The following is a 72,089-nucleotide window of genomic DNA, read 5'->3' on the forward strand; positions in this document are numbered from 1 at the left end:
CCTCTTTGTTGGTAGGATTTTTTGTTTTTGGTTTTTTATAAAATGACGACGGAGTCACACCAAAACCCTTACCCCTCACACGACCGGAATACTCAGGAACATTTAGTACTCGACTAAGTAGGCTCCTGCAATCCTGGACCTCGGTTGAAGGTAAGGTTTGGGATAAAGTCTCCTGAAATATTATTAGAGGAGATTAAAAATGAATTATATGTCTAACAAAATTTTCGATATAATTAAAGAAATAATGTTATATATACTTACACATTCGTCATAAACATTTTGAACCGCTTCAACGACAGCCCCATCCTTCCCAACCCGAGCAGCCTTCCACAATACGTGGTCCGGAAGAGATGTTGCGTCACTTTTCTCCTCGGCTAGCTACACATTGAATCAGATTATAAGATCATCAATTATAACATATTGTGACAATGTATAAGCTCATAGCATTTGAATATACTCACAATTCTTTGTTGTAACCGTGCATATCCCGTACGCCCTTTTTTGTACGGATACGCGGGTTTTGATGCCCTTTTCCGATTTTTGTCGCTTACTTCCTGGATAAAAAAGTTTAAGGCATATCAGAACCAAGTAACTTAACAATTGTATAATACCATAATTAATAGACATTACATGGAATTTTTCGTTTCTTCGTTTGGCGACAAAGTTATCCCATTCTTCGGCTGAAATAATCTCCGCATACTTCATTGGCCGTTCTGCTTCAACAAATTTTCCTTCCTCATCCTTCAGAAATTTGTTGGACAAAAAGGATCGAAATCCTCGGAGTCTTTTTCCGGCCAATTGAATACAATATTTTTGCCGGCTTTCATCGATGTGAAAGGATCTCTAAAAAACATACACATGGAGTGTGTTATTATAAGTAATATTATAACAATATATGGTCAACAAATAGTCAACAAAAAAAACATATAACAATATATGGTAAGTACCTGTATCTCGGACCATATTTTTTCTTTGCCAACCTTCAATTCCGGACTTCTCCAATTATCACATGTAATCGGAATATGTTGTCGAACAAGGAAACCAATGTAACTTGCCAACATTGAACCGTTAGGCTCAATTAGTTGGTCTTCAGCACTCAAATGTACTTCGAATTTTTCACCCTTGTCTCTTGCACGAATGATTGACTTCATAATAGTCAATCCTCGTTTGATTTCATTTTCAACATTGTTACGTGATCCACTCGCGTCATGGGTATCGTCTTGGTTACTAGCCATTTTATCTGTAATATAGAAATGATTCAATAAGACCCAAGTAAGACAATGACCATATTCGTGAAGCTACACAAAAAACACATTCATATACCTTCCATTTCTCTCATGTTACAATAATCTAAACTCTCTCTTTTTTTCATCATTATTGAATACAAACTCACACACACCTACTGCATACAAAAGACCAATGCAAACTTATGGTGTTTGGAACATGAACAAACTTGCATCCATAATCATCAAACTTCCAAGCACAAGCTCAAACACACTCCAAATGACATCAGTTTTCAATCAGAAATAAAAAACCTTACATAACCATACAACATACAACATTCAGTGATCAAAACCATACACAAAAAAATAACAAAAAATGATTTTCAACAAGGTGCTCATGAACACCATATAGTGCTCGTTTGCCCTAAACAACATTAATCAACATAATGCACAAAATATAAAACTCAGTTTACAAAATGCCCTAATCAAACACCTGAAAATACAAACTATTGAGAGAAATACCTTCAAAGTGACGGTAACGATGGAGAAGAAAGTGAACAGCGACGGTGGACGCAGATAACTCAGTGAACGTGAACGCAGCATCAGAAAAAGGCGACGGCGACGACGACGGTGAGGGAGGGAGAACGAACGGAGGACGAGAGTAATCGCAGTAGAGAGTAATCGCAGTAGAGAGAAAACCCAGTTACGTAAACGAAATAGCATATAGCGAGAGAAAATAAAGAGACATGCAGTATATGTTATAATTTTAATGTTTACTAAAGGGGACCTTAGAGGGCGCTTGTGTAAAAAAAGCGCCCTCTAAAGGGGGCCTAAGAGGGCGCTTCTAAAAGCGCTCTCTAAGGCTTTCCAAAAGCGCCTTATAAATTGGAAATGTACATGGACTTAGAGAGCGCTTTTTTAAAAGCACCCTCTAAGGGTACCCTTAGAGGGCGCTTTCATAAACGCGCCCTCTATTGGTGTCCCTCCATTTCCTCATTATTTTTTCGCTTCACTTTAGAGGGCGCTTTGTTACAAAAGCGACCTCTAAAGTGTGTTGTCTATTCCAGTTGTTCGCTCCTTATTTTTTCTCTTCACTTTAGAGTGCACTTTTGTAATAAAGCGCCCTCTAAGGTGCGCTGTCTATTCCAGTTTTTGGCGTAATGTATCATGAGAAAATAAAGCACATTGATGTTAAGCTGCATTTAGTCAGAGAGAAAATTGAAAGTGGAGAAGTCAAAGTGATGAAGGTTTCGATAGATCACAAAGTTGCATATATGATCACCAAGTCATTTCCAAGTAGCAAGTTCTTCCATTGTATGCAGTTGATAAAGGTGCATGATGAAAGCTAGTTTGTTCCATTAATGTTGTAGAGTTTGTTCCAAGGAAGAAATTTGTGGTATTTTAAATTGAATTCTAGTCTTGATAGGGATAGCTTCATGTTTCGATAGAGTTGTGCTTGAGGTAGTTGAAGTCTGTTCAAGCATATAGGAGTCAAAGATGTGTGTATTATAGTCGAAGTATGTTTTAGCACGTGGTTGTATAAGTTTGATTGTTGCTTAAGTTAGCTTAGTGCTTAGGTTAACTTAGTGTTTAAGTTAGTTTGTAGTCTATAAATAGACTACTCTCTCATGTTGTTGAGAGAGGATTACGTGTTGATTGTTATTATTCACTTGTAACCTTTTGCCCTAATTGAAAAAGTGAATAGAAAAACGATTTTAACCAATTCTTGTTCTTCTTCTTCCCTCTTCTCTCTCATTCGTAAAACTAAAAAGGTTTCTTGTGTTTATTCAAAAAACTCAATCTTTCTCATGACTTTTATTTGTTCCTAGTGTGGCGTTGGTCACAAGACTTTTACATCCATGGGAGGAAAAACTGATCAAGAAATAAATCGACAACGTACTCCATATATATATATTTTTTGTTTTCATAAATGGTCAAACTTGTCACTTACTTCAATCTTTAACTCATGTATTTGGACAGAGTATTGGTGGAAATAATTACCTTGAAATAGAACTTATCAAAGATTTGTTGCATTTGTTGCAAATAGAACTTATTTTTATATTATAGGGTTTTTATAATAAATAATGTTTATCTTAAATAAAATCTTATTTTCTTTTAACAATTTATATCTATTGGCATTGCAAGGGTCTTATTCTAGTTATATATTACTAATATTTAGTCGATTAAAAAAAGAGAAATACACATTGATTGAAGTGGGAAAGCCCCTACTTTTAATATCTGCTTGGATGACTAGCTATACATTAAAGCAACCAAATAGAAATTGGATCTAACAAATGATTATTATTAAGGGGTATATAGTCCTTAACATAATGAAAGAAACAAAAGGATATAGTTGCAAGTGAAACTGCAAAAGCTAGAGCACTTGTGAATATAGATATATATAAATAAGCTTTCAAGCTCATCAAGTATGCAAACAATGGTGTCTGCAGAAGCAACGGTTACGAAATCCTCTGCATTTTCCAATTAGAAAACCTTTCTCATGACAATCCGAATTGCATTTTTCATCACTCACACAGTTCCCATAAATCCAACGGTTCTTTGACTCACATTTTCTTCCTTCGGTTTCTACCACCATCTCTGCATGCAATCATCAATCACTTATTAACACAAATTAACATAACTTAATTAAAAAACTTCATTAACTACATATGAACTATTCTTATGCATGGTTTTAAATAGCAGTCATGGTCGGTCGCAGTTATATTAATAATTTGGCGATTTAGATTGTTATAAATTTTCCATTACTAACTAAAATATAACCCTGTGAATTATGAATAAAAATTTTTAGATCAATTATTATTATGATTGTATGCACTAATGACTCTTATATATATATATAATATATTATATATATATATATATATATATATATATAGATATATATATATATATATATATATATATATATATATATATATATATATATATATATATATATATATATATATATATATATATATATTGTAATTCCAAATACACAAGACTTACGAGAAGAAAGGAGAATAAGCAAAATGAAGAACAACCCAAATTGTCTCATGTTCATGATTGCCACTTACTATACACAATCTTCAACTAAATTAATTTATAGAGGTTGATGCGATAAACAACGCTTTTTTTTTATAAAAATTAATGGCTTTTTAGTTTGTTTTGTAGTTGATGTTCCTTTGATTAATGGCATTAGTTAGAGGTAATTTAGTAGAACTCATGTTTGGCTCATTAAGTGCCCAAAAATGTATGCACCTCTTCTACACCATCTTACACATAATCGATGAATATAAGAATTAATAAATAGTAAATTTTATCCCTAAAGCATCATCGTTATATCTCCAAATTGGTCCATAAATTATATATGGGAGCATATTAAAAGGTATTCTTAAATTGTTTTCTCATCCAAATATGTATGATCTCTCTATTAATTTCTAAAGTGTCTTAAAAATGTCAAATTTATCTGATTTATATTATATTTTTAGTGGTGCTTATTAACTTATGTTAACATATAACAATATCCTTTTTTCCAGGTTACTGTAAATACTAGATATCTAAAAAATTAGATTTTTACTTTGGAATAGATACATTATTATTATTATAATTATTATTATTATTATTATTATTATTATTATTATTATTATTATTATTATTTATTTATTTATTTATTTATATTTTTGATGTTTAGAGTTAGAGGATCTAAAGATCAAAGTAGCAAAAGATCTATAACAAATTAAACTGTTAACAATTCTCACTACTAAAGAAAAGTATCTATATCATTATAGTTGATAGAGAGATTTAATCATAGTTGATGGTTTGTGGTAACTAAAAGTGTGATATAAAGTGTGTGTTATTTTTAACTATGGATGGAATACTAATCAAGGTAAAAAATATTTGGTTATGGATTCGAAACACAGTGAAAAGATTTTAGAATTTACAAGATGTATTTTTCACCACAATCGGAATAGAAAGCACAGTGATATATGTTTAGAATAGCAACCATTTTGGAATTACAATATTGGAGAATACTTTAATAGAATTTTTTTTTAAAATATCCAGAATTTTTAAAAAAATTTCAAAAATATCCATTTTTTCCAAAAAATTATAAAATTGGGCAATTTTTGCCCTAATTTTGTACATAGGCGCCACCCTAGTTGGCGCCTACCCTTAAAGGGTAGGGCAAGTCGCCACTAGGAGTGGCGCCTACCCTTAAATTTTTTTTTTTTAAATATGTTTTTTTTTGTTTTTTTTTTTTTTTTTTAAATTTTTTTTAATTTATGAATTTATATTTTTTCTAAATTATATTAATTTATATTAACACATATATATAAATAAAATTATTTACAAGATATATATATATATATATATATTAATTTATATATATACTAATTTAATTTATAAGTAATTATTATTATTTAAAATTTTTTGGAAGAATTAGGGTTAATCATGTTAAGGTTAATTTATCAATTATAATTAGGGTTTATTGATCGGTTATAATTAGAGTTTGGTAGTTATGACCTAATTGAAACCCTAATTCCCTATAAGATTAAGTAATCAAGTGCGACACTAATTAGGGTTAGGTAGACTGGTGTACAACCCAGATCTTTTCCTATAAATAAAGTGTTATTTCCTTGCATTTTCTTCACCACTGTTTCCTATCACTTTCTGTATCAAGTTGAGTTCATGGCATCCCCAAGACCGTCGTCATGGCAGCGAACATCATCAAGGCGCCCGGATCCTGAACCAGTAATCTTAAAAAGGGATGGGCATGTTATTTTCTCGCCTTTGAAACCTCCAATGGAGATGAAATTTTGGAACATCCGTTCGTTGGACCAACTAAAAAGGTCCTTGATGTCTTGGTTAGAGGGAGATTACCAACCTGGTGAAGTCATCAGAAGGATTCAGAGGCTTAGAACAAGGTTCTCATTTGAAACTGGAGAAACGATACGTTGGTGGGTTGAAGTTGAAAGCGACATTGATTGCATCCAAATGATGCATGGATCAGACGACATAGTGTTAACTGTTGTAATTTCTTAGATTTTAATGGTTGTTTGTCATGTTGTTGTTGTATTTGTTATTGTTCTAGTACTTGTTCTTGTTTTAGTACTTGTTTTTGTTCCAGTATTTGTTTTTGTTTTAGTAATTGGTGTTGTAATGTTAGATGTTTGTGTTTGTTGTTCAAGTGTCATCTTCTATTTGGAATAAAAAGTAAACTTTAATTTAAAATGATTTTGGTACACAGATTTATGAAAGTGAAAACTAAGTTGTGGAACTAGATCCACGATATGGACATTTGTTCTTATTATGCCCTAGTTGTCTACATATGCTACACTTCCTCTGCATTTTCTCTGCGACGTCCATTTCAGTTCTAATGCGCCTGCTATTTGGGCGACCACTTTTATTCCGCCGCATCGATTCGTTGTGCCAAACAATTTCCCCGTCATACTCTGGCCAATACGCCTCCAATGCTACCACCGGAAAGGGATTGTCGTATACATTGAGCAATGTTGCAACTTTGTAGATTGGAGACACTAGCGATAATGCATCGAAGTGGCTGTGTGAACACGCTGCAATGACATGGGAACAAGGCATACGATAGGCCTGAAATTGACCACAGTCGCACCAACGGTCTGGTATTAGGACCCTATACTCTTGTCTGGGCATCCCTTGGTTGTGGTCAATTGTTTCCTTGACACTAAAAGTGTGGCCATGGCGGTCGAATTCCGTAACCCGATGGCTGCTGGCTTTGGCAGATTCCTGCCTCATAAACTTCATGCAGGCATCACTATATACTTGACTCGTCTGCAACACTTCATTCCAGCGCCTGCCTCTTGTTACGAACAACGTTGCCATCCGAAAATAGGTCGCACTCACCAATGCGGTTACCGGGAGGTTACGTATGCCCTTAAACACGCCGTTCATTGATTCCACAAGATTTGTTGTCATGTGGCCCCACCTCACCCCATCGTCGTATGATCTAGTCCACTTCGCTCTGTCGATATTATCGATCCACCTCCCTGCATCAGAATTTGCCAACACTATTTCCCGGCGATAGTATTGGAATCCAGGTTGGTTTAATGCATACCCCGCGTTTATCAAATGTTGCTTCAAGAAGTTATCCTTGAACTCCCGCATAAAATTTTGAGCAATATGCCTTATGCAGTAGACATGGGTAGACGGGGGGTCATGCCAACCATTTGCTGGATTATTGTATGCACTGTCTATTGAAGCGTGCCTGTCAGAAATCACGCAGATGCCAGCTTGTGGAGTCACGTGCGTTCGAAGATTCTTAAGGAAGAAACTCCAAGCAGCAGCCGTTTCTCCTTCCACCAATGCAAAGGCTATTGGGAAAATATTTGAATTGCCATCTTGTGCGACCGCCATCAGTAACGATCCTTTGTATTTCCCATACAGCCAAGTTCCATCGACTTGAACAAGTGGTTTGCAGAATGTGAACCCGATGATGCAGGGACGGAATGCCCAGAAAAGTCTATGGAAAATTCCATTACCTTCTAGACGAGTTCCGTCAGGGGATTGTGCAGGCAAGGTCTCCATTATAGTAACCGTCCCAGGTGAATACAATCGTAGTGCAGCCAGGTAGCGTGGTAGTTGTTTGTATGATTCCTCCCAGTTACCGTACACCAGTTCAATTGCCTTGGTTTTCGCTAACCAAGCCTTTCTGTATGACGGTGTATATTTAAAAACAGCCACACAATGGGAGATAATTGTTTTGACCTTCAGTGACGGGTCAGCCTCAACTAGAGGTAATATGGAATGGCAGATCATGTCATGGCTAAGTTTGCGATGATCCTGTGCCATGTTGGTGTTGACGCAAATGTGAGCTTGAGATATGGACCCTATCACCCACGCATTATGCTTCTTCTTGTACGATGCCATCAACCTATATCCACACTCCGGATTTTTGCATACAATAACGTATCTTTCCGGATTTGATTTGATAACATCGTAGTCAACACAATTTTTCAAGTGCCAATTCTTTATTGCTAACAGACACTCTTCCTTGGTCCGAAATTGGTCACCCTTCTTTAAGTCCTCATCAGACCTCATATATGGGTTGTAGAACATATCTGATGAGGGCTCATCCTCGCCCAAGTTAAGTGTTGTGAAGTGCGCAGGAGGTGAGTAGCGTTGCGCTATAGGTATTTGAGCTTGGTCTTCGTCTTCAGAATGACGGTTCACCAAGTCATCAACCACGTCTTCAGCATCATCAACCACATCGTCTTCAACGTGGTGCTCAGCATCTTGTTCGTCATCAATCACAGGATCAATAACCTGTGATTGAATATTCTGAGTTGGTTGAGGTTGTTCCAACACAATGTACAACACTATGTATTCGTAACCAGAGTACTCATGGTTACGAAGCATGTATTGTGTCTCCATGTCATTTTGAATCAATGACTTATAAAACTTGACAGAGTTGTTTTCTGAAAAAAAAGGTTGTTGATAAAAATTTTGGGACACGGGTTGTCTTAGTTTGGACTCAATCTTCCTCTTCAGATAAGAGAAGTCAGCTCCTCTATTTAGACAAAAACGAGTGCATTCGGTGTTTCTAAATAGGAAGCCAGACATATCACATTCATAAGTCTCACCATTGACGTGAGCTTTGACTTTGTATTGTGATGAAGATGCCATGTTTTGTGAAGACATTGTGAAGGTTTTGTGAAGGTTTTGTGTAGGTTTTGTGAAGGTTTTGTGAAGGTTTTGTGAAGGTTTTGTGAAGATATTGTCAAGGTTTTGTGAAGATTGTTGTGAAGATATTGTGAATACCTTTGCGAAAATGTGTGTGAATATTTATACTGCAAGAATCTTACTGCCTATCCATCAAGTCTTCACCACCTAGCCTGAACTTAGTCTCAGAGATTCCCATGCATGCCTGTTCCCCATCAAGTCTTCACCACCAAGTCTGGCAGATTCCCACGCATGCCTTACACGTGTCACACCCTTGAATGCAACACTCCCACCTAGTCTGTACTAATGCATGCCAACCTATCCACCTAGCCTGAACTTAGTCTCAGAGATTCCCATGCATGCCTGTTCCCCATCAAGTCTTCACCACCAAGTCTGGCAGATTCCCACGCATGCCAACCTATCCACCTATCCATATTTCCCCCCTAAGAGTTTACTTATGCCCTTTTGGCATAATAAAAAATGTGATAAAAAAAGCGCAAGCACATAGATCACCATAAAATGACAACAAACATGTTATAGGAAAGAAATTCTTAAAATCGTGTTAGTAGTTTCTTACAAATAAAGTAAAATAGTGATTATGTGTTTAAAATAATATTCAATCTTATTTACGCTTAATTATTTATTTTAAATAAGATTCCCACGCATGTCTTACACGTGTCACATTTTTTCATCATCAGATTCCACCAAGTCTTCCCCAAGACAAGACAACTCCCACCTAGTCTGCACCAATGCATGCCAACACTACCACCTAGTCTGCACCTATTCTGCAAGATTCCCATGCATGCCTTCCACGTGTCACACCTTTGCATCATCAGATTCCACCAAGTCTTCCCCAAGACAAGACAACTCCCACCTAGTCTGCACCTATGCATGCAAACACTGCCACCTAGTCTGCACCTATTCTGCAAGATTCCCACGCATGCCTTACACTTGTCACGTTTTTGCATCATCAGATTCCACCAAGTCTTCCCCAAGACAAGACAACTCCCACCTAGTCTGCACCAATGCATGCCAACACTGCCACCTAGTCTGCACCTATTCTGCAAGATTCCCACGCATGCCTTACACTTGTCACATTTTTGCATCATCAGATTCCACCAATGCATGCCAACACTACCACGCATGCCTTACACTTGTCACATTTTTGCATATTCAGTCTACTTGAAAACGAGTATAAATAGAGGGTCATTCTTGCAAGTTTTCATCAACCACTAACACTTTTATTCAGAGAACTCAGGCGAAACTTCTCATCCACCAAGCTTCTTCCTACATTGCAGTCATGTCGCTTCTTACCATGGGCCAAGAACACAGAGGAACTAGGGCAAACATTGCCTCATTCGTAAGTTTTTCTTGAACATTGCCTCTTTCGTATGTTTGTAATTAGTTTTTTAAAAGTCCAATATAATGATTGTTTATATTGTTTGTTTTTAAAGGATCCCAAGAAATTTCGTCAACGTTCACACCCAATGCCTTATCCAGACCCATGGTGCGTACCTTACATACAGCGTGCGGGTTTCGGTCATGTAATGCATGTCGTAAATGCCACCATTGATGCCAAATTCATTTTGGCTCTGTGTGAACGTTGGAGACCTGAGACACACACTTTTCACCTACCAACTGGTGAATGTACCGTCACATTAGAGGACGTGTACATGCTTTTAGGTCTTAGAATAGATGGTAAGCCTGTTACCGGAAATGTTCAACAGCCTAACCAAATATGTGTTCAAATGTTGGGGTAGATCTGGTCGAGGGTGAGGGGTCTGCCAAAGCAAGGGGTCAGGGTATTAAATTATCTAGCCTACAATTGTACCACGACTCCATAACTTTGACTGAGGAATCCTCCGAACAAGAAAAAGTCATAAAAACCCGGGTTTACATTATGCTATTGTTTGGGAACTTGCTATTTCCCGAAGGGACGGGAAATAGCATAAATTTTATGTACTTGAGTTTGCTCGGGGACATTGATAGAATAAGCACATATAGTTGGGGTTCTGCAGTATTAGCATTCCTATATAGCTCTTTGTGTAAAAATGCACAAAATGAGCACTGTACATTTTCTGGATGTGCTTTTTGCTCCAAACATGGGGGTGGTGGAGATTGCCGAGGCTAGCCCCAGAAAATCCTAATGACTACTCCTTCCCCTACGCAACTAGGTAAATTTATGATCTTATTTCATTTTGTATATTTATTCTATAAATATTTGTAACTAATATTATTTATCTTTTTTTGTTTAGGTTCATTACAACCGGACTGGATTACAGTCTTACCCCCAAAAATAAAATTATATTTTATCGTCAACTGTTGGATCGTCTCCGAGCACAGGATGTATTACCACTAAATCACTCAGCTTCTAACTGATTTATTAATATCATGCATTCTCGATAAATAACATATTTACTTTTTTCTTTGCAGTTTATTTGGAGGCCATATTTGGGATTGGAACATCAACCCAACCCCGAAGATGCAGCTGTTTGGACAGCAAAAACGACCATAATGCGGTTCACCACTGTGGAGATGCACCAGAGTGACCGTGTCAAGCTTCAATTCGGAATGCATCAAGAAATCCCAGGCCCCCCAATGTCTATGGAACCTTGGCATCTAAAAAAAGTCAGCCACCAGTGGTATGCCCAAAATTGGAAGGAATTTGCTAAGGAGTTTCGTAAAATGTGGAAAGACCGTGCCCACTATGTTCTACAATTTCCGGTGGCGCCCAACGAAATGAAGCCGACAAGGGAATATGTGGATTGGTATAGAGCAAATACCAATCCAGAAATGATTGTGTCTGACCCGTTCTATTTGGACGATCCCCGGATGCAACAACCATATTTCCAACAACAACAACCACCACAGTATTCCCAACAACAACAACCACCACCTTATTACCAACAACAACCACCACAACCATTTTACCAACAACAACCACCACCACCTTATTACCAACAACAACCACCACCACCATATTACCAACAACAACCACCACAACACATGTCCACCCCCCAACCAAATCAACAATACATACCACAAACTCAATCCCAATACCATGAAGACTACCAACAACAAACTCAACATTCCCACCACCATCAACAGTCCCAACACCTACCACAATATCAATCCCCCTACTTCCACCAATCCCAACACTTCCAACACGACAATTTCCCAAGCTCTTCCAGTCCTCCACCTAGCCCCGACACGGGTATACAAGAGGACTACCAACAGGACTACTACACACCACAACAAACACTGCACTTTAGCCAACCCGATTCAACCCTAAACTACCAAAGACCACAATTCGAGGGCGCACCCAGCAGTAGTCAGTTTGTCCCACCCAGACAAAGCTTTGAGGGCGCAGAGGGGACCCGTCTTTCCTACAGCACTGAAGGGACTTCGACCCAACCACAACGGCAAACGGCAAGGGGACGCGTTAGGGCAAGGGGTGGTAATAGGGAAGCACCACCACCACGTGAACCGTCTAGGCGAGTAATTAGACCTCCCCCGTGCGGATCGTACCAGGGACCGCATCATATGTGATTAATCATATCTTTGTAATATTTGTCTTTCTATTATTTAAATAAAAATATTTTCTGTTTATTATCTTTATATCTTTATCTTTATCTTTAAAAATATTGTCTATCATATCTTTATACGTATATAAATTAATTTTTTTTCCAAAAATTTACAAATAATATTAATTACTTATAAATTATATTAATATATATATATATAAATTAATATATATATATATATATATATATATATATATATAAATTAATATATATATATATATATATATATATATATATATATATATATATATATATATATATCTTGTAAAAAAATTTATTTATATATATGTCTTAACATAAATTAATATAATTAAGAAAAAATATAAATTCATAAATTAAAAAAAAAAAAAAAAAAAAAAAAAAAAATAGGAATGGGCATAGGCGCCACTCCTAGTGGCGACTTGCCCTACCCATTAAGGGTAGGCGCCAACTAGGGTGGCGCCTTAGTGTAAAAAATGGCCAAAATTGGCCATTCGTGTAATTATTTTGAAAATTTGTATATTTTGGAAAAAAAAATTAAATTTTTGAATATTTTAAAAAAAAATTCTACTTTAATAATGTTTTAACTATTTGTTTAAACAAAATTTATTTTAAATTATAATTATTGGTTTATTTATTAATAGATTAAATATCTTTGTGGTTCTCCTAAATATCTCAAATTTTGTTTTTAGTCCCTCAAAATATTTACTTCAAAGAATGGTCCTTCTAAAAAAATTTATTCACACTTTTATTCATTCCTGCAACTAAGCAACGATTTTACAACTTAGCAAAAAAATTAGCGATGGTTTATTATTTATCGACTGAATTAACGACTGTATTAGTATTAGGGACCAAAAGTGTAGATGGAAAATATTAGAAGACCATTCTTTGAACGAAATATTTTGAGGGACTAAAAATGAAATTTGAGATATTTATGAGGACCACAAACATACTTAACTCTTTATTAATATAAGAATATTATTAAATCAAAAGTATTTGTTCAAATAAAGAAGAAATTACATCATTTAGAGATGAACTGAAACTCAAAATTAAAATGATTAATTTCGTAAATTTGAAAAGTAAAGATAATCGTGTATTGAGGGAACTTGGAAATATAAAATTGGGTTGCCTCAATACAATATAATATTTCCTTTTCGAATTTGTACGATTACGTATAAGAATTTGAATAGAAAATTTCATGTTGCATTTAGACAACACAACTTTAAGTTTAACAATTATTCTCTGAATGATGTTATCTCTTCTTTGTTTAACAAATGTTTATGGTTTATAATATAACTAAACTTACAAAAATGATAAGAGATTAAAATAAATTTCAGTTTGTTAAGCACAAAATATTAAGAACACGGTAAAGTGACCGAAAAAAAAATAAAAAATTACACAAATCTAAACATATTACCTTAACATTCTAATATTGAACAAATCCCTTAGAAAAGACTTTAGTCTTCTCCACGCATCAAATATAAAACCTAGAGGATTTGAATGTTCTCAACAAAAACAGCAATACAGCTCAACAAAAACCAGAACAATAACACAATATTTTACTTATATCAACAAAAATAACAATTTAACTCAACAAAAACAACAAAAACAACAATATAACTAACAAAAACCACAACAATAACACACACATTTTATTTATCTCAACAAAAACAAAAACATAATTGTTTATTGATATTTTTATTAAACAAATCACAAGTTTTAGTTCACTTACAGGATGAATCTCGAAAAGATCTTAAGGACATTTTTGTGTAAGATGTTTGAGGAATGTGTTTGTGCTAAAAGGTTCTATATTTGAATTTATAGAAAATGGATAAGAATATAAAGAAGTAAATGGAGAAAATAATAAAACAATTGGATAAAATGTGTTTGAATTAAAAGTGACACGTAGGTTCATACATTTCTCATGAATTCTTGATCTTAATGACTCAGATATGTGAACTCTAAGGACAATAAAATAGAAATGCAAACTCTTATTCAATAAACAAAATATACTTATAGACTATGTGCATCAATAACCATAAACAACGGTTAACTCTCCATCATTCGACATGTATTACGTGGGCTTTTGTCATCTGCTTTGCTTTCACATGTCTTCAGTTCTAGAATTGCTACAAAACCACCATTGTTGTTGAAAAGAACTTTTGGTCCTCCAACTGCCTGTGTCGAGAATCCCACCTGTTGAATCTTGTGATTTTGGTGTCGAAAATATGATTTAGCTACCTGTGTGTATCCTGTATATTTATCTCACATGCCCACTCTTGTCGACCATGCTAAGTGGAAAATCTCATGCTAAAATATGCCCCCCCAAAATGTCATTTTTTATCATATTTGTAATATGAAATAAATGTGACATTTTTAGAAAACTCAAAACAATATTCAAAGCAGTTTGTATACGTCATCGTTATCATGATCACTTCCACATAGCCGTCAGGTCAATAAATGTGAGTGCAACCGCCAACATGACTCTGATTTTCAAGGTTGTCATGGGCCACAAGAATTAACCACATTAAAATAAAAGAAAGTCATTAATCAACAATTTCAAGCCAAAAAATCAACACGCCACTTGTTTTAATTTCAGAGGAAAATTATATATATATATATATATATATATATATATATATATATATATATATATATATATATATATATATATATATATATATATATATATATATATATATATATATATATATATATATATATATATCTTTCTTCCTTTCCACAACTATCTCTTTTTTTAACCCTAAGGAAGTTTTTTTTCCCAAACTCCATTATCACTCTTTCTCCTACTCAAGTTCAAAAAAATGACTTGCTCTTCTAGCACTAGCAAGCATACTAAAACCCTACTACTTCTAATATTCAGGAAATTGTCTTCTTTAACAACCATATATACTTTCCAAATATTGATTCTCAAATATTGATCGTATATATATTATCTGCCATTTAGGCTTCCCGGATACTGATTCTCTTTTCTCTTACATGTATCATTCATGTATTTTTTGGTCCTTTACTCAAATCATCTAGGAAGCCAAACAAACTGCAAAAGTTCTTCCTTTGCTCACCTTCCTGTAAACCTCACGTCTTTGAAGATAAAAGTTTTGAGTTTGGGTTTTTGGAACAACCCAATCGTGTATTTTGTTCCTCTCCTACTACTAACAGTGATTCCTATCTTAGATGGTTGCATAAAATAGAATAGAAGAAAAAATACACCTGGAAAGATCAAGGTATTTTTGACTTGATTCAACTATGGAAAACTTGTTTTAGGTATAACCCGAACACGCTTATAGTTGTCGTCTGGTTTTGTGAATATAGCAATACTTTTCATCTACCATGTGGGATGGTCACTCCCACTCATTTCAATATTGTTGCTATTACTGGCCTTCGACCAACTGGGTTGACTTTTGACCTCACTCTCAAACACAAAACCTAATTTCTCTTCGAACCATCCTATCTTCAACTCCTACATTAAAGACCACCATGGGGAGACTAAGGAAGTCTCCGACTACGAGATCATCGCTTTCCTCACCCTTTGGTTGTCTCATCTCATTTTTCTGTTCTATATTCCTTCAAATAGCCAAGAAATTTATAAGCCTTGCTACTCAGCTTCATGAGAAGAAAGACATTTGTCTTAGTAAACTGATCTTAGGCTGCCTTTTTTAGTCTCTATGGACTGCCTCCCATGACCTCAAATCATGAACAAGCCTTGAAGAGAACTTCTTGATCTCTGGCCCCATCTGGCTCTTACAACTTTGGCTTAATTCCAATTTTGAACCCTTATAATCATTGGTGTTTCATCCAATTTAGAAAGACAAGTCAAAGGTATAAGACTCAATTTGTTGATCTCATATAATAGTAATTATTTGACTAAAGAGGATTCCAAGAAGTATTTTTTTAAGTCAAAAGTATTTATAAATTGTGTTAACTTTGTTTCTACTATGGCACCATATTTTAGTCGAAGCTATAAGCTAGAGTGGTTTAAAATGACATTCCCAACTTCTTCGCCTAGGAGTCAAATTAAAACTCTTGACATCTGAATGGATTTTTTCAAACCCACTATTTTGTCAACCAGAATTTTGACTGAGAGAACTAGCTTTGGGGTCATTGGATACCAACCAAATTTGGTGGCCAGAAAATTTGGCTTCAGCGAATTCCTACCAAGATCACTTTTTACCCATGAAGACAAGATTTGCTTGGCTACCACGACAATGACAAAGTAGGAATATAGAGCGTGATTATACTCTCATGCTCAACAAGTCATTAATTTGAGTCCTTTGGAATTCGAAACTTGTTTTTACTACACCAAGGAATTTGAAGATTGATGGTTTAGCCTACTACAAGTGTTGTTATAGTTGATTTGACTCTGCTACAACGTTTAACCGATGATTTATCCTCTCTACAAAAACAAAAGAAGAAAGATCAAGTATAAACATTAAGGAGATTCAAGCTTTTCAATATTACTTAGAAATTGTGTATAAATAATCCTTGTCAACTTAGTCAAACTATTTCCTAATTTGAAACAAAAAATCATTGAAAAAATTCCCAAATGGTATATATGATTTTTCTTTGATATTTCATGTTCCCAAATTCCCACCATTACCAACTTGTGAATTTAGCTTACCTTTTTAACTTCCACCTCTAAAATGGTATTTTTCTTGGTCTTTGTCATCCTTAGAAAATGAGTTTAAAATACTTGATCAAGGAGTAGTTTTGACTAATTATAATATACACAATTATAAAGGTCTTTTAAGAGTTGATCTTGAACATGTCCAAATTCTATCCACCGTCACAGAGGCACTAGAAGTAAATTAGGGTTTTACGACACATAGGTCGCGAAGGTTGTATGATAACCTCCCTCATTCTCTAGTCGCAACGGTTGCCATGGAGGTTTTGAACAACCGCCTTTTTATTTTTTTTAAAATAATAAAATGCTCGTGACGGTTGCACCCTCTGTTTCCTCTAAATCCTACAAATACACCATGGCTAAGGACTTCCCTTTAAAATGCTTGCAACAATTGGTATCCTAACCGCCCTAAACCCTAGGCTACGATATTAATTTCACCCTCTGTCCCCTATAAACCCTCTAAACTCTTTATAAAGCTCGCGACAATGGGTACTCCAACCGCCCTTCTACTGAAGTTGAGATGGTTTCCCACTCGTTGGCCCCCAATTTTTCATGCACGCTGATTAATTAGGGGAATATAAAATTTTTCACGAAGACAAAAAGAAAACATAATGAAAATTGGTTTGCTTCTCTACTTCTGGACTTCCCTGCTTCTCGATGTGAAAAGGAAAACGCAGAGGCTTGGAAAGACAAAAATCAGTTTACCTCTCTGCTTCTGAATCAAAGCTCACAATAAGTTAGTCTATTATAAGCTTACATAAGTTTCTTCTCTGCTTCTAAATCAAACCTTATCAAAAAGTAGGGTTTTACAATTTTTTTCTTTCTATTGTTAGCATTATTGTTGATGGTTTGTTATGTTTTTGTGTTGATTTTGAAGTGGAGAATGTTGGGATCTATGAAGAAATGAGAGTGAAGTAGGGTTTTAAGGAATGATTATTTAGGCATTGGTTTGGAATTTTCCTTTACTAGGGTTTTTGTTGTTAGGAGAAGTGTTTCTAGTTGTTATTACTATAGATTTCAGTTTTCTGGTGTAGTTAGTGCCTCCTGAAGCATTCTTCAGTATATGCTAAAGTTGAGGAAATCGTGGGGTGCCTTTTGTTTGGGTTTTGTATAATGTCCTGCCATTCAATATGAACACACACACACACACACACAAATACTTTTTGGATTATACGTGTCTTTTGTTTGGGTTTTGGGTAATCACAATTCATACAAATGTCGTTGTCAATGTTCGGCGCTTATTAACCAAAAGCCTGTTGTGGGTAGGAACCTTAAGCTAGCGTATGTTTGGTTTTGCGGTCTAAGATATTTTTTGATGTATTGACCATACAAAATTATGATTATATTGATGATATGATTTTATCATGCTTTTGCGATATTTATCTAAATTTTGACAACAATAAAGAAAGTTATGGCACAAGTGTCTTTGTAACAACATATAAGTTCACAGAAAGATATATGATGTCAATCCACCCTCGATTTTAATCTATTGCTTGCAGTACATTGCTGTCATACCCTAATTTTTAACCCTAATATCCCATATATCATTTGCATCCTTGCATACAAACAATGTCACATCTTGATCCTTCCCTCTATTCATCTTTGGGTTTGCTTCTTGCAGGGATCACCAAGCACCTCTTTGTTGGTGTTTTACCATTGTATTTATATGATTAATTGCTTATCTAACCACTAATCAAAATAGAAAAAATATGTTTTAGTTTCCTTAAGTTTATTGTGCAAAGTAGGGTTTTTCAATCAAGAGCATCTCAAAGTTTTGTTGCTTACTTCTCAAGGAAAGTTAAAGGTTCATGTGTTTATTTCCATGCCTTCTTCAACAAGCAACTTCAAGCTTTAAGTAGTTTAATCAAAAGGCAATAAAGGAAACCTTATTTTGAGTTCATATGATCACCCATGTGCTTTGAAATGCAAGGAAAGTTCAAGTCCACAAGCTTGTTCTAAGTGGTTTGACAAAAATGTCAACATTTTGAAGTTAAAGTTCCAAGGACCGCAACTCCTTCAATTCTCAATATTTTTGAATGCTTCGTTTTGCATATGAATATTCTCAACACCCTATACAACATATTTTCATATGATAAGATCCAATTATGCTCGGAGGATCATCAAAAGTTTGAAGACATTATAGGTCATTTGTGGACTTGGTGAAATTTGACCTATTTTCAAGTGATTTTTCCTCAACTTTCAAAGATCATAACTTCTTCAATTTTCAACATTTGAGGCTGATTCATTTTGAAAAATTTCATTTGTGATACCCTCTATAAATTTGCTTCAAGGATCAAGGTCAAAATATGCTTGGAAGGCCATGGAATTCATTGCGACATTACAGGTCATTTTCAGCCATGAAGCACTCAAATTTTTCTAAGTTATATGATCAGTTTTTTGTGCCAACTTCAACATGACATAAATTTGTGCTCAAGCATCCAAATGCAACATTTCTTGTCATATTGTAATGTTTTCCATGATGTTAACACATTGCAAAAAGAATGGGACCAAAAAGCCTCTTGTGTAGGATGCCCCATTGGGTTGAACATGGTGACTTGTAACTGAAGAAATTACCATTGCCCAAAATTTGAACTTCACTAACCTCAATTCCAAGACAAATTAACATGTGTTTTGGACCTAAACATGTTTAACCGAGTCTTCAAAAGTTAATTGACCCTCGAAACGCATCGTTTGGCTAAGTTTTGATGAGTTGCAAGTCACACTTTTCTCACATTCAGATCAAATATGTTTTGCACGAATTCTGTATCATTCCACGCGTATTTGGATCCAAACACATTCCCTATAAATAAAAGAAGTTATTGCATTCATTTTCAAGCTTTTGAGAGCCAATAAATCCCTGGTGCAACTTGAAATTTTCCAGAAAAATTCAACTATTATGTTTTGAGTTTCAACTTGTTTCAATCCAATTTCTTGATTCCATTAGTATCTTCGGCATCCTCTAGAAGTTTTGCAACAATTCGCAAGCTCTGAGACCTTCTGAACAAGGTATTTTTTAGCATCATTTGAACTCAAACAAGTTACCACAATGTAGTCCTTCACTCTCTGATGCTTTCCCCTAACTTATCTGGTGTTGATTTATCGTGTTCATCATTTAATTTAATTTTTCGTGGCTTGCTTGCTTCTGAAATTTATCTGAAATTACCTTTGTTCGATTTAGATAAATAAATTTGGAGCATAAAGTTGAATTCGAGATGAGAAGAGGATCACAACGCTGGTGGTCTCGTGTTCTGAATTTACCAAACGATGAAGCTCCGGTGAGAACTCACCAGAGAAGATGATCGGAGTGTTCCAGATCGTCTGAGTTTGGTCAGACATGTTGGACATTTGAAATGTTCTGATTGGTTGGATTTGAATTGGATTTTGTGTGTTGCTTGTAGCGCGTTCCATCGTGCTCTCTAACTTGAGGAGTATTGGATCTGACATGTCAATTAATAAGGTGTGATTCAACGCTCCGTGTTTTTTCGGATTTTAATTATTTTAATTTTATTATTTTTTATTGCTTTTTCCTTTAAAATTCATAGTAATTTCATTTTTTATCCAAAAAATCCCAAAATAATTTTTAAAATTCTTTTTTTATTTTTCATCATCTGATTTTTATTTTTCCATATTTTATTTCACTGATTTTCCATTTTTCATGAATTTTCTATTTTCTCTTTTGTTTTAATTGGTTTAAAAATATTTTTCTTCGTTTTTAAATTCTAGAAAAGTTATTACATGCTTTTTATTTTATTTATAATCTTCCATAATTTTTTTGGCCATTTATTTGGTGTTTTGAAGGATTTTATGAAATTTTTATTTTATTTCTATTTTAAAATTCATTTAAAAAATACTATTGGTGCATTTTATTTCATTTAATTTCACTTTATATTTGTGTGACATTATGAACTTTTGTTGCCTTGGATCATGATGGTTCGGACTTTAAGTCTCATCAAACTCAAAGGATCTTAGGTGCTGATGGGATGAAAACCCTAATCCACCAAAATGGATTATTGATTTTGATGATGACTTGATCAAATTTTTGATCCAATTTGGGTGTGACTTCTCTTGCCTCCTTCTTCATTTTCTTCTTGCCCCTTTGATCAATTGGATGGTTTGTGTCCATCTTGTTCATGATGTGTGGATTGGTACTTGATGAACTTTCATCATTTCAAATCTACCTTCGAAGTGATCATGAATCATTTAAGGTACTTTGGATTGATGCATAAGTTTGTCTTAAGTGTCATGAAGTGTGAATTGAAGTAATGGACCATCCTCATAGCCTTTGTGCTTGATTATCCCTTTTTTTTGTGACATGACTTTAGGAGAATGATTTCAATAACATTTCTCTAGCATGTATTAACACAAATATTATTATTGACCGACCTCAGATAGTTGTGACTTCTACATAAGTCCAATTACGATTGCTTAACATAGCGTTAAATTTGTCCCAAAAGCAAAGACATTTTTATAAGAGAGATTTTAAGTCCCTTACTCTTCATGGTATTGTGTGAAAATATTGGTCCTTTTCCATTTGTGAGAGCTAGTGACATATTTGTTGATTTCATCCAAGTTGGAGTTCTTCTCATAAATGATGTATAGGTTCATATTTTCATGTTTGTGGGTGAATAGTCGAGTGTTCTCTAAAAAATGATCAAACCATTCTTCATTATAATTTCTAACCGTATTTACTAACATTTTTACTTGTATTAACTTTTATTTCCAAGTCATTTACTTTATGCTCTTTTATTTTATGTCATTTACTTTATACTTTATGTTTAACATTTCATATCATATTGTTTGTGATTATGCCATTTGTTCTTTGTCCATTTGGACTTTACTTTCGTATCTTTGTAAAGAAAACACTAATAAGAAAAAACCTAAAAAGAAACTTGGTTATCCTGATTCATGGACTTGTGGTTATTATCCTTGGCATCATTGTGGAGTTATGGACTTAGAATTATGATCTTGACCTTTGCTTTGAGACTTGTGATTTAAGATCTTGGAATCCATCTAGTACCTTTGACTTGGGATTTCCATTTAAAGACTTGATTGAGTTACTTTGGTTTCATCTGATACATGAATTTTATTTGCTTATTTGACTTGTTTTAGGCTTAATCCAAACGAGAGAATTCTTGCTTGACTTATGTCATAAGGCTTGCTATCTCTTGATTAGATCTTTCCTCCCTAACTTTTACTTTATGCTCTATAATAGTCTACTCTTCTCCTCCCCTTCTTTAATTTTCAAAATCTTCTCTCTTTTTCAAAACCTTCTTGTTTTTTTAAACTTGAATCACTTTCTCAATAAACCTTAACTTTTGTCAAGAGATTTTCCAAACCCTTTCCTAATAAATGATAATTCATCTTAAGCATATTGAGACCAATTTCAAAAGACTTAAAAAATGCATAACTCACTCAAATCATTTTGTGCCCCTTATGCACTTTTTCGTTTATAACTTTTCTCAAAGTATTAGACATAAGTCATTTCCATAGTTGAGATATAATTCTCTTATCTCCACAGTATTGATGATAATTCTCTTCCATCTAAGAAACCTAGTGGCATATTTGTTGATCCTTATCCAAGTTGGAGTTCTTTTCATGATGATGCAAAGTTCTCATACTTGTGGGTGACTAGTCTATTATTCTCCTTAAAATAATAAAATGTCTTTTCATTAAGAATGAATCAAAACAAACATCTTTGTTATTTTTACCACGAACTACGAGGTTTTGATCCTCCATTGCACTTTGTTGGTACGTATGCATGAGACTCCAAAAAGTCTTGGCAAACGCAAAAATCATAAAAAAATATTTCTTTTCTCATCTCTCCAATCTTTTGCAAACAATACACATTTTTAAGCTAAAATGTACACAATTTCAAAGAGGTTCTCATGGAGTACCATGGATGTTTAGGGTGATAATACTGTCAATTTGCATAACTAATGTCCAAACCCTTATGTCTTTTATTAGTTTTGTTTTAAAACTTTTTTGGATTTTGTTCATACTTTTTCCATTTTCCTTTGAAAACAATAAAAGCGTGGTGACGACTATTGCTTTGTGAGTTAAACTAATCGATAGCTTAATCTCAAAAAATTTATAAATAGAAACTTTGAACAACTCTAAACCAAATTTTTTGTTTTTATAATGATACTTTTCATTTTCTTTGTAGTTAACTACAAGTACTTTTTCACCATTATGGAGTAAATGAATCAATGAATAAGTTGATATTCATGATATTGAGTTTGACTAGTTAGTTAGTCTTTTAATATAGGCTAACTACTAACCAGACCCCACCATCACGTGTGTGTGAATGTAGTTATCTTCATTTAGATCTATAATTGGATTTTACACTTTAATTATCTAATGTTAAATGGATGAGCATGATGCTCACAAATCAGATATGAGTGATTTTGTATGCTGCGTTTAGAAAAAGAATAACCAGCCCATTTCACAGGGTTCTGTTTCAGAACTATTAACAATTGCCTCTTTTCCTAGTCTTGCCCCGGGTGACTGATGGTGTTTACAAATTTAAAAGTTACGAAGCACAGAGTACATATTCATATATTTAGATTAGGTGTGTAGCAGAGTCCGAAATATGTCGGTGTCTCGCACTTGTATGTATCTAATAAATAATTTACTTTCTATTTTGTTTATGACATCATTCATATATTCACATATTTATATGGTTCTTGGTTTTGCATTATTGTTTGTGTTTATTTTGGAAGAAGTTGTGCAATCAGGAGTGAATTGTGGGGCTCAAATTCAATTGTTGCCACTGTTATATTTCCCTTGGTTTCCCTTACTTCTAAAAGGCAATCTTTTTGAAACACGTAATAATTCAAGTAGCACATACACTTCACATTGAAGTCATTCATGGATCTGCCACAACTTAAGTCACTACAAGAAAAGAAGAAAAAAAAAGTAAAATTTGATGGGTTAATTTTACCTTGAAAAAAAATGTCTATGGAATGGAATTCACCTCACAAATTGTTTATTCAAATAAATAAATAAATATAATTTATTAAATATATCATCTTACAATGCACTTGGAGGGAAATGAATTTTTTTAAAACAATATTTTAGAGATCTTATTCACCTCGCAAGATTTTTTTCAAAATTCAAATTTTCAACGTTATGACAAGTCATAGAATTTGGAAGAGTTATGTCAGAAATTGTGAGAGGTACGAACCACCTAGTAATGATCACATGCATTGCAATGTGGCAAGCACCCAGCAACAAGTGATAGTGATATTGAGTGACACGCATCCAGCAAAAGCTCAATGGTTGCGACATGAAAATTACTCAGTAAATTAACAAGCACAGAATTCCAAAATCAGTCCAACGGTCATAAAGACAACATGATGTATTTATTAATCTTTCCATTCTTGAGATTCTTCACACACACACTTTTAAAAAGTATACAAATAATTTCATCTCTATCACTAAAATTCTCTCAACTTCTCCATTCCAGTATCAGCCTTTTGATTTACAGTTCAATGTTATTATAAGATACACATTTCATTTCTAATTTTTTCTAATCAATATTGGATTCTTCTCGTTTATATATTTTTGTTGATGTTTCTATTATTGTTTATGTTATTTTAAACTTTATTTTTGCACATATTATTTATTGGTTTTAAGAGTATCAAAGTTGTGATTCATTATTTCTAATTTTGAGTTAGTGTAATAGGGTATTAATTTTGTTTTGTTTTTTTATAATGTTAAAAAATTAAAACAGTACATATATTTTTTTTTTGTTTTTTTGAATAAAAAATAAAAATAAAATTATACTTAAAACAAAATAAAAAATTAGTATATATATTTTTCATTAATTTTTTATATTTAAACAAAATATATTTTTTTCGTTTATTAATTTAATTTTTATATTAACACAGAATAAAAAATTAACGTAAAAGTATTCATTATTTTGTTGTATACTTAAATTGATTAAATTAGTTTTTTTATATGTTTTTATGATAAATAATATATTTAATAAACCGAATAAAATAGAATTAAACGCTAATTTTTTAATTTTTTTAATTTAATAAAGAAAAATAAAAAATTTATTTATTTTTATTTTTAAAATGATTAATACATTTAATTAAATTATTCTGTTATATGAATAATATATATATATATATATATATATATATATATATATATATATATTCATTTTTTTATGTATATAACTTAATTGATTTACTAATTAGTATTAATGTTAGTTATTTTTATTATTTGTTAGTTAGTGTTTTATTCATATTTGCTACACATATTAATGTTTGAAAAAATATATATGTGTGTTAGTGTTTAAATAATCATTAGTAGTCTATATAATTTTTGATATTTTTTAGTTAGTGTTTATTATATATGTATTGGATATAATTGATCAAAAATTTCAAATTGGTTCATTGATTAAAACCTTTTTTTCGACTATGGTAACAATGTTGTAAACGTGTACTATGAAATATTATAAGTACTATCGTAGTTGGACGTCGAATGTATCCTGGACGACGTTGATTTAATCCACAAATATCTTATATGATTTGGTAACATATGATTTAAAATCCACCATATAAGGATATGATGATAGTACGAGGTAGCTCAGTTAGGGTGGATTTTTTTTCCATTATTGAATGGATAGAAGTTTTGAAATTAGTTAAAAAAAGATGCAAAACTATTAAATATCTTATATGGTGGATTTTATTTTCCATTATTGAATGGATAGAAGTTCTATAAATTAGTTTAAAAAGATGCAAAACTATTAAAGATCTTATATGAAGGATTAGTCTGTTATATTGAGGTTTAAGTTATTCATTCTATTAAAGTAGATAGAAGGGAAGAGAAAGAAAAAGAGAGAAGAAAGCAAAAAGTGCACTGGACAATGACTCTAACTTGTGAAATTATAAATATTATAATCCGTGGTGCTTTTAATGGTTAGCATGTAATATAATATTTATATTCTTTAAATGGTTTATGATTTATTTCATTTCTAGAATAAAACTATGTTCGTTTAATGATTAGTCTGTAATATAATATTTTTATTTTATTTTTATTTAAGAAATGGATAAGTTATAAATTATCAAATCTCAAACATCGATTGCATGTGAGCAAAGAATAAAAGAATTTATTAATTTTGAATTTAAAGATGCAAAAGTCACCATTTCCGAAGGGATACACCATGTAGATTCATGATGGAGAGTCTTTTGCACTCCCCAGTACTATCTCCCTTAGGGTTACTCCAAATATGGCTGAAGATACTATCATTGTCGAAGAACTTATTCGGAACATGACCAATGATGCATTCGGAGGTTATAGAAATCATGCAAATGAAATACCATATGCATCGAATTTGGATATTGACCAAGAAAATTATGAGATGCCAAGTGCAACTCAGAAAAGGAACGAAGCCAAAGAATACTATGAATTGACTAGAAAAGCAAAACAACTTTTATATGAAGAGTGTAGAAAATATTCAAGACTATATTTTTTCGGAAAGTTGTACCATATAAAGTGTATATGTAGATTGAGTGAGAAGGTCATGACAATAACTTTAGAGTTATTAAAAGGTGCATTTGAATATGCAAACATTCCAAGTTTCTTCTATGAAGCCAATAAATAAATCACAAAACTTAATTTGAATTATATAAAGATACCAGCATGTCTAAACGGTTATATGTTTTATTGGGGGAGAAGATGATAAAAGGAAACTTGAAAAAATTGTAACACTTCGAAATAAAAATCAAATGAAAAGGTCCATGTTAACAAGAAAAAAAACTCATGCCAAGGTTCTTCATTATTTTCCATTAAAACCTCGATACAGAGATTAATTATGTCGTTAACGACGACCGATGAATTGAGATGGCATGCAACAGATACTAATAATAATGTAATATTGAGGCATCCTAGAGATTCAGAAGCTTGGAAGAAATTTGACTTGACACATACTTGGTTTGCATCAAATCCACAAAATGTGCGTCTTGCATTGACTAGTGATGGTTTTAATCCATTTGGTGTGATGAGTACAAAAAGTAGTGTTTAGCCTGTTGTTCTCATTCAATATAACACTTCTCCATGGGTTTTCATGAGGTAAAGAAGCACCAGGAAATAATATTGATGTCTACTTACAACCCTTATTTAAAAAGCTGAAGGAGTTATGGACAACTGGATTGGTGATTCTTTCAAGAAAGAGATATGCATATTACATGCAAATTTAATGTGGACGATTAGTAATTTTCCAGGTTAGGGTGCAATTTCTAGGTGGAACACATACACATGCCTTTCTTTCCCATCATGTAACTATGAAACTACTTCTCTCTATCTAGAAGCTAGCCGTAAATGGTGTTTTATGGGTCATCGTCGTTTCCATGATTGGAGACATCTGTTTAGATTGAACAAGATCCTCTTTAATGGTGAACAAGATATGCAGAGTCCACCGAAAATATTATTTGGACATCAAGTTTTTGAAAAAGTTAAAGACGTTGAAGTCATCTTTGGTAAAAATCCAGTGAAAGAAAAAATGATAAAAAGGACACGTGAGGGATAATCTATAGAAGGTGATAGTAAACTATATGATCCTACACAAGTTCACTATCAACAATGAAAAAGAAAAACATATTTTTTGAACTTTCGTATTGGAAGGATAATCTTTTGCGCCATAATCTGGATCCGATGCATATTAATAAAAATTAGTGTGGTAATGTCATATTTACTTTAGTAAACAATAGGAAAAAGAGTAAAGACCATGTTAAAGCTCGAGAAGACCTGTAAAAAAATGAGTGTGGTAATGTCATATTTACTTTAGTCTAACAAGTAAAGATAAAATGAATTTTTGAATAGCTTTAAAGACTATCAGGTAAATTTCATATATTAATTGAACAACTTCTACCATTAGTCATTCGCACCACATTACCTCATTAGATTTCAGCAGTATTGATTGAGTTGTGCTCATTCGTTAGGAAATTATATGGTAAAGTATTGAAAATCTAAGACATGGAAAAATTGTAAAACCAAATTGTCCTCACTTTATGCCACATGGAAACGTTATTTACTCACTCGTTATTCACTTGGTTGTTCACCTTGTGGAAGAAGTTAAACTTGGAGGTCTTGTTTATTATTGATAGATGTATCCTATTCAAAGGTAAACTTTGTGATTTTGTTGTAATGTTATTAACTTATAAAGTAGAATATTTTTTAACCGATACTATTTTGGTTCGATAATAGGTACTTGGGACAATTTAAATCATATGTATGTAATAAGGAAGGATGTCGTTGTCAAGAGATTCTTACATTTTAAGAGGTTCTTACATTTTATTCAAGATATCTAGAAAACATTGAGACTAGATTGAATCAACATGGACTTGTAGGTGATGACCCTATTGGTGATATCCAAACAGGTTCACGTGTAGGAGAATTATTTCTTAGAGTTGGAAACCCTGTTGGTGGATCTTCATATTACACCCTAATACCAATTGAAAAGTTGCAGCCTCGTATACACGTTTTAACGAATTGTCCATTGTCGCACCTCATGAAAAATGAGAGAACGACCTAGCGAAGCGCGATCGCACGCTCGCAATGATGGACTGAACAGAGTCGCCACCGAACTTTATTTATTCCTAAAAAGGAAAGGGAAAATATCGATAAAACCCAAGAAAGAACGACAATGATTATGGTCGTCGCAACTAAATCAGGATTCATGAGTCGTTTACGCAAGGGGAAGGTATTAGCACCCCTCACGTCCGTTGTGTGCGTTATTGTTAGCTTAGAAATGTTTGGCTTTTCGAATTATTAGGTGGGAAAGAAAGAATAGAAGAGAGAAAAATGTTTTTGGATTTTTGACGAAGGACTAAACCTAAGTTTTTTATTAGTGGGCCTGACAAGATTTAAAAATCCTGCTCCTACGTATCTCAATAGAGAAGTCAAGGCTTACGTAGTTCTGGGTAGAAAAATGTTTGTTTGTTGGTCGATTTTAGCGAAAGCTACTTTGTGTCAAATCGACGAAAACATTGTTGGACTACCCAAAACAGGTGGAAAAACATTGCCTTGCATTGTTTTGAAACAAAGTACCTTTCGTTTGAGAAAAGGTTTGAAGGGTTAATCGCACGGCGGCGAGAAAAAGAAATTGATTGGTTTGATGTGTTTTGAGTAATGGCGAGAACTTGGATGAGCGAAATATCCATCTCGAATCCTAGTCTCAGGAGTGCGTGGTATCCACCACGTTCCATTTCCATCTTATTTGCAAAAATATTTAATAAGAATTAAGTGTTTTGAGGTTTGATTGAGAAAGGGTTTAAAGAAACCGTATTGACAATTTTAAATGATGGCGAGAGCTAAGATAGGCGAGGCATCCGCCTCGAATCTTAATCTCAGGAGTGCGTGGTATCCACCACGTTCCATTTCCATCTTTATTGAAAGGTGTTTAGATAGGAATTAAGTATTTTGAGTTTTGATTATGAAAAATGGCTTGACACTAGATCAAACATTTGATGAGCGATTGAGAAAGATTTGAATGAGTGTTTGAGAGAAAACAAAGTGGATAAATTTGGATGATGGCGAGTACTAGGATGAGCGAGACATCCGTCTCGAATCCTAGTCTCAGGAGTGCGCGGTATACACCACGTTCCATTTCCATCTTTATTGAAAAAGGTCTCAACTATGAATTAAGTTTTTTTGATTTTTTGATTATGAAAAATGGCTTGACGTTGGATCAAGCATTTGATGAAGGTTTTGAAAGAAATGGAATAGAATGGGAAAAAGAAATGGATTGATTTGTTTATTGAGAAAATACTCGACGTTGGATCGAGTCTTATTTTTGATCTTTTGGAAATTGTTGATTTTATTCTTGTGTTAGTAGCTAACTAAACAGTCAAACAATAAAGAAATAAAATAGTAAAATTATTACACATCGGGGGAGTGGGGTACATTTTGTCAAATGGGGATTCAAAGTACTGGAATAATTAAATCGGGCCCAAACAACAAATAATGCAATGTATGAGTGTAAGTGCAAGAGAACTGTCTCATTGTAAGAAGGTCCAAGAGTAAGTCATGTGAAGAAAATAACACAACAAGTTATATTTATAACACACTTAAAAATTAAATCAAAAAAAGGTAAAATCGGGATTGGCACGGATGGAAATTGAGGGACACACAAAATCTAAATAATATGCTCAAAACCGGTTTACACATATTAACAACAATTGAAATGTCATATGTGATTAGTCAAAACGCGGCGAAATACTATCACTATATCGATACAACTAATCGTGGATAAACAACATGGGAATTGTTGAATCCATAAATTAAAATTGATGTTTAACAAATAAAAATAAAATAACGGCGAAAGAATAAAAGCTAAAGTTGAAAAGTGAGAATAAAATAAAACAAAATGATTAATAATAAAATAGATCCTAAATCAATCAAAGATTAAAAATTGAATAAAGTGAAAAAAACTAAAATCAAAGTGAAGCACAAGGGTATCAAACCCGAGACCAAAGGCTTGCCAAAGCATCCCTTTACCAACTCCGCCAAACAAGCATCCTTGTCATATGATCTCAAGCACTAATACATAAGATAAACAAACGGACCAAACCTTTTAAATAAAATACAAAGTTGAAAAAACAGTAGCAAAACAAGTTCATCTTTAACGCACATAGATTCTGTTTCTTTCCATTTTGAACATCAAAATTTTAACAGGAAGTTAACATCACAAACAAACAGGCAGCAGTATTGCTAAATCAAACATGGAGTTCAAATCAGAACAACAACCATGGTTCCCTCAGAAGGATGCAAAGCATAATCGAAACATAGAAATAAAGCTCGGAAAGGAAGCTAACCGGTTGCGGCGAGCTCGACCGACGAATGTGAGTAAGCGTTTCGCCGGAACATTTTCCCCTTCTTGTCCGCTCTTCAACACCAAGAAAAACTATGGCTTTCTTTTCTCCTTGCCGTCGACTCCTCTTTCTCTTAGTGAACAGTAACGGCGCTTTGTGTTTTTCAGAATCCTCCCTTCCTTGTGGGTGAACAGTGGCGGCTATCCAAACTTAGGTTTTTTCGTGAATAGTGATTGCTTTTTATATATGACTCATCTCCTCTCTGCTGTGTTGTTGTCTTTCCTCAGAGTAGTGGAGGTCTGCTGTGCAGTGGAGAGGTTTTGAATTTTGTCCATATCCAACTTGTGGTTCCCTTCTCAATTCTCTTCATTTTGAAAACTTTACTGTTGGTAAGAAAAACTTTCACCACTGTAACTTACTTAGCTGAAAAGTTTGCATTTTTTTGTTAAACTGATTTTTGTGTATTTGTGTCGCAGTAGCTTCGATGTGGATTTGGTTGGATCACATTCACCCCACCTTGTGACGATAATGAATTGATGTTGGTCTGTTGAGGAGTGCCAACATTGTTGTTGCTGCTGTTGTAAGGACATCATACAGTTGCATTGAATTCATATATGTATGTATTAATCCGTATGTCTGGCTGACTAGGTGGACCGGAACCATTCAATTGTTGTAGGTCTCAGCATTTTCTGCAGTAGCATCAGGTTCATTTGCTCCACCAAAAGACGGCCATCCAGTTTTCTTTGTGACAATCCATTCATAAGAGAAGACTGAGTCAACAAATTCTCATCCTTGTTCACATAAGACCATCTAGCTTGGACCAAACCTAGTTCAGGATTGTCCTTGAAATGTGGCACAGTTTTCTTAAGAAAATCAGGATTTGGTTGAAAGTCTGCATCAAATATTGCAACATATTCATAGTCTTTCACATAGCCATAGCTCATTGCAGAATTAAGACTTCCAGCTTTGTGTCCAGTCCTGATTAGGCGATGCCGATAGATTTTGTTGATTCCCTTTTGGTTCCACTTAGACACCTCGGCCTTAATTAACCATTGTATGCTTTCGTCATCAGAATCGTCACTTGAATCAGTAAACGATCCCCTGGCCATCAGATAACTCCCTCTTCCAATACTGGGAGCAAATCACAATTATCGCAGTAACCACAGTTAAGCATTGTGATTCCAATCCATTAACAGATCTTACTACGATCCACGTGATTCAAGATCGATACCGAATTCATGCTATGCTTAACATTCAGGCCATGTACAAGATGATATCCGTAATCCTGCAAAACTTCGGCAACGACACAACTGTATTATGACCCGAAGTCCTGCAGCAGAACCATCATCAATTATCGCAACCTCCAACTGCCAACGAACCCAAAACGATGGTAAAAACGAGAACAAGTTGCAGCCACACGTGAAACTCTCAAGTCCATGGTTGTATAACATAATTCCATCAACATACATGTCGTTCCAGCTTGGACCTGAACGAATCCGCTTAGCAATAGCCTCGTGACCATTGGCCAATTGTTCATTATCATGAGGAACTGGTCTTTTCCTAGATAATTCCCCAGAAGCTGGCAACTAAGTTGATGGTTGGTTATCCTTGCCAACTCGAGCATCACGGGCAAAGCGATCACCGCTTTTAATCATTTTGTCTACTTGCCGAATCACCTGATCAGCAGCATCTCCTGCACTCATAGCTCACAGGCTCCTTATCAGTCTTTCTCTTGAATCTATTTTTGGAGAATAAGTGCATCTTAGAAACCCCAAAAAAACTGTTCTTAAAGAGTACTGAATACTGACAAGATGACATCCTTTTACTGTTTGAACATTTGGATCAAAATCAAGCAGAGCTGAGAGGATAGTACCATAGTGTTGTTGGAAGGACTTGAAAGCTATCATTACCAATGCAGAAAAATGCCAAGAGCTCTTCATGAAAAAAAAACTACAAATTGTTTCCAAGATATTTCTGTAACTATTTCTGCAGTTGTGGAGAATAAGGTATAACTTCCATATCATAGTATCTTCCCCGGAACCAGAATCATCAAATAAACTCTATAGCGGACGGGATCTCGCATGAAGCAGCTTATGATACTGAAACTGTTCAGCTTTCCTTAGCGCGATAACAGATGCATCAGTAAAAAAAAACATTCTGAAGAACAATACTAGATTGCAGAAGCCATTCTGCAGCAAGTTGAGTGAATGTAATGGAGCTACCTTGGATTCTTTCCTGCAGGCTCTTCGTGCAGTTTTTGGAATAAAATCACACAACTTTTTTTGTTAAATCAAAATTTTCACTTTCTTCTTGTTGACTAGTACCAAATCTGGAATGAGAATGCATTTTTATCTCCTTGAAATTGCAAGTCTATGATCATCTGAGCATACATTTCCTTGGAGATTCATATTATCTTCCTTGGTCTCACTTGGAATATTTCTGTTTCTCTTAGACCAAATTGGATTCAAGATTTGACCTGCACTTTTAACAATGAGTTGGCTTTCTTCGGACTCTCCGCTGCGAGATATCCTTTTTCTTGGCTTACCAGCACACTGTGTTTTGGATTGATGTTTTCGAAAAGGAGGTATGAATTGAATTAAGAAGAGCTTGTTGAATCTTGAGAGACGCCGGCGTTTACTGCGAGGACGCTTTGCCGGGATCAATGGTAACTCAAAGTTGGAGTTCTCAACTGAGGAATAACTACTGCTTTCGAAAACTGAAATTGGGTTGTAGGTTTGGCATTGGAGCAAATTTGTTCCCTTGAAAGAGAAGTTTTGGATTGGAATAGTTTTGCCATATTTAGCTCCAGCAATCTTTTTAAGCTCGAATTAACAATATTTCTTCGATCAGTATCAGAAAGTTCAGAAGCAGAGAAATTGTTCACAAGATTTGGTTTCTCATTTTGAGTTTCGCCGCACAAATCAAACGATGGTACTGAGAAAACACCAAGAGATGGCTCTTCAATGTGTTTGAATTGATCATTCCAATCTTGTTCCACAACATCAGTTTCCACATCATCATCAAGTGGAAAAAAAAAAAAAACAACATCACCAAGAATCTCATCCGACACACCGTTAAAATTGTTGTCGAAAAACCAACAGTTCTTCATATTAACATTATCCGGAACTGAACTGGAAGTTTAAACGGCGGTGGCGGTAGAGTGAATGATGAAGAGATGAGGAAGCACTTATCTGCTGCTGCACTTGAATGATGATGCCGAACTATTTGCTCTATGAATGTCAAGAGCCATTTGACAGAGTTTCTCTGCTTCATTAAATTGCAAAGCTTGAACATTAGCTTCAAATTCAAATTCTCTCTGATTCTTAGTGATTTTTCTTTTCACTGCAGCCTGACTACTATGTTCTAATGTTGCCTTATGATGTTCCATAGGTGCTCTTTCCCATTATCTCAACAGTTGTACACAACAGATCGCCGGCCATGAAAGCGAACGGTCCATCATAATGTACTAATTTGCCTCCCGCATCAACGTCCTCTTAGGAAATTTGACAGGGAGCTTTCATCAGAATCATGGCGGAAGCTTGAAGAGCAAGGGGTCAATATTTCTAAACACCACAAGCAGACCATTCAGTATATACTGCCACACGAACATGAAAAGCTTTCACAAGTGGAATCATTGGTTGTCGACGGAGCAGCTGCTATTCCGCTGCCAATGGTGAAGTCTTTACTTGGCCCATACATGGTCTCCTTGTCTTCTACCGTTAATGGCTATGAAGGAACCGAACGCTCTTTGTTTCTAAAACTTGTACAGCAACTCGCATACGGTCATAAACAACACATCAACAATAGCATGATGCAATACTCATATTGCAGCCCTGTCATTGCCATATTCTAACTTCAACAAATGAGCTCAAAAAAACACCTGCATAAAAACAACGACATAGTAGGAAAAAAATTGCCGACACAGCATAAACGAATGATCCAAGCACCAAACGTATGGCCATGTATCTGTCATTTCGGTTCAGCAGCCAGGTATGTATCGAAACATCTTTCAACATGACATTCCAAAGCAATGCAATACAAAAATGGCATCAAGCATCAATTCACAAACATGCAACCAATCAGGAAAATCCAGTAAAATAGAAGTACAAAGAGTTGGAATTATCTTTTTGCAATCCGACTTTAGGTGTGGGAGCCTATGGCTGCGTGATTCCTTCGCCGTCCTTTACAAAGGTTCTCCATCACCCCATTCGGGTCCTTTTGGAACCATACTCTCAGCAGCAAAGTTGGCAAATATACCTTGTGTCCATCCAGAAGATCGAACTCGTAATATCCTTTCACAATATCGCCTCAATTCGGAGTCAAGGCCCTCGTCTTCCAATTTCCGAGCAATACGCCGCATGGCGCTGGGATTAAGGTGGCATGTAAATAGATTAAGCATGCCTTCATAATCCGCTATAACTTCAAATGTTTCTTTTGCACTATCAAATTGACCAAACCTGATACACGCATAAGCCAACTTCCTGAACTGGTGAACAAATGAGATGTGGGAGGACATCTTGGATAATCTCTGGAACACAGAAATTCATCTTTCAAAACAGATAAAGCAGTGGAAAAACGAAAAGCATTAACAACATAGACACCTCGCATCACCTGGGTGAACTGTGGCACCTGTTTCAGAAAGCTGAACCTTAGATCTCATGGAAAAGTAAGCACTTTCAAGATGGCCTATGCCTCTCATTAATCTCATTCCAGTTGTATTAGAGATTGGGGATACTGTGGGCAGCATTTCTACACTCAAAAGTTCCTTTCTAAGAGGCATAATCTCTTTCTGACAAGAGTAATTGTTCTGCAGGCCAGAGGAAACAAAGGATTTTCTTGAGCTATGCCTCCTCTCTGCCTCTTCTATATCTGATTCCAAGCACTTTAATTGTTCAAACAATTTGGAGGCATCGCTCTGCTTCTGCTCTTTCGATGAGATGAGGAAATGCAATAATAATTCTGACTCAACATCTTCTTTATCTATACATGATGACAATTCCTCACTACATAGCTCCTGTAATTCATTAATCACTTCGGATTGTAGGATTTCCCCTTTATGCGTCACATGTCGATCCATCCAGCAAACTATGATGTCACGTAGAGGCTTGGAGTTTCAAATGCAACTGAGCAAATACTATCTGATTCATACTTTTTTAGCTGGATCTTGTTTTGGATCCATTATTACAATTATTTTGCTGACTAGAGTATTTTGCTAAATAAATGACTCCATTATTAGTGACTCCATTCTTTTGTCTTGTTAAAGTATGCGTATTCGTCAGCTTCTTCTTTGAAAGCCTAACTACTATATGCACTTGGGAAATATTTTTAAACATTTGTTCAACACTTTTTACTCTTCCACATTTTGCATACATGGCAATCCGAGCATTGCTAACAAACCAATCGTTTATATAGCCACTTTTCAGGATGAATTCATGAAATCGCTTGCCTACTTGCAAAGCAACAAGGTTAACGCATGCACTGTAGTAAGAGAATTCCAGGAAACAACATTCCTCTCCACCATCCTCTCGAAAAACCGCATTGCCAAACTCATTTTCCCATTCCTTCTTTGCATAACCCACCATCATCGCATTCCAACAAGTGGTGTCCAACTTATCCGGAACCAACTCAAGCAACTTTCTAGCCTTTGCAGGCTTCCCTTGATGCATATAGCAAGTAATCATCGAAGCCCACGAACAAATTGTCTTTTTCAGACATTACATCAAACAACTTATTGGCTTGTTCAACCGTGTTGTTGTGAAGATACCCATCAATCATGGTGTTCCATGAAATAATGTTTCTGTGAGACGTTTTATCAAACAATTGTTGTCCCTCAATAACTCTGCCATTTTTTGCAAACACGGTTATCATGGAATTATATGTGGCATGGTTTTTGTGAATGACATTTGAGAATACCCTTCTGGCTTCTTCAACTTTTCCTTGTTTTTCTAGATGAATGACTTCGTAGAAATCATTAAACATGAATGAATGAAAGATCTCTCAATAAGAAGTGAAGAATTTAAACGTGAAATGGTCATGAAGAGAAGTGCAAATGACTGATTGATGGGAAAAAAAAATTCAGGGCCAAAATCGGGGTATGACATCCATTAGTTGATGACTATCTAAATTAAGTAGTTTTATTCCATTTGAGTCATCTACACTTTGAGATTTTTTACATCTAATATCAAATAACCAAATAGGACGTTCCTAAGTATTCCTCACAACCAAATGAGGCATGGTGAAAGCAGTGCTACTGAGATAAACAAGAAGGTTCATAGAGCGTTTAATAATAACACGACTAAATAGATGTTTGTATTGAATTGGTTTTTAATAATAACACGACTAATTAGATGTTATACCGTGTATAGATTTGCAACAATCTTGACAACATTGACGGATCAAATAAAGATGTTCTCATTAGTCTTGCTTATGGCCCTTTTGATAAATTTTAAAGGTTTACCACATTCAATGTCAATGGATTCAAGTTTCGAACGTTGGAACAAGACAATTTTATAAGAACTTAAAACAGTGGAGTTTTGGGTATGTTTGGGGCACAAAGTTATTCAAGCAATGGGGATACTCAAATGATATTTGAAGGGTTTCCTTACTATGGAAGATTGGTTGACATTATTGTGCTTTCCTATAATGGCTTCACAATTCCCATGTTTAAATGTGAATGGGATAATTGCACAAACCAAAGAGGCATTAAGATAGATAAGTAGGGTTTTACATCTATAAACTTTGCAAGACTACTACATATCGGAGAACATGAAGATAATGAGCCATACATTCAAACGTCATAAACTCAGATTGTTTTTTATCTGGATGATGAGAATGACCAAGGATGGAACATACATATTCATTTGAAGCCAAGAGACTTGTATGACATGGGAGGACATGATGAAATCATGACACCCATTGAGCCATATCCATCACAAAATTTGAGACGAATTTTTCCTAATGATGATCCTGGAACTTCAGCAGTTAATGATAACAATAATTAAGATATAGTTTTGTATTAATCAGAAGTCTAGCTTGTTTGTTACACGTGTGAGACATATGTTTTTTGTTTTTCATCCCTAACTAATATATGACATTCTTACTTTTATGTTGATTCATCATTATAAAAACGAAGTACCAACCCAAGGAATTGTTACTCTATGTTTTATTGCACAATTTGTATTTTAATTTATTGTGTTTATGTTTTTTTTATTAAATTTATAGTCGCTAATATAAAATTGTGATGTTTAATACTTTTAGTGTACTAGCTTATTTATCACCTATACTTGCAATTGAAGACTGTTGTGAAAGAATGACTTCATCATATGACGATATTCACTGCAAAAGAATAGAAAAGAATAAAAAAAAAGATGAAGGCTCTCAATCATATTAAACCCTCTCAATCCATTTACAAATCATCTTCGTCTTCTTCCAAATCATCATTGTTTAGTAATAAATTCTCAATACTACTCGATACAAATTAATTGTTTTGATTGTTGACTGATATTCACTGATGCATCTTATTTAGTCAATGGAGGTTCGTCTGAGTTCTGTACAACCTGGAGAGCTTAAAGTATCCAAGAGGCACCTACCTTTAGTGGCAACTCCAAAATCGTCAATAACTCTTCCGCCAATCGAACCTACAATAACCCTTTCGACTATCCAAACTAAAATAACTTGTATGCAAATCCAAACTATAATAACCCCTATGCAAATCCAAACTACAATAACCCCATTGCCAATCCAAACTACAATAACCCCTCCTACAAAACCATCACTTTCTTCAGAGACATTTCCTTACCATGACATTTCACCCTCTCACTCAAAAGATGTTGTGGTAGAAGATGAGGCTGAAGATGTTGCGGTAGAAGATAAAACAAAAGATGTTGTTCAAGTGATTAGTTTTGAACATTGGAATTGGAATGTAAATGTTATTAGTAAGTAATTTAAGGCTAAAGTATCTTTAAATAACTTCAACATTTTTACCTAGTTGAGTTATGACATTATTTTATTTTATTTTTTATGTGATAGATGAGGTGGGTCATATTTCAAACACATGTTTATGGATGAAGACTTGGTTGGAAAAACAACTTCTGATGGAACAAGGATAATACTTGAATGAGATTCAGAAGGTCGTGTAGTATGATCAACCGTTTGTTTGTTAGTAGGGTTTTTGGATAGAATTGTTAGAATGTTTCAAGACTTTCTCATAATGTTCGAGAGTTGGAAGGCAATTTCAATGAATAAAAAAATAAAATTTTATGATGCAAAGATAAAGGTATCATTAATAAACAGCTACAGATTTTTAAATTAACTTCATGGTGATTATTATTTGCTTTGTCAACTAAATTTTATTTTTATCTTAGCTCCATTTTGTTGTTGATGATGAATGCAACAACGATTTCGTACTTACTTGTGCTGGAAAGAAATGGAGGGATGACCGAAAACATTTGTTTCATAAATTTTATAAATTTGATGTAACATTGGAGGAAAATCTTGCAAATTTTTCAAAAGGCATTGTTAACAAAAGCGAATGGGTTGTTTTTGTTCAATATAGGCGGAAAGAAGATACACATCTGATATTAGTGTTCTACCCGTATAATTTTATTTTTAATATATATATATATATATATATATATATATATATATATATATATATATATATATATATTTATATATATATATATATATATATATATATATATATATATATATATATATATATATATATATATATATATATATATATGAGTATTTCTTAAGTGTTTTACCGCGTGTTTTCATTTGTTATCAATGTAGAGAATAGAAAAACAAATTAAAATGCCAAAAATAGAGAAAAATTGAAGATTCCACATACACTCGGACCTAAGTTGCTTGCAAGGAAGCAACACGAGTTGGCATGTCTAAATATATCTATTGTTTATTGTATGCCTAATAGTAAAAATAATTAATATTTATGCTTATTTGTAGGAATTGAGAGATGGATGATCAAACACCAAGGGGAAAATGTATGTAGTTTGTCATAAAAAGTCTGACGGATCTTTTGTCAATGAAGATGCATACAATAATTATATAAGTGAAAGTTAATTCTTTAGAAATATTTGTTAGTCTTTTAATGTTTGAGAAAAAATTAAACCTTTTGGCATCTCTTAGAGACAAGGAGATTTTGTCTGAAAATTGGTTGTATCGTTGTCATAAATATTTATGCATTGTTCTGATAGCTCGTGTTCTATGTGATGTGATATTATTGTTGCACATACTATATGCAGTTTGTATGTTGAGAATTTAATTGTACTTGCATTTATGATACTATAAGATTAAAATGATCAGACATATAACATGTCTGTAAGTTTGATTGCACCGTGTTGAGGATTTAATTTGGAAAAACAAATTGATACAAAGATTAGATTCATATGTTGATTCTATAATTGATTGATAGATTTCATACAATGATATCTCACTTGCTAGAAATCTAACTAATGTTTTTCCTAGCTACAAAAGGCTAATAGAAACCACTCATAACCTTGAGGAAGGTTGTTTATAAGAGGGTGTTGAGGTGCGTGTATCTATGTTTGTAATATGGTATGTTGTGTTGATTGGATTTTACTTATCAAGTACTTAGTTGTATGGAGTCAGGTTCTACAAATTTGATAAAATCTTTATGTTTACGTTTTTATTCTCGGCTTGAAATTGTGGTGTTCATTATTTAGACGAATATTGTTTCGTATTTCATTTTCGAATTTTTCCGTTTGATTGAAATTCAATTTTATCGATAAAATATTATTTTCTTCATATTATACCAATTAATAAATTCATGAGTGTTTTTTAACTAATTAATAATGATAATTTACTTGATTTTAGTGATTTATAACAAATCTAGTCGCTTAGTTCAGTTAATAATGATTCTGGTTTCTAACAGATTTTAGTAAGTTATAGTTAACAACTTGAAGCTTATAATTTATCTAAGTGACTCTCACTTTGTAAGTATTGCAGTCATTTTAGAAGTGAAGTAAAAAAATTAGATTAGAACCCCTAAATTCTATCTCCTTTGTTTCTTCAATTCTAGCGTGGTATCATAGAGCTTTTTTTATTTTTAACTTGATCCTTTGTTTCTTAGAGCATTTTCTTGATCGTGTTTCAATGATTTAATCGAGTTCTCCCTTCATCCATGAAGGATCATTTCTCTCTTTAAATGTCAAAATTTAACATTTTAGTAACCTTAACTAAAAGATCTTCAAGCTGGCTTGTCGGAGCTGCAAGTGATTACACAGTTCGGAACAAGAAGAAGATGGAGCCAAGATTGAGAAAATATTATTATTGTGTGTATCTGTTTTCTGTTAACAAGATGTTACATATATACCAGTTTTGGGACAAGTAACAACTTAAATGTAAAGTACAAAATTCATTCTAAAATGGAATTAAAACAAAAACCATTCTAAACACGAGAAATGTGAATTATATAAACATCATCCCTTAACTCACATTCTAAATATCATTAATTCCGAGATCATTCCTCATCTTGATGAACTAGTCAGTTTTGATTGCCTTGGTGAATACATCTGCAACCTGCTCTTGGCTGCTGCAGTGGATCACTTCAAGATTTCCATCTTGGACTTAATTGCGCAGGAAATAAAACTTAGTGTCTACGTGATTGCTTCTTCCATGCAACACTGGTTTCTTGGCTAGGCTTATGGCTGATTTGTTATCTATCATCAATTTCACTAGCTTGCTCACCTTAAACTTCAGCTCCTGCATCAAATTAATGAACCAGACAACTTGACAAGCAATCAATACTCCAACAATGTATTCTGCCTCCCAAGTGGACAATGCAACTACTGTCTGTTTCTTGGAACACCATAAAACCGATGCTCCCAAATACATAACCAGATAACATGTGGTATTTCTCCTCTCGTCTTGTCACCACACCATTTTGGATTTGAGTAGAATATCGGACAATTATCATTGCTTTCTATATCAGCATGAAACATAATGACATACTTTAGTGTTCCCTTGACGTACTTGAGTATTCTAATGCCTTCCTGCTAGTGTGACCCCTTACTACATAACATATGTCAGACCTAGTGTTACACAAATACCTCAGACCACCAACCAGTTTCTTGAATACAGTAGCATCCACTTCCTTACTATCATTGTTAGCCTCCAACTTGTAATTTGTTCCTACTAGTGCAATTGTAGGCTTGCTGTTCAAGACTTCAAACCTCTTCAGCAATTCAACCTCATAATTCAACCTCATTTCTTCTTTGCCTTTGATCACAGAACTAGGAGGTAATCACACATATACCTCTTCTTTCAGTGGACCATTTAGAAAGTAAGATTTAACATCAAGGTGCAATAGAGACCAATTCCTACTAGCAGCTATAACAATCACTAACTTTATAGGTTCATATCTAGCTACTGGTGAAAACACCACAAAATAGTCTAAACTAGATTCTTGCAAGAATCCTCTAGATACTAACCTTGCTTTGTGTTTGAAAATTGACGCATCTAGCCTTATTTTTGTCTTGAACACCCATCTCACACTGATGGCCTTTTTGTTTCTTGGAAATACAGTCAATTCCCATGTTTTATTCCTTTCAATTGCCATATGATCCTCATTGATGGCCTTTACCCATGCTTCCTTCTTGAGTGCTTCATCAATGCTTACATGTTTAGCATCTACTAATATTTCATAATGCACAACTTTTCCCTCGCTATCAAATTCAGTTTCCAAGGTTAGTTCAAGTCTGCCAGTCTATTTGGCATTTGTTTAGTGCTTTGTGCTCTGTGTATCTATATTGGCTCATTATGACCCTCACCTCATGAGTTATCTTCACAATGCTACTTATTTTACTACTTATTAACTAGTACCTCATCCACTTGTGTTGCTTCATCTTCAGCAGGTTCTATAGCATCATAATTTGTTACTTCTACTATTATCACTGCACCAGAACTAGACTAAGATCTATTCCAGTCCCATGCTTCTGGCTTTTTCACTAAAACATCCCTGTTGACTTCAATTTTTTTTAACAAGACAATAGAGCTCATAAGCACTTGTAAAATGATAACCTACAGACAACATTAGTTTTCTCTTGTCATCCACCTTTCTTCTAGTAGCATCTGGCACATGTTTGAAACATACAGATCCAAACACCCTGAAGTGACAAACACTTTGCTTTCTCCTAATCCACTTCTCAAGGGGAACTACTCTCTTAAATTTCTTTGTTGGGAACCTATTAACTACATATGATGCAGTGGCAATGGCCTCACCTCATAATGTGTGAGGTAGATTCTTCTCTTTTAGCATGCTCCTTGCCATGTCAAGCATAATTCTATTTCTCCTTTCAGCAAGACCATTATGTTTGGTGTGTATGGAGCAGTCACCTCATATTCAATTCCATGCTCTTAAAATAACTTTTTGATATCACTTGAGTTGAATTCTCCTCCACAATCATTCATAAATATCATTACCTTTTGTCCAATTTGATTCTCAACCTTCACCTTGAATTCCTTGAACTCATCAAATACTTCATGCTTGAATTTTATGAGTGACACCTATGTCATTCTTGTAAACGCATCCATAAATGACATAAAGTATTTGTTTCCCCCGAGTGAAGGTACCTCTAAAGGCTCACACACATCGGAATGTGCCATTCCTAAATCATGAGTAGCTCTAAAAGGCATTTCAAATAATAATGGCGGCCTTGATTTCTTGCCTTTCATGCATATATCACATGATTTCTCATGTGCTGCCGTTTTAGGGATTCCATGCACTAAGTTTCTATAACTCATGTGCCCTAAACTCCTAAAATCCAAGTGCCCTAGTATCTTGTGCCATAACTCCCTTTCTTTTTCAACATTTGTTGCACTAAGACATTGAGTATATGTTGTTACAACATTCAACTTAAATATCATGTTTCTCTACAATGCAGATTGCATGATCAACTTCTTGTCAAAATCATACAACTTCAGTTGACTGTCCTTCATGGCCACTGAATAACCTTTCTCCAGCAATTGGCCTACACTCATCAGGTTGTTATTCATGCTAGGAACTTACCACACATCTTCAATTAGTATATTTCTGCCATCATTCATTTTTACTTGGACATTCCCCATTCTTTTAGCAGTTAGATACTCATCATCAACACATCTGATCTTAGATTTTATGCCTGAATGAAAATCAACCAACCATTGCTTGTTTCCAGTTATGTGATTGGAGCAGCCTATGTCCATATACCACCAATCCACCATCATTCCACCTTCATTTTAAGTCACCGTCAACAGTACATGTTCATCCTCTGAATCTCCCCTAACTATGTTGGCTTCTTCACTATTGCTTTCTTTATTAGACCTATAATCAACAGCAAAATGACCAAACTTTTTGGAATTGTAGCATTGAATCTTTCTCTTATCAAACTTGCCATTTCCTTTCTTGTAGTTCTTGTACCTCCTCTCATCTGACCTCTGAGCACCATTATCACCACTTATTTTATTCTTGTTATCCATCCAAGATTGCTTCTTGTTCTTCCTCTTATAATTATCACCATTGTTCTTCTTGACAATTTGAGCCTTGAGAGCTTGTTATGTTTCTCTCTCTGAGTTTCTCTCACTCAATCTTAATTCTTGTGCCTCTAAACTACTTTGCAACTCTTCTATCCTCATAGTGCTATTGAATTTCGACAATATTCTCAAACACCTTCATATTCATACATTGATGAATGTAGAACAATGTTTTCTGATCTTTCTTCCTCATCTCTCATTACATGTTTCTCCGTGCTTCTGTTGCAATTTTAGCAACCAGTGTGTAACCATCATTGATAATCTCAAGAACGTCCTGAGCGCCAAAAAGCACACACATTTGAATTGACCATCGGTTTCACTTTTTCCCATCAACCACATCTAGTTTTGTGTTCAAACCACCATTTCCACCATTCATCTTTGTTCTTGCTTGTAAAATTCCCAAATTTCACCTACGCTCGTGTTTTTGCCCTAACACTTGAGAATCAAGATTGTGATGTTCTCTTTGATTTCGCACTTGAGTTCAGTTTGAATTTGATGAACAAAATCACACACACCTCACGTATACTCCCTTTGAATCGAAATCGGGTCTCTGGATACCAATATGTTAAAGCTGCAAGTGATTTCAAAATTAACACACACAGTTTGGGAGCAAGAAGAATATGGAGTAAAGATTGAGAAAATTCTATTATTATGTGTAACTGTTTTCTATTTACAAGCTGTTACATATATACTAGTTTTGGAGTCAAGATTGAGTCAATTTTGTTTGGCATTATTATGTTTATTTGATAATAGATGTTTGTGATTGGAATTTTATTATGTTAAAAAGTGATAGAAAAATAAAATAAAAATTTAAATAGATATTACCAAAACCAAAATAATGATTTAAATAAAAAATATTATTGCAAATAAAAAATATTACTATATGTATATCCCGTAATTCCCAAAGGTCGAGTTGTTGAGGCCTAGTAGGGAGGAACAAACATGCCGAGTTGCATAAATATGAGCAAGTCGCCTTAGGGAGATTATCCAAATAGTGTTTATCAAGAACACTATAAATAAAAATGTTTGAGATGTAAATAATTTAAATAAAAATAATAATATAGATAAAAATTAATAATGGTTTAAACTGGTGCTAAAAGTGTAAAAATTAAATAATTAAAGAAGGAAGTTAAAGCAGACAACGACATTGAGGAACCCGACCAACCAAAAGAAGTAAAACATATATATTTTCTAAACCTTTATTCTCTTGCATGACAATAGGTTTCTTCTTTATCTCTTATTCATCCTTGTTTTTATTTTAAGAGTAATCGAAATAGAGCAAGTGGTTATATTACTACTACTCCAAGTCAGAAGAAGGAAAGAAAAGAAAAAGCACATGTCACTCTTAACAGTGTGTCATACCCCAATTTTCTACTACTTATATTATATTGCATTCATCTGCATTCATATAGCCATTTCATTTAGTCATATCTCTTTTCATCTGCATACATTCAGTCATTAGTCTAACCCTATGATTTGATCAATGCAAACATCTTTTTCAATAAAATTTCATCTATGTAATTTCATCATGACCATTTCATTTGGTCATACACTCTTATAAACATGCATTAGACCAATCTTGTGGAAGGCTAGGAAGTGAAAATCCAAATTTGGGTCTCTTAAGTCACAATGTCCTAACCATGCCATAGTTATATATTGGTCTTTTATTCATTCATAATTTTTGGAAGTAAGTTCATTTGGGATCATTTGGTTTCCAAAAGCTTTTATTATTGGCTTAAGTTCAAAAAGATTTATCAAAAAGTCCACAAAGTTTGGTATATTTTGAGTTCATATTTTAAATCATGCAAGGTATCTCTAATTATGCATTAGTCTGATTTTATTAAAACTATTAACATTAATTGGAATTTCCATTATTACAATGAGTACATAAACTTCAATATACATTTTTATATTACATATGGCATCATTTGTGCATGTCAGTACATGAAGAACAGTACAAAAGCAAAATATAAATTAAAGTGCAAAGTGTGGTATGACTCCATCCATCGTGCTGCATCATAAGGTCCTTCCATGAAGCTTCACGCACAACACTAACATCCTCACTCCATGTGCTCCCTAATCCATCATTACCTTTCAAAATTAACAACATAGCATGAACATAATTCAGCAGCATATCACGAGCATAACATGGAAAACATTCAACATACACTCACATACACATGACATAAAAAAGCCACCAGAACGGGACCCTTTAAAGCCATGTATCACACACATACATACATATCAAAAAACTGGTACCATCATCTCATCCATTCAACAAAGTCAGAGGTAGCAGCAAATGGTATTAACAAACCAACAAATTACACTATCATATATTTCACAAACGTAGAAAAGGGGACCACACAGATTCATTCTCATAAAAAAAATCAAATACAATTTCGATATTCATTCTAACAAGCACAAAAAGAATTTTAGCAATGCAAATATGTTTCTATTCCGCTACCCCAAAATCCCACAAAATCAGGGATTAAAAGAAAAGTTGTAATAGTTATGATTCCCCTTTAAACTTATCCAAAATGAACACCTCACCATCTCTAAAAATTTCACATGGGTGAAAGAAAATATATGAGAAAAATCAAGAAATCTCACACGAATTTCATTCTACCCTCACCATATCCTCACTTTCCTACAAATTAGCTATTTTACTGCTTCACAACAAAACAACAAGAAACGTACTGAACCTCTACAGAAAGTTGCTCAGACCCCTTACTCAAAGCTTAAACATTCTACAATTACTCAGAGTTTCTCATTGAAACTCTGAGATAATTAAGCTAAATCCTACAACCCTAACAACAACAGTAAAATGCAAGAAACCACATTGAGTTCGTAAAAAAGCAGTCCAGAAGAAGAAGAAGTAAACGTAGAACAAAAAGAAGAGGTGTTGCTTACCTGAGGACTTTTCTGGACGGTAGACCTTTCTTGAATTTCTTTTCCAAACTCCATTTATGTGCCTAGCTTGATTTGTGTAAAACTGACATTGGTTTGAGCTTGTATATCTCGCCTGAAACTTGTTGTGTTGTTAACTTGTTTTTGCTTGTGGTTGCTTGAATCATTGTTAATGGCTTGAATCATAGTAATTGTTGACATTGATTGGGAACCAAATCCCATCCCTAATTGGGGTTGTATGGTTCGACCAAGGTTACCTATGGCCGACCCAGATGCCAATATTGGAGAATATGCATTCACATCATTGTCAGCAAATGTCGAAGGATTAGTATGCAGCATACCATAAGGTTGTTCACGCCCATGCATATGCATTATGAAACTGGTAGAAAAAGGTCTAAAATCAGTTGCCATAACCATTCTAGGAGTCACTGGGTGACTCTGTGTTATCTAAGGGGAAAAACCATCCCTTCCAGTGGATTTGATGGCATAACTGTTATTGATGGTATGACCGTCGTGTTAGCAATAGAGGCGACTGGTTCAATTGAACTTGCAATGATTGTGCTTGCCCCAAAGTGTTCACGTCATGAATCTGAGTATATTTTTAGTGTTCTACATAGAAATTAGAGCACCGTGAAAATTACGATATCAAAATTCTAAATATAAATTTTTTCTAACAGCTGATATAGAACAAAGTTACCGAATTATTTTTTGGTATTGATTAATATAAATGTGTTACTTATAGATATATTTGTGTTGGTTTGATAAGGCCGCATAAACGTGTATTGATTTGGTTTGACTTAATAACATATATTTCCATGTCATGTGTGTATACGATATATGTAATTGATAATATATTTCCATGTCATGTGTGTATATGATATATGTAATTGATAATCAATTTTGAAAGTACATTATAAGAGAAAAGAAAAACAAAAGGTAGGGGTTCCAACGGTGCATTATTGTGAATGTAGTTCGAGACCTTCAGTGTACATACGTATTTATTGTGAGAGAGGTTTTTTTTAATGTTTATTTATAAAACAAAATCAATGAATTTTGTGGAACAAAACAACACAACGAGAATATATATGAAATAACACAACATACGAAATGCATTAATATATATATGTAACAGACAGACAATTTTAATTTTATATTGTCTTATTATGGTTTCTATTTTATATATTATAATTTGCATGTTTTTAATATATAAATATATACATATATTATGCGAATGTACCGATCACTTTGAATAAAATATATGTTATGATTTAATTTTTTTAAGAGGTTGTCTTGACTAGGGTATCTATTTATATTTATATATTATATTGTTTAAGATGAGATAAAAGATTGTAGGGTTGTTTTAATCATGAAATGCATCGAACCAAATCAAATTTATAATTCAGTTTATAATAATTATTTCAATAAAAATCTAGTTAATTACTAAAATGGTTTCAATACAGTTTAAAATTAATTTATAATCGGTATGTGTTTATAAATCAGTTTTCAATTATAAATCAATTTTATAATTTGAATTCTTTTAAAATTAATTTTGTTAATTTCATAAATAAATTAATTTAAAACTATTTTTTTATAATATTTGAAAATATTTATTTTAAAAAAAATCTTTTAGTCATAGAACTTTTTTTTTTCTGAAAAAAAATTGGAATAATATTTTTTTGAAGTTTTTGGTAAAAATTCATTTTAATTATAATTTTTCAGGAAAAAATTCAGAATAAATTCTTTTTGGAAAAATAAAAATTTCAAAATAAAAAATTATATATGTTTTCAATTTAAAAAATTTCAGAATAATAAATTTTAAATTTTGCAAAAAAAAAATTCACAACAAAAAAATTTTTATTCCGAAATTTTTATTTAAAAACAAAAACATTTTCCCAGAAATTTTTTATTTCAAAAAATAATAATTTTTTATTTTTCCTGATTTTTTTTATTAAATTAAATTATTTTTTTTAATGAATAAAAAATTTTATTTTCAGAAAACAAATATTCTTTTCAGATTTATTTTCTAAAACAACTATACTTTTTTTATAATTTTATTTATAATTTTCAATAAAATATTTTTTATTTTTTATAATTATAAATATTTTTTAATTTTAATTTTTTTTGTTTTCACTCTCAATAATTCTTTTTTTTTTATAAAAAAAATTATTTATATAATTAAAATAGTTTATAAAAAAATTCGTTTTGAATCGGTTTTAAACTGAATTAGAATTGTTTGATTTAAATGGTTCAATTCATTAACCATTCAAATGATTCAATTATTTTATAGTGGAATACAATTTAGTTTAGTAATATAATTTGGTTAATCACATGCATCCATGACATAAATATGACATGTATATATTTTAATATGTTGTTACTGGAATGAATATATAGATAATTGCTAAAGATTTTTAAAGGTTTTCTTTATAAACTGTTGCCTTGTTTTCTTTTTGAAAGTTTTGATTTTCTTTACAATATGAATTGTTGCCTTGTTGATGTATCATGAAAGGAAGCATTGATTCAAATACATTTACCGTAACGTTATGATAATTTTGGGTTGATGTGATATATAGAAATTGTTTATAATACCTATTTATGTGCTTTTCTTGCTACTGTATTATAATTGTTATATTTTTGGGATTCTCAAGAATGAAGTTTTCAAATGGCTTTACATAACTAAATGTATTATGGTATGTATATATTGCAAATTAATGTTATTATTAAATTAAGATTTAGTTACATTACGTAATGTGTCAAACACAGTAACTAATGTTATGACTGCTTTGTATAAATGAAATTGGCATGTAATTAATTTTCAAATACTACACAATTAAATTTATTTTTCAAAATTAATTTACATTAAGGATAATAATTGTATCGTGTCAAGTGAATAGTTAACAAGATAAATTGAAATTGAAAATTTGAAAATTTTGAAGTTTGGATTTGTTAACTAAGTAGTGTCAAATCTATTAATATTTATAATTTTAATTTATACAATTTAATTGTAATAAATGATATTATCATAATTATACTGTTTAATAGATCTAGAATTTATGTACCATTGAAGTGGTCAAATTAAAAGTTTATAATTGAATAAAAGTTTATAATTGAATTTTGATAATGAACTTTAATTTATTATTTAATATTAAAGTGAAATGTGTACATCATAATTAGAAGTTATTTGAGTTATTAATTTGCTAATCATCAAAGTGGTTAAATCAATTAAAGATTATGATTCTAAATTATGCAATTAATTTGATTCGGATGATATGTGAATAACATATATATATATATATATATATATATATATATATATATATATATATATATATATATATATATATATATATATATATATATATATTGACTTACAATTAATAAAAATAAGATATTTATTGTCATACGTGTTGCTTGTATATCCAAAGATAGACATGCATGTTTTAAGTAATTTTATTTCCCATTAAAGTATGTTTATTTAGGAAAGGTCTAACATGTTGTCTTTGAAATTTGTTAGAAAAGACAATATCTAGATCTATTTGCAAAGTTTCTCAAAAGTTGTGGTAAATGTGAACAATATCCTATGTCTGACACACCACAATAAAATGGTGTTGTTGAAAATAGAATGTACTCTCATAGACATGATCAAGTCAAAATGTTAAATTAAAGTAATGTATCATTATCATTGTGGACATACACATTAAGTACTGTTGCACATTTCTTTAATAAGATTCCTAGCAAGATAGTTCGTAAAACTCCTTATAAACTGTAGACAGGAAGGAAACATAGTTTAAAGTATCTTTTGATTTATTGAAAATGATCAGTTCAGTGGGAGTGAGAAATCACATAAAGTGGATATTATGGAGACTCGAGGACAATCTTCTTCACGTAAAGAATTTCTTCATGTTGGTGTCCATCTAGTTGTCTTGTCGGCATACAACACAAAGAGACGATAAATAGTTATTCACTTGAGCATTAATGTGACTTGAGCATTGATTAGGATCCAGTCTCGTTCACACAAGTCATGGAAAGCTGCAAAGAAGGTTCTTAGTGTCACATCCCAAAATTTTCCCTCCCTTTTTCATTTTTCATCTGATTTTTGGCTTGAGATTCATCTTCATACATTCATACCAACTACGTGTGTATCATGCCTTCATATTGACATTTGCAAACATACATCATAGATTCAAAGTTTGTGTCTATTTATACTTAAACAAGATAAGGTTTTGCTGGAGAATCAAGTCTTAGAGATGATGGTATGTCATAATGTGGATAAGGGGTATGACACTTTAAAATCATATTGCTTGAAACTTTGGGATTGCATGATGGCATTTCATTCATGCCTAAAACCCCAGTTTGCTTGGTTCTTGTCTTTGATGGATCTTTTGATTCTTGAAACCCTAATTTTTCATGGGTCATTTGTTTGAAGCATTGTTGCTCATTGAGTCACCTTTTAGACTATGTGGCTTGCAACCCTAGTTCATTGATTCATTATTGCTTATCATCATTTAACCTTGTATTCTCCAATGACTTTGATTTAAGTTCAAAACCCTACTTTTGGTTACTTAACTTTTGTCAATATGGTTGATTGTGGTTTGATTCATGTCATTTTTCTTAATCATTTCTTGACTATGGTTTATCACATGGCTTTTTCTTTGTTTGATGATCCATTTGACCCAAGGCTTTATTCCATTCATGTTTTCATTCACATTCATGGTCCATTAATTTAAGTTCATTAATTGGTTCTTAGTTTATTGTTGCATTCCTAGTCCAAGGTCTCATGTTTCATAGGGGCTCATAGCGCATAAATTTGAATTCATTAGTGCATTCTTGTTTCATTCAATTCAAGAAGAATGTAATTGGACTTTGGAGGAAAAAGTTTTATTTGGCATTAAGGCATTGTTGCATTGAAATAAAAGAGCTATTCAAAAGTGTTCATTTCATTCATATATTACAAGTTACATTAATCCTACAAAAATATAATTAAAAAGAAAATGACAATTTTGACCAATAGTTGACTTTGGTCAATTGTTGATTTTTTGGTCAATTTTGACCAAAGTCAACTCAGGTAATCCCTAGTCCTAATCCTAATTTACTTTGAGTCTTCATCCTTTCCATGTGCTCATTTGACTTCTCATATAAAGTCTGATTCATGTACAAGTAGGTCATGTTTTCTCCAAAATTCATGTTTTTAACAGACAATGACTTATAATTTATTCCCAAACCAACAATCAGTAGCAACAAAACACATTAGTTGCCTAACTGAAAGTCACTAACATCACATCTAACATTGATATCAATAGCAGCACTTCCACTTCACTTGAAATCTATTTAACAGAAAGTTAATTAACTGCTAACATAAATTTAATATCAATCTAACAGAAGTTTGCAGCATAACTAACTTCCTCATTAGCACTAACAAGTTCAGTATTTGCATAATAACTAGCAGATTTTTGAAATTTAAACTCAACATCAACAGCTAACAGCAACAACTAACTAACTCAAACAAATTCCATAACTAACTTCCTAATCTCATTTGCATTTGATCCTAATTTTAACTGAGTTTCTAACAGAATTTGAGAACCTATAAATGCCATCATCACGATTAAGTTAGGCTCTCGACCACAATTCACAAAAATCAATCTTCATCTTCCTCATTCACTCTCTCTCTCACACTGAAATCCTCACCCACGCTAGAGCTCAAAAATCTCCATTGTTGTTAGAGTTTCAATGTTTGAAACTCTAAACAAATCGACCTAAACCTCTCAAATCCTCTCAATTCACAACATTTTTTGCATGCACATAACAAGAACAAGCAGCGACACTGCACATCAATTTGAAATTCATATAGACTAAGGAGAAGTGAAGAAAGAAGAAGGACCAATCGAAGTGGACAATCAAGGAAATTGAAGCTTATCTGTAGTTTTCTTTTTCATCTGGATTATAATTAGAGATTATAATTAGGTATTTAGGTTAATTATATGATAATTAGAGGATTAGATTGATGATTAGGATATTGGAATTTTAGATTATATTTAGAATTTTAAACTTTTATAATTTTAGGTTAATTATAATTTTAGGTTTAGAATTAAAGGTTAATTATGGATTTAGTCTATTTAGATTTTAGAATTTGATTAGATGTTAATTAGATTAATGGTAATTATACTTTTTAGCATTGTTAGAATATAATTAGATGGTTAGACAATTAGGTTGTTTAGTTTCAACTAGATCTTGATTCCTTATTGTTCAATTAACCTTAGTACTTATGGTTTGAAATCTTGAAATACATGTTCCCCTAGTTTAGGACTTGTAAAATCATTTGGTTAACTGATTAATCTTTAGATATGTTGTGTACATGATTCAATTCATTTTCATTCCCATTGGTTGTCTTGATCAAAGTTCACTTTGATCAACCAAATCTTTTGCACTGTGCTTAGTTCCTCAAGCCTATTTAAATGATCAAAAGACCCTTGATCACTTGATAGGGCAAGTCTCTTCTGTTCAAGATGTACTGGATATACTGGATCTCAAGAACTCAAGACCTCAAGATTCAAGATCAAGAGTTCAAGACTTCAAATCAGTACAAGATCTTCACATTGCAGACATAGTAGACTACTTCTCAAGCACAACAAATGTCAACACTTTTCAATCATGATTCAAGTTGTGTGACATGAGCATTAAGCAATAGAGAATCAGTGAGAATGGAGAATTCCTTAACTCATTATGAATATCTTTGGGTATGAGACGAATGATCCATTTGCTCATCGTATTCACCTCTATTTATATACTTTAGTATAACTCGAATCAAATGATTATCGAGTCTTCTTCCACAACAAGCAACATTGCATCATTAGGATCGACAATCAGGATCTTCTATCAGCAACTTGTCAATCATGATTCGAGTTGTATGCCACGAGGCTTAAGTAATGAAGAATGATGAGAGTGGAGAATTTATATCCTTGTCTAGAATATTTTTGGATACGGGATGAATGACCCAGCTGCTCAAGGTATTCGCATTCGTTCCTAGACTTTAGTGCAATTCAAATCAGGAAATTCACAAGTCTTCTTCAAGAAAGCTAATCACACCATCTCCTTCGATCACACTCTCTTTAGTATTTGGATCCTATGGTTGTACACCCTCCTTCAATCAATTGCCTTCTTTCTTCCTATGAGATGATAAACCTTAGCAATCTCTCTTGCCTATCAGGTTATAGACCTTGGAAGTTCAGTTCTTTGCCTATAGAGTTATAGATTCTAGCAGTTTTTCTTTTCCTATAAGGTGATAAACCTTGACATCCATTTTATTTGCCTATAAGGTTATAAACCTTAGAAAATTTCATCTGAGTTGTAGACTCTGGAAACCCTTTATTCTTCCTATAGAGTTATAAACTCTGGCATCCATTTCGCTTTTCCTATAAGGTTATAGACCTTGGCACTCCTTTTTCTGCCCCATAGGGCTGTATATCCTGGAATTTTCTCCTTTCTTTATTCCGTCTTAGTTCCATGAACTACGGAGCTCTGACTTTCTCATTGCAGGGTGAGAATACATAGGCACAAGGCTTCAAACCCTTGACGAGCACATTCATAATTATTCTTTCTTCTACCTTAGGAATCCATTCATATCTTTCATGATCCATCACCTATCTGCAATCATAACCATTCATCTCAGTGATATATTGTCTCTCTTTGAAACCAAGTACCATATTCTTTGAGATTCCATATATATACCCTTTTAGGATAATTATCCACCTTTGTACCAAGAGATGTTTGGATTATTCTCAAACATTTGATTCTCTTTGTTTTTGGCCCCACCATATAGTGGTACCATACCTTAGGCCTTTCTCATATTGGTTCATGCCACCTTTACTCTTAGGTTTCAAATATCATTTGCCTTATGGATTCCAACAATACCTTATCTTTCGGTTCCAAACTATACCCTTCTGTCACATTTACCAAACCTTGCAATTATTTACTTTAGTTATTTCACTCTATTTATTCCATTATTTTTCCCTTTATTCTTTTGTGAGTAACCTTTAGATATAACACCCATACGAGCATAAAACAATCAAAACGGTTCCCGTTGAGTACAATGGATGTGAGGGAATAAATAAATTTCGATGCAGACTCTGTTGTATGTTTGAGCGTGCAATGCTTTCGGGTATATTCCCGCCAGCTTCACTTAGGTACTTACAAGGCACCAAAGATTACATGCTCACATATAGAAGGTCAAATTACCTTGAAGTGGTTGACTACTCAGATTTAAATTTTGTAGGATGCGTGGACTCAAGGAAATTCATATTTAAGAATGTTCTTTCCTTACTGGGGGAGAAATATCATGGAAAAGTTGAATTTGTGGCATGCTTTGTTCAATTACCGTGGTTGCAAAATTTTACCTTGGAGCTTGATATTGTTGACAGTATAGCTAGACCGCTAAGAGTTTATTGTGATAATTTCGCAACTGTCATCTTCTCTAATAATGATAAGTATTTAAAGAGTGCTAAACACGTAAAATTGAGGTATTTATTAGTGAAAGAAGAAGTGCATAAACAAAAACTATCATTTGAGCACATTGGAAAGATTTAATGATAGCGGACCCGTTAACTAAAGATTTACCGTCCAAGATATTTGTGAATTGTTTACAAAAATAACCCATTTTTTCAAGGAATTTCCCAAAATACCTCTGGTTTCAAAAAAAATCCCAAACTACCCCACTTTTAGGAGGAGGCGACAATTCAATTGGCGACTCCTCTTAAAAATTGAATGGAGGTGCCAATTGGATTGGCTAGGGCACATGCCCTAGTGTTGGAAGTAGTTTTAAGTGTCGGGTTTTTGTTATCGTCTCCACAGGGATTATGAGATATCGCCTCCGTTCGACAGTTGTTTTAATTCTTAACTCGTAGTAACAAGGGGGTTTTGGTTTTAGTCACAGTATCTTGCATAAAAGTGTAATAAAATGCGGTAAAAGTTTTGGTTTTTCTATTTGAGAAATATAGTCAAAGTTAGGGTTCGACGATCACTTTGCATGTATATGTTCGATCAACAAAACTTATAAACTCCTTTAGATGATAAATTATTTCACAAAGTCTTCCCAATGTGTTTATCTCTAACACACATTGTGGGTTTTCACATTTTGATCCATTGTTTATCTCTAACACAATCTATCAAAATGACAACTTTTTGGTTCAACTTTATCCTGAACAAAATCATTCATTACTATCTCTAGCTAACAAACAAGATTGGATGAAAACCTAGGTAAAGAGTTGGTAAACATCTCTCGATCATAAACCAACACAAAGAGTTTTCAATAAAACAAAGTTTTCACCATACATTCATCATTAAAGAGTTTACAAATGAAGATCATCCCATTTACACACAAAGCTTATGATCATCTACATCTAACCTTGACAAAATGAAGAACTTAGCCACTCACTTTCATGGTGGCTTGTACAACAAGTCTCGGTTGAAGGTTGATCAACATTCAAGTCGAAGAATCGAGATCGGATGGGAATCCACCTTCTTTTTGTAGAATCTTGCTAAGAGATGATGAAAAATGAAGAAAAAGTGTTTCTAGGTCACAAAATATGATCCCAAGACAATCTGAAAAATATCTAAAAAATGCTAAGTTATGAAAGTACAAAGTATGGTTCCAAAAAGTAGCCCCTGCTACTTATACTACTGCTGTCTGAGCTATCATGCTTGCTAGGCGAGCAGAATGGTTCGCCTAGCGAGCCCTAAAATAGGCACCAGAGGCACCTGCGCCCAGAGAAATATCCTTGGCCAGATTTCATGTGTTCTCTAGGCGAACAAAACCTTCGCTAGGCGAAGCCTACGCTTCCACCTTCGCTCCAGCGAGTTTTGGTGGTTTTGCTACTGGAATTGCTCGCTGGGAGCTCGCTAGTGGCTCGCCTAGCGAGTAAGTGCTGGTTGTACTTTTGACCTGGTCTGGGAGCGTTCTCTACCTCCTTCGCTGGATGCTCGCCTAGCGAGTTGGCTGACTTTGCTACTGTAAAAATCTGGGGATGTTCGCTGGCAGCTCGCTAGGTGCTCGCCTAGCGAGAGCTTCGCTACAACACTCGCCTAGCGAGCATGCTGATGAATGCCTCCTTTTCTTGGTCCCTTTGCCAACTTTCTTGTGCCTTCATTCTCTATTATTTCATGCCTAATTCCTGCACAATAACGAACAAATTAAAGGTACCAAGATCGTTTAACATTGTATTGCAATTCATCTAAAACAAAGGCGGTTTCGAACACTTTAGCAACAAAAAGGAGTGAAAGATACCCACATTTGATAGCTCAAATAAGCACTTTTGGGCATCTAACAACTCTCCCCAACTAGATTTTTGCTTGTCCTCAAGCAAAGTATGCCTCTTGATGGACAAGAGGATTTGCTTAAAGAAAAAGGTTTGTCCAAAATTGGATAAAATGGCTCAAACACAAGAGAATCAATCTTAACCACATGTTCCCAAAGGTTAGAATAAAATAATGCACAAGAACTAAAACTTAATAGCAATGTAAAACATGTACCAATCCACAACAATATTATCTTGAATGAATCACCCTATCTCTCCTCTTCGAATAAGGATTGAATAAATTACGCGTTTGCAACCGCGGGGACAATCTCTCACTCCAACAAACAATGAAGAAATCAATTCAATTCATACAAGGTCTAACAATTATAAATGAAAATGCGGAAGCGCTAAGATCACTAAGGTCTTTTCCGGTTGTAGCTTGGTTAGGTTAACAAACAAGGGTCATTTCTAAGGCCATTGAAAACCAAATTGTCGATGCAAAAGAGACATTCACTGTACACTATTTACACATCTCAACTTCGTTCCATTTGTTTCTCATTTGAAACCTTCACAACTCTTATTTCACAACTCAATTTTTGTTTTTCACTATTTTTCTTCCCAGCAAGCATTCATTTTCATTTTCTCTATTTTTTTTCTTTTCTTTTCACATCGAATTCACAAAACAATGTTTCTCTTTTCTAAAATTTTTTTTTCAATGCTTGCTCGGTTTTTCAAGAGTTGTGGCACTTACCGATTCTCATTTTCGTTCTCCCCAACTTATTTCTTACTCACCCTAAGTGAATGCTCTTGACTTTTTACGGCAAAAGAACAATTATCAAAAATTTTCGGGTTTCAAGAAAAAAGATTTTTGACATCTCGCTTTATTTCAAGCTGAGATTCAACTATTTAAGCTCAAAGGGGTTAATAAATACTCTCTCTGCTCATGGGTAAGTTGTATTTGGAACTGGTTGTGCTCGAAAGAAAACAAACGCCTTGATCATTTTTAATTGCTTCCACAAATTCACAATAATAAAAGACCAAGCATGAATCAAATGAATCAACAAAGTTTATTAGAATCCAGCATTTTAAGTGTACAATGGAGGTTTCCTCACAATTTGTGGTTTTAAGTCCTAGATGAAACATTCATTCAATTATGTTGCAAAAAGAACAATATTCAATTACAAAAAGGGTAAAGTTCTTAATGCATTATTCACTTGTTTTGAGGAGCAACCATGTACCTTAGCATTATTCACTTGTTTATTTTATCATTGCCATCCAAGCTTGGATGCACCTTCATTGGATACTTCTTTTGAGGAGCAACCAATCTAGAAGGTTTGACACTCAACAACCAAAAATTTATTAAACAAAAAGAAATTTAAACCAAACACACAAATTCAAAACATAAACAATACTCATTACTTAAAATTTTTAAAAATGTGCATGGGGGACAATACACCCCAAAAGTACATAACCAAAACCAAAGTACAACAAATCTGAAAATACAATAAAAATAAAACAAACTTAGCCCCCAAAGGACTCAGAATCCTCATCACTACCGGCCTCAGAACCGGTATCATCCTCATCATCAGCATCATCCTCAGCACCACCAGAAGCACCGGCACCCGCCCCCTCTCCGAAAATAGGCCTGTCCACATGCCAACTAGCATGCTGCAAAAACTGCTCACGCGTCATCATCGAGTGCTCACCGGAGGGGTCACGCATCTGCAACTGTAACAGCTACATAGAGTCGTACATGTCAACCATGGCGCGCTGAGTTGCCGCCATCCAATCCCAGTTATAGTTGCAGACAGCCTGCTGGAAGGGATCAAAACCATGAGCAAACACACCAGGACCATCAGTAGTCCCGGTATCACCAGCAGCTGCACTACTTCTGAAGTTTTTAGGCTTGCAAAACTTGGCCACATATCTATCATTGATGGCCGGCGGGATCCTTACTTGACTCTGGGAGGGTAGCTTCACCCTCGCATGTTGGTACAAAGCCATGATTAGACACGGGAAAGCAAGGGGGAAATTAACTCGTGCCCCCGACTTTAGCTCGCTCTCGACCACAGACTTCATCTCCAAAGCAATTACCCTCGCCACATCAATTTGAATATTCGTGAAGATACAGTGAACCAGATGTGCCACTGGGATCGGCACGGTAGAGGTGTGAGACTTGGGTTTTATATTTGTGAGAACCAACATGAGTATCAGCTGAGCCATGGGAATCATGTCCTCCCTATGGTATCTCATCGGAACCCCAGATGGGTTCAACTCAACTGATTTCCCTTCAAATAGTAGGGCAGCAAAAATGGAGTCGGTGTCTCTGTGAAGCCTCAAATCCCGGTGGTATGCGTCTCTCTTGTTTGCCCCCAGGTGGAGCGGTTCACCTAGAACACGGTTGATTGTATCCCGATCGAATGCAACCTGACGGCCAGACACTCGTGTTGTCCATGTGAAGGGCTCGTCGTCGTTCGGTAGTGCGTTCGCGTAGAACTCACGCACTGTTTCGATGTCATAATGCTCAAGGGGAGAAATTAACCGGTCCCACTTCTTACTATGAATCAACCCAGGAAATGTACGGTAGGTGCCTTCTGGGTTGATTATGAACCTTTTCTCCGGCAAAATCTTTCTCTTTTCCAAAGCCACATATCTAGCTGCTTGCTTAGGCCCGACGAATTTGTCGGTGTCGAACTGAATGGGCACGGAACTGGAAGTTCTCCCACCCTTTCTCTTTTTAGACACGCCGGACCTGGATGCCATATGCAAAAACATAGAGAAGAAACAACACAAACACAAAACAGATTAGAAAGCAAAATAGAAATACCAACCACTATCATGGTCGTTACTGCTTCGCCATTGATTCGCCTAACGAGGTGCTAGCGAATCTTACGGGTTTTGGGTTCTCTCTTCTGAAAACAGTCCAATTCAAGAGACCCTAAGTCCATTGTTACCCAATTCAGAAACTAGGTGATTTATCATGAAAGGCATCATTCTAAGGTACATGCAAATCTACACCCACATGCAAAACCTAATGTACCCATTTTCCCAGATTCACCCTAAATGACATATACTTCAGAAATTTACAATCTGAAAGCATAAAGTAATGAGAAAGGGCAAACCTGGTTTGAGAGATTGATTGAATTCGGAATGCAATGGTGGGGTTGAAATGCAATGCTAGGGTTTGAGTGAAATGGAATGTGAGAGTGAGTGTGAGTTCTTGTGAGATTAAGGTTGATACTTTATCAGACTAAAAATAAAATGAAATAACAAGTGTTTGGGCCCAAATGAGTGGCCCTGTGAATCAGAAATAAAGTACTGCCACGCAGCGCTCGCTGCTGCTTCGCCTAGCGAGCAGATAGCGAATCAGCTCGCTACTGCCTTCGCCTAGCGAGCAGCTAGCGAGCATGACAACATTCTGTTTTTTCAAAACAGCCTTCAAAGCACATTCAGCAAGGTTTTTTCAAAATGGACATCAATACAACATAACAGAAAACTGTAAATACTTACAATGTTGGGGTGTCTCCCAACAAGCGCTTGTTTAACGTTGGATAAGCTCGATGGTTCGATGCTCACAGAGGAGCATCCAAGGAAATAGCACAGCTCCCGCGATCCACATGACCGCCGTGATAAACCTTTAAACGTTGGCCCTTTACCGCCCAACTCTCCTTCTTTTCCATGTCCTCAATGACAATAGCTCCATATTCCTTGACTTCTTTGACCCGAAATGGCCCGGACCATTTTGATTTCAATTTTCCGGGGAATAGCTTCAACCTGGAATTGAACAATAGGACCAACTGTCCGGGCACAAAATCCTTCTTTCGAAGCTTTTTGTCATGATATTTTTTTACCTTTTCTTTATACAACCAACTCGAGTGATATGCGGCATTGCGCATCTCTTCCAACTCTAGCAGTTGCACTTTCCTTTTCTCACCGGCCAAATCCTTATCAAAATTTAATAATTTCAGGGCCCACAATGCTTTGTGCTCCAATTCAACCGGCAAATGGCAAGTTTTACCAAACACAAATTGAAAAGGAGTTAGCCCAATTGGAGCTTTGAAAGCGGTACGGTATGCCCATAACGCTTCATCCAATTTTTGTGACCACTCTTTTTTCGAATTTGACACAGTTTTCTCAAGAATTCTCTTAGTCTCACGATTAGAGACTTCGGCTTGACCATTAGCTTGTGGGTGATACGGAGTCGTCACTCTATGTGATACACCGTAATGTTTTAAAACGTTTTCCAACGGTGCATTACAAAAGTGTGACCCTCCATCACTAATCAACACTCTGGGGGTTTCGAAACGGGAAAACATGTTTTTCTTTAAAAAAATTATTACCGTTTTCGCATCCGCCCGAGGTGAGGCAATCGCCTCAACCCACTTTGAAACATAATCAACAGCCACAAGCATATACTCGTTACCATAAGAGGGTGGGAATGGTCCTACAAAATCGATACCCCAACAATCAAATACTTCAACCTCTTGGATGTTTTGGAGAGGCATCTCGTCTGTCTTACCAATCCCACCGCTTCTTTGGCAACTATCACAACCTTGCGAATGGGCATGTGCGTTTGAAAATAATGGGCCAATAAAATCCCGACTGAAGGAGTTTAGTGGTCGTTCTTACCCCATTATAGTGTCCACCATAAGGCGAGTTATGACAATGCCAAAGGATGCTCTGCGCCTCATCGCCGGTAATACACCTTCTTAAAAGGTTGTCACCACCCAACTTAAACAAATATGGGTCATCCCATACGTAGTACTTGGCATCCGAGAGAAATTTCCTTTTTTGGTTCGAAGTTAGGTCGGGAGGCACCAAACCACTAGCCTTGTGGTTCGCAAAGTCCTCAAACCACGACCTAACTTGAACTTTAAAAAGTTTTTCATCAGGAAACTCTTCTCGGATTTCTTTCTCTGAAGCTGTAACCTCCACATTAACTAAGCGAGATAAATGATCCGCCACCAAATTTTCCGATCCTTTCTTGTCTTTGATTTCAACATCAAATTCTTGCAACAAGAGGATCTAACGGATGAGCCTTTGCTTCGAATCCGGTTTGGTGAGCAAATATTTAATCGCCGAGTGGTCGCTGTAGGACCTCAAATTTGCACCTACCTTTTGTACATTCATTTCATATTAGGCCATTAACTTAACATAGTCCACTGCATAGCATTGCATTGTCCCTTTGCCCAAGTGCAGGCCCATCAGACAAGATTAGGTCAAACTGGTCAGGAGATCAGTCAGTCAAGCAAGCAAGTGCAATTTTCATTGAGCCAAAGCCCTAGGGTTGGTCCAACATGTTCACATGACCTGGGGGTCCTTTTGAAGTGTTTTGGTCAAGGGTTGATTGCTCAGAAGTCATCAGTCAGTGTTCAGTTCACCAGAAACCCTAGAAGGTCAAATATGGTCAACTGTGGTCAACTGTGCCTGATTTTATGGATTTCAAGGTGGGAAATGGTTTGAAAAGGTTTCATTCATGTTCATACAAGTCTCATTTGACATGTCAAAGGTCAAGATTGAAGAATTTGAAGTCAGACAAGAAATTTCCAAAAATAGAAAGTTGACCTATAATTGGAATTTGCCAAAAATGGAAAGTCTTGATCCTCAAAATTACTTCATCATACAAGCTTCAAATGAAATTTTGCCCAACATTAAAGTTGAAGATCTTGCTCTCACCTTTCCAAAAAGTCCAAGAACACTCATTTATCATTTATGGTTGGCAAGTTATGATCAAATCATTCTCAAGATTTTTTGAACTTCAAAGTGGCATATCTTCCAAACCATTTGGCCAATTTGGGTGGGGTGTTTTTGCTACAAGTCCTATTTGATGTGCTCTATCCAAATATTTCATCACAATTCACCAAAAATTTACCAATCAAAATGGCCTTTTTCCAAGTGACTTGAATTAAATTAAGTGAGGTGAAAAAATGAGTTTTCAAATTAAGCCTTTGCTATGCATTTTACCACTTGCCAAAGTTCTGAAATAATATTTGGAGATTGTCTAAGGCCCAATTCGCACTGTAGCTCATGCACATGCAACACTTAAGTGGGATTTCATCAATTAGCAAAAACATTCCATTAACCAAATTTGGATTACCATTTGATTAACCAAGCTAATACAAACCTTAAACAGACTATATATTTCACTTTTTCATTCTGAAAACCCTAGCCACAACACTCTAAACAGAAAAAATCTCATTCTCTCTCAAACAATCAATTCTTCATCTTGAACTTTTTCTGAAAAAACTCCAAAGGAACTCGTGTCCTGAGCTTGGTTCCATCAAATACAAACCTCTTGGAACCTTTTGCAAGCCTGAAGTCACAGCTGTAAAGCCATTGCAAGCACTGTTGCATTGAAGCTCCATTCATGGCAGTTTTCGATTTGAGCGAAACCCAACATTGCTGAGCTAAAATTCTTTGTTCATTCATCATTTGGAACCACCAGGAGCATCTGTTTCGTGCATACACAGCCAAACAACATCCAAATCATCACTGTGCTTCAAATTTGGTAAGATTTCGAATCTCTCTATTTCCAAAATCATGCCATGCTTTAGATAGATCTTGCTTTGCTGGTCTCAATGAGCTTTAAATCTTTGAAAATGGTCGAGTATTGTAGAAGTTATGTTGAATTGAAATTTGATGCTTAGATGTGTTTTTGCTCGATGCTTCCTTGTTAGTTCAAATTAGTGTTAATGATGGTTGATTTGATGATGTACATGATTAGATGAACATGTTGGTATGTCGTTTGTGGATTTTAATCGCAAAATGTTCTTGCTGGATTTTTTGAATGAGGAACACGATGATGAACACACGAACCCTAATTCTGTAAACCCAGGCGCGTTTTGTCTTTTCTGTTTTGCATGTTTACACTATTCCATTGCCATGAAGCGAATGGCTGAGTGACACGCAGGCAAAGTGGAACGCAGCGTTCCATTTAAATGTCCAACATATTACAAGTTTGCCATTCCGTGTTTATTAATTGATTAAATCATTTTCTATTTCAATTTTTATTTCATTTGCCATGCCAATCTTAGAAAAATCATAACACACTCATTTTTGATCCAAATTTCATGGGATTTTTTGCAAAATACTCCTCTTGATCTCTAGTTTTTTATCATGATTTTTCCAGATTTTTTGAATGTGTGAATTTTAAAATGTGCTAGGGTTTATCATATGTGTCCATTTTATGTATGCTTTTCCAAATTGATTATGAAATGGTGATACTATATCCAATGCTTCCCAAATTTTTTGTGCTTAAACTAGACATGTTCATGGTGATTTTGGTGTAGAGTTTGTGAGTTTATCATTGATGGTTTGTGAGTTATGATTTTTTGAATAGAGGTGTGACAATTTGTGTCACACCATTGATGTCCAACTTCATGATTTTAATTACCTTGCCTAATGAACTCAAAATGGTCCGATTTTTTGCATGAACATGCTTATGGATGTTGGGAATGTGTGTGAATTTTTCTGGAATTTTGGAATGCATTTTCTATTTGATTGATAATTTCTCCCCTGTTTGACCAAAATGTTGACTTTTGTGATACATGATTCCATATGATTTGTGAAATTCTCATAAATTATTGGATGAACTTGAAATTTGACATGTGATTAGTAGACATCTTAAGGTTTACCATGGTTTTGATCCCATTCATTTCTCATATGTTGTCACTGTTTTATGATTTATTGAAGTTGGTGCATGTTTGGTTGACTTCTTTGAGCATGTTTGAACTTGCCTTGCCTTTCTGATTTTCATTGACCAACTTCCCTTTATCCAAATGAGCTTAAATTTGGTATGCTTATCATGTTATGGATGATGTTTGATCATGAATTATTTGAGAATTTTTTGAATTGTTTGTGATTGGATTTGAGTTGCATCATTCTGTTGACTTCTTTGAGCTTCTATATGCCATGCTTTGACCTAATTTGCTTATGAAATGATGATGATGATTTGATATGAACATGAAACCAATTGAGTTTGTTTATTGATTGTTTGAACTTGATTTTAGACATTTGTCATTTGTTGTTTTGACTTTCTTATCTCTTTTTGACCCTAGGCTTGTCCTAGTGGTCATGTTGCTCATGTCTAAGTTTGTTGTTTCAGGTTAAGCCACAAATACCCAAAGAGATCAATACAAATTGATTGAGCTTGACTGATTATCATGACTAACTTGTTTGTTTTGTAGGTTGCTTGGCTCACATGCTTTGAGCCTTGTGCATTGCACATTTAACTGATTGTGTTGACTGTTGATCTCTATCTCATTTTGATTTAACTTTGAATTGTATACTGATGTTGTCTGACTGGTTTCAGGTACATTTAGTTGCTGATAGTTCTTTAAGAACTTTGCTTTGCTTTGCTTAATAGCAATTTGCATTGAGGTATAATTTCTTATCTTCATGTAGTCTGGAAGACCTGGCCTGTTACTTGGCCAGGCAACTGTCTGAAGTCCTCCTTAAGAGGCAATGTTTGTGACTATTTACATTTGTCCTTGTATATTCAAAGACCTCCTAAGTGAAGAGGCAATTGGCAGAACCCAAGGGATATGCAATCTATCCCCTGCTATTCTGTGTGTCATCTGCCTTGCTCACACCACTGTGTTGATGCATTGCAGATACTAACCCAAGATCTTGTACGGTTGTACAGTTGAGTCAGTATCAAATGTGTAGAAGGGTTCCCCCTTTCTGAACCCACACATTCTTGTCTTAAGCTCTCCCAGGCCAGGGATAAGAGCTGTGAAGTCTTATCTTCACTCACCTTTCATCAGCTTCACCCTAACTCTCAATGTTAGGGTTAAGAGCTAACACTACCCAGTTACAGTGGTTTGTTTGTTGAGGTTGATATGACCCCTCGACTAAAACCTAACCTTGTTTGAGCCCATTGCTTGCATATAGTGTGTGCTACTTGTGTTTGTGTGTTTGCTTTAGCTCGCTTCCTGTGCAAGTTAGGTTTAGTTTGACTTGCTTCCTATGCAAGTTAGGTTTAGTTTGGCTTGCTTCCTGTGCAAGTTAGGTTTAGTTTGGCTTGCTTCTTGTGCAAGTCATGTTTAGGATAGGCTTGCTTCCTGTGCAAGTTAGCTAGAAACCTTAACTTAGGGATGAATTTGCATGATAACATCTAGGCTCGAGTCGTAGTCTCCCTAGTTGTGTCTCCCTCTGTTATCTGGTTAGGCTAGTCCTGTGTCCCTCCGTAGGGGAACTACGTCGCCCTGATCCTCATACCAGATGAGGTACGTAGGCAGGAGATTAAGCTGATCTCTCCGGGCGCCTTTTCTTTTCTTTTTAACCTTTGTGTCTCCGCACTCTTTGTGTGTGTTCGGTTCGGATGCTGATGTAAGTCCAGTGATTGGCATTCAGGCTCCACGTTTGCCTCTTTGTGTGTGTTTCGGTTCGGATGCTGATGTAAGTCCAGTGATTGGCATTCAGGCTCCACGTTTGCCTTTGCTTGTGTTTGTTTGTGTGCGTGTTAGCCGAGCTACGAATGCTCTGATTCTCCTTCGTCCAAGGAGATACGTATGCATAGGATGCGACATCCTAGCGAGCATGTTTTTTCCGCCAGTCCGAACTACTTCGACTCTGATGTCTATGCCTGATAGACTAAGTAGGCCCAGGATGCGATATCCTGCCGAGTCAGTCTCGTTTGTTTTCTTGTGTCTCTTTCAGCCAGTTGTGTGTGTTTGAGCAGTGTTTTAGCAACCATTTTCCTTCCTATTGTGCGTGGATCCCGTCGAGTACGACGGATGCGTAGGGGTGCTAATACCTTCCCTTCGCATAACCGACTCCCGATCCCATTCTCTTTGGTCGCGAGACCATGCTTTTTCCAGGTTTACTCTGAGCGTTTCCTTTCCCTCTTTTGGGATAAATAACGCACGGTGGCGGCTCTGTTGTTCTTGTTTTCCCACCGGTTTTTCGCGTAATGCGACAGCTGGCGACTCTGCTGGGGATATCAGAGAAGTTGACCTGTGCTGGTCCGTCTTCCCTAAGCGAGTCTCTCCTAGCGCTCTCTAGGTCAGGGTTTTGGTTGCTTTGTGCTGTGTTTATTTATTGCATTCATTTCATTTATTGTTTGCATTTATGTTTGCACTTATGTTTGCATTCATTCACATTCATTATTCATCTGGCTGGCTGTCTGTTTCTCTCTGTTGGGGTGGGAGTCACTTGAGGTAAAAGGTCCAATACCCAGACCATGAGTGAAATCTAGGATGCTTAGGAATAGAGTGATTCATGGGAAGCGGGTGGTATTGCGCCACTTAGCGGAACATTGATATCACGAGCAGTTCAGACCCTGGTGGGATATTGTCGTTGCATACTTCAGGTGTGTATATGATGGTATTCTGCGAAAGGTTATTTATGCTGCGTTTCTCTCGACCTTACCCTGGCCTAGACGACACCCGTGAGTGGGGAAGGGTTTGATCATTATTACAGGTACAGTTGGTGACTTGTGGTTCTGTTGGTGACTTTGGGTTCAGACAACAGTGTCTCAGTTGACCTTGCGTTTCAAATTGGATTTGGGTTCTGAGTTTAGACTGAAGCTTCGACCTTGTGATTCAGAGATGCAACCAGCCAGTCCTGTCTGCATCATGTGCATCATAGCATATTTATTTCCAAAAGATACGCAATAAAAAAAAAAGAAGAAAAAATGAAAAAAAAAAAAGAAAAAAAACTAATCTCTGCATGCATATCATTTCTCAGGTACAGTCCAGAGCTTGTTCACTGATAAAGATGGCAACAGTCCCAGAGCCGAAGCGGAAAACCTGTTCCTACAGCTTTCATCGTGAGCCGTTGACTTCATTGATAGAGTTGGGTAGCTTTGTGACTAGTGATCGTCTGAAGGGATTTGTTGACCAGTATGGGGATGTTCTGACGCTATTGAAGACGGTAGTCGACCCGGTGCCGTTGCAGACCCTTCTTCAGTTCTACGACCCGGAGCTTAGATGTTTCACCTTCCAAGACTATCAGTTGGCACCTACTCTCGAGGAGTATTCTATTTTGTTGAGTGTCCCAATTCAGCATCAGGTTCCCTTCTTGGACGTACCGAAGGAAGTTGATTTCAGAATTGTTGCCAGAGCTCTCCAGTTAAGTGTCAAAGAAGTTTGTGATAATTGGAAGCCCAGTGGGGATGTTGTGGGTCTGCCGTTGAAGTTTCTGCTGAGAGTTGCCAGAGGAGAAGCAGAGAAGAGGAATTGGGGAGCTTTCCATGCCCAGCTTGCTGCTATGATCTATGGGATCGTCCTATTCCTAAGCATGCCCAATTTTATTGACCATGCTGCCATCAGTGTCTTCATTGGAAGGAATCCAGTTCCTACTCTGTTAGCTGACACTTACTATGCTATTCACAGTAGGCATGGTAAGGGTAGAGCTATCAGATGTTGTCTACCTCTCTTGCTCAGATGGTTCATGTCCCTTCTGCCAGTCAGTGGACCCTTTATGGATACTCAGAGCACTCTTAAGTGGACTCAGAGGGTCATGTCGCTTACCTCATATGACATCAGATGGCAATCTTACCGGATGGATGTGAAGAATGTTATTATGAGTTGTGGAGAATTCCGGAACGTGCCACTCGTGGGGACCAAGGGTTGCATAAACTATAATCCAGTTCTTTCTCTTCGTCAGTTAGGGTTTGTAATGAAAGGAAAACCACTTGAGGCTGAGATAGCTAAAAGTGTGTATTTTGAGAAGCAGAGTGACCCGACTAGATTGGAGCAGATAGGAAGAGCTTGGAAGTCTGTTGGAGTGAAGGATGGATCTGTCTTAGGGAAGAAGTTTGCCATTGCTATGCCCGATTACACTGATTGGGTAAAGAAGAGAGTGGAAACTTTGTTGCTACCCTACGATAGGATGGAGCCACTTCAGGAGCAACCGCCTTTGCTCCTTGCTGAGAGTGTGCCTGCTGAGCACTATAAGCAAGCCCTGATGGAGAATCGCCGGTTGAGGGAGAAGGAGCAAGATACCCAGATGGAGCTTTACAAAGCCAAAGCTGATAGGTTGCATTTGGCCCATCAACTCAGGGAAGTACAAGGAGAGGATGCTAGTAGAGTGAGGAGCAAGAAGAGATCCTATGAAGAGATGGAATCCATGTTAGATGCAGAAAATCGGGAATGTTTGAGACTACAGAGAGCTGAAGCCAGTTACCAGAAGAAGATCAGAGACCTGGAGAAGCAACTCAGAGACAAAGACATCCAGTTGAAGAAAGAGGTAGATTTGAGGCAGACATCAGAGGACTATCTTGGAGGAGAGGTTATGGAACTTAGAAGACAATTGAAGGAGAAGATCACCCCTCTACCAGAATGTTCAGAATGCACACTGTTGATAGACCAGTGCCAGTACCTGAAGACCCTCATTCCGGAAGACCGTTTGTCTTAGATTGTACCTTTGTTGTTTATTTTGAGAATCACCTCCAGGCTTGTTGGATGGGATTCATTTGTTTGTACTCCGAATATTTGTTGACTTGGTTGTATGATCTTTTTGCCCTTATTTATAGATAAGGTTGTTGGTGTTCCCTGTTGTTCTCATTTACCTTGTACTTTGTCGTTTCCTTGTTGCTGCAGGTTGCCATCTTTTGAAGATGGATCAGGCTCTTTGAATGCCTGAGAAATGAGCATATCATGTGCATCATACGCATCATTAACATCATACTCATATCATTTGCATAACAGGTGTTCTTGTGCCGACTTCTCACTTTGGTTCCTGTGTTCAGGCAGGATAGCTGATCAGAGACCGCATCGCTACTCAATGAGACTCAACCATCAAAGGAACATGGATCAGGTACAGGCTGAGTTAGCAGAGATGAGGGCTAACATGGCCCAGTTCATGCACATGATGCAAGGGGTTGCGCAAGGACAAGAGGAACTCCGAGCTCTAGTTCAGAGGCAAGAAGCTGAAATTCCACCGCCCAACCAAGCTCTGCTAGAGGGAGGCCCGATCAATGATAACCCTACTGCGGCTGTGCCCATCAACAACTATGCTGTAGGGGAGGAATTAAGAGGTATTCGAATCAACGGTCAACCTATTGCTCCAGAGACTGCCAATGCCAGAGTAGTCCGTGCTCCGGCCCGTAATCAAGCTCCGATTGTTGACAGACAAGAGGATATGTTTACTCTGCTCAGTGAAGATGAAGACATGTTGGGAAGGGTTGATGAGAGAGATCGCAAAGTTGAGGCCCTTGCTGAAAAGATCCGGGCTATGGAATGTCAAAACTCTCTCGGTTTTGATGTAACTAATATGGGATTAGTGGAAGGTCTGAGAATCCCACATAAGTTCAAAGCGCCCACTTTCGACAAATACAACGGCACCTCTTGTCCTCGCACTCATGTGCAGGCATACTATCGAAAGATCTCGGCGTATACTAACGACGAGAAGATGTGGATGTATTTTTTCCAAGATAGCCTATCTGGGGCATCTTTGGACTGGTACATGGAGTTAAAAAGAGATTCAATCAGATGCTGGAGGGATTTGGGAGAAGCGTTCCTCAGACAATACAAACATAATATGGATATGGCGCCGACTCAGACTCAGCTGCAGAGTCTGTGTCAGAAAAACAATGAGAGCTTTAAAGAGTACGCCCAGAGATGGCGCGAGCTTGCTGCGAGAGTTCAACCCCCTATGCTGGAAAGGGAGTTGACAGATATGTTCATCGGCACTCTTCAAGGTGTGTTTATGGACCGGATGGGAAGCTGCCCATTCGGTAGTTTTTCTGATGTCGTCATCTGTGGCGAGAGAACAGAAAGTTTAATCAAGGCTGGCAGAATTCATGATGTAGGGTCTTCTTCGTCATCAAAGAAACCTTTCTCTGGGGCACCTCGCCGTAGAGAAGGTGAAACCAATGTTGTACAACACCGAGGGAGTGTGTACAGAGGGAGTGTGAATAGGGATCAGTATCGCCCAGTTGCTGCAGTGACCATTCCTGCACCACAACCTCGTCAACAACAGCAACAAAGGGTTCAACAACCGCAACAACAACAACAACAACAACAACAACATCCGTATCAACCCAGACAAAGGATGGCTGATCGACGTTTTGATCCATTGCCGATGTCGTACGCCGAACTATTGCCCGAACTACTCCGGTTAAGGTTTGTTGAGCTGCGTACAATGGCTCCACCAACAGTGTTGCCACCTGGATACGACGCCAACGTCCGCTGTGACTTTCATTCTGGGGCACCAGGGCACCACACTGAAAAATGTCGGGCTTTCCAGCACAAAGTCCAAGATTTGATCGATTCCAAAGCGATCAACTTTGCTCCGGTACCAAACGTTGTAAACAATCCTATGCCTCAGCATGGAGGACATAGGGTGAATTGTGTTGAAGGGGCCGAAGCTGAAGATTTTGTTGTCAGAGTGGAGGAGATTCAGACTCCTTTGTTGACTGTGAAGGGCCGTATGCTGAAGGGGGGTGTCTACCC

General features: G+C 35.3%; 1 long non-coding RNA gene across 1 annotated transcript; it reads left to right on the plus strand.

The window, feature by feature from the left end:
* Positions 1 to 30,748: 30,748 nt before the first annotated feature.
* On the plus strand, positions 30,749 to 36,222 carry LOC127078826 (uncharacterized). The gene is made up of 3 exons (XR_007787882.1): positions 30,749 to 31,332; positions 31,420 to 31,523; positions 31,620 to 36,222. It is a non-coding gene; the product is annotated as an uncharacterized LOC127078826 (long non-coding RNA).
* Positions 36,223 to 72,089: the final 35,867 nt, after the last annotated feature.

The sequence above is a fragment of the Lathyrus oleraceus genome, chromosome 5 (genome assembly GCF_024323335.1).
Source record: "Lathyrus oleraceus cultivar Zhongwan6 chromosome 5, CAAS_Psat_ZW6_1.0, whole genome shotgun sequence".
NCBI lineage: Eukaryota > Viridiplantae > Streptophyta > Magnoliopsida > Fabales > Fabaceae > Lathyrus > Lathyrus oleraceus.